The sequence below is a fragment of the Monodon monoceros genome, unplaced genomic scaffold (assembly GCF_005190385.1).
Source record: "Monodon monoceros isolate NGI ecotype Baffin Bay Population unplaced genomic scaffold, NGI_Narwhal_1 Super_Scaffold_11, whole genome shotgun sequence".
NCBI classification, from domain to species: domain Eukaryota; kingdom Metazoa; phylum Chordata; class Mammalia; order Artiodactyla; family Monodontidae; genus Monodon; species Monodon monoceros.
Genome location: NW_021703767.1, coordinates 120,977,800 through 121,049,888, shown reverse-complemented (window position 1 = coordinate 121,049,888; position 72,089 = coordinate 120,977,800). Strand labels below are relative to the sequence as shown.

The 72,089-nt window shown below is 41.8% G+C and overlaps 1 protein-coding gene and 1 long non-coding RNA gene across 3 annotated transcripts; one reads left to right on the top strand and one right to left on the bottom strand.

The window, feature by feature from the left end:
- Positions 1-12,170: 12,170 nt before the first annotated feature.
- LOC114890885 lies at positions 12,171-48,386 on the bottom strand. Its single transcript, XR_003792378.1, has 3 exons — positions 48,324-48,386; positions 19,047-19,158; positions 12,171-12,864 (listed from the first exon to the last, which is right to left on the bottom strand). It is a non-coding gene; the product is annotated as an uncharacterized LOC114890885 (long non-coding RNA).
- A 244-nt stretch (positions 48,387-48,630) lies between these two features.
- Positions 48,631-55,266, top strand: RNF7 (ring finger protein 7). 2 transcript variants are annotated; one of them, XM_029215495.1, is made up of 3 exons: positions 48,631-48,941; positions 52,652-52,699; positions 54,315-55,266. In XM_029215495.1, the coding sequence occupies exons 1-3, from the start codon at positions 48,767-48,769 to the stop codon at positions 54,431-54,433; spliced, it is 342 nt and encodes a 113-aa protein (XP_029071328.1). In that variant the 5' UTR covers positions 48,631-48,766; the 3' UTR covers positions 54,434-55,266. The 2 variants fall into 2 exon arrangements, 1 of the variants encoding a protein (XP_029071328.1); XR_003792441.1 differs by having other exon boundaries at positions 48,739-52,699; positions 54,315-54,866.
- Positions 55,267-72,089: the final 16,823 nt, after the last annotated feature.

Genomic DNA, 72,089 nt, shown 5'->3' with positions numbered 1-72,089 from the left:
ATGGGGGCATGCTCACTGCAAAGTCATGTCTGTCCAAATGGAGGATCCTTCCTTGCCCTCCTTGACCTTCCCCACAGCTTCAATTCACTTTGTGCCAAATTAGAGCCATTTGGGTTTAAAATATAACTTAAAAAACTACAGCCAGTGTGGAGGAGTTATGGGACTATTTTCCGTTTGCAGTTTACTGTGAATTAATTTAGTCCAATTTCTTTCCTTATTCATTCTTTCATTAAACATTCACTAAGAGCCTCTAAGAGAGAGAGACAGTTAGATAGATATAGATAATTTATTATCTGACAGATCTGGAGGTCAGAAGTCCCACATGGATGTCACTGGACTAAAATCAAGGTGTCAGCAGGGCTGGGTTCCTTTGAGAGAATCCATTTCCACACCTTCGCCAGCCCCTAGAGGCTGCCCATACTCCTTGGCTCCTGTCCCTTTCTGCCATCTTTGAAGCCAGCAACAGCCAGTTGAGTTCTTCTCATTGCATCTCTCTGACCTTTCTTTTCATCACTCATCTCTCTCGGAGCACAGCAGGGACAGTTTCCCAGCTTCCTGTTCTCAGACTCAGGTGTAGATTGGGCCCCACCCAGATAATCAAGAAAAACAGCCTCATCTCAAGGTCTGTAACTTTAACCACATCTGCAAAGTCCTTTTTGCCATATAAGGTTACATATTCACAGGTTCCAAGGATTGGGACAAAGGTATCTTTGGGGGCCCCCAAATCCTTAAATCTACAAGCCCCAAAGCCACTGCCCAGAGCAAATTTTCTTAAAATCACTTTTCCTCTCCCATCCACTTCTTCCCAAAGCTCCAACTGCTTTTGCATCTCTTTCCTCCATATTCCCCAGACAAACCCCCAGGCCCAGCTCCTGAGCTGCTTCCTTTATCCTGGCACCCCCTCCATCCTGGGATTGGGGAGACAAAAAGTCACAAAAGGAAACCTCTCTAGTGGGCAGGAGAGTCCCCTCACACTGGTTTCTGCTTGTTGGTGTGGGCTGTAACCACCACTTATAACTCGGTTTCTTTGGGAAACCATGTTAGGGGCTCAGGTGAGGTCCGCAGCTGACATCGCGCTGGCGGGTAACAGGCAGAGGCGTCTATCTGTTGGAGACCTCTGCTCCTCGTCCCCAGTGCCCCACTGATGACCAGGCACACACGGGTCCCCAGCTTCTTTCCCCTCCTAGATCCCGTCCCTCGCAGCGCCATTGGCTGCGACGACCTTGACCCACAGCGAGGGCACCTGGAGTTCTCCAGGTCCGGGCCGAGCCTGGACGAACTCTGGAACGACATTTCCTGCTTCCACGCCCTCCTCCTCCTGCCTCCGACTCTTCTCCCTCCAGCTCTGGCCCCTCGCCGGTCACAGACGCCCTCCAGCCTCCGCCCCTCGCTGCGACCGCCCCTGGCAACAGTCTCCATGGCGCACACCGTACGCTGAAAGCCACCCGACCTTAAGGGAAGCAGGGACCAGGCGCCCGAGTGAGGGTCAGTGGCCGCAGGCCAGTGGCCGGGAGCGTGCAGGATGAGCGCGAGGTTGCTCCGGCACCCCGAACTGGGAGGCCCCTGGTTAGATGCTCCAGACCGGCTGGGACCTGGGCTCTGTGGAGGTTGTACTTCTGCGCCTCCCCCGCCCCAGCAACACCGGCCCTCCCCACCCGGACATCCCCAGGGTAGGAATTTCCGGCCTCGGTGGGTAGTGAGGATTCTTTCCGGAATCTGTTGAAATTGTTGGGTGCAGAGGCGCACGTCTGGGGTATTGAAGAAGGCACCCAAAGCAGCCCCTCCTTTCCCTCCCTCTCCTTGTCCCCTGAGAGCCAGCCGCTGTTGGAGCTGGGCTGGCAGGGGACTCAGAATGGGGGATGTTTTTCCCCATCTTCCTCGGGACAGGGGGCAGGGCCCTCGGCCCAAACTCTCACCCCCTCAGCTCCCATCCCCAGCGTCCCACTTCCAGGAGTGTCACAGCCAGACAAGATGAGAAAACCTATCATGGGGTGGGGTATCTACTCCTTAGGCCCCCAACAAATATTCATTAACTTACCAGCCAATCCGTGCTGGCCTTGAGTACCTAGGTAGCTGCTAACCTGGGCCACACATTTACACATTTATGGAAATGACAGAAATAAATGCTCATGATAAAATATTAAGTGAAAAACTCAAGCTTTAAGAGGGTCTTAATAGCTTTAAGAGGGTCTTAATAGAATGTATGTGTGCATACTTCGTGCTTCTGTAAATACCCAGAAAAAGCTGATGAGAAATACTTGATATTGTGAACAGTAATATTGTATAGCACCTGTCTTAGTCAGCTTGGGCTGTCATAATAAAATACCAAAGATGACAGAAATCTGTTTTTCACAGTTCTGGAGGCTGGAAATCCAAGCTCAAGATACTAGTAAGGTGGGTTTTATTTTGAAGCCTTTTCTCTTGGTTTGCAGGTGATGGCCAATTCAACAGCTTAGGGGTTGGGGGTGAGGGGGGTAATCCTCTGGTATCTCTTCGTATAAGGGCACTAATTCTATCATTAGGGTCTCATCCTCATGACCTCATTTAATGCTAATTACCTCCCAAGGGCCCCATACCGTCACACTGGAGATTAGGGCTTCAACATAATGAATTTTGGGGGGTGCAAATATTCAATCCATAAAGGTATCTAATAGGTGGTACCTTAGAGTGGTTACAGATTTGGGCTGTGGAGCCAGACTGTCTGAATTTGAATCCCAATCCCAGCACTTACCAGTGTCTGCCCTTAGACAAATCACTTAACCTCACTATGCCTCAGGTTCCCTCCTGAGCATTTACTATGTGCCAGGATCTGTTCTTAGCATTTGTCATGTACTAACTTATTATTCCTCATAACAATTCTCTGTCACCATCATTTCCATGTTACTGATGAAAAGAACTTTACAGTTGTTATCTCATTTAATCCTCACAAATGTCAAAGAGGTAATATTCCCACCATTTTTACAGATGAAGAAAATGAGGTCCGGGGAAGTGAAGTTGATTACCCACAATCACCCCACTAATAACTGACAGACACAGGATTCAAACCAGTTCTGCTTGACCCAAAGCCTGGGACGACCACTTCTCACCCACACAGTCTCTCATGATGCCATGCAGTGTTTGCCAATTGCCTGATGATAAGCATCGCCCAAGATGCTTTCCAGAAATGGTCTTGAGAGTCAGTAAGCTCAGTTCTGTTTCCAGCCAGAGCAAACCCCTTCTTTCCCTTTCCAGGTCTCGTTTTTGTTCCATGTAAAACAAGAAGTTAGACCAGGCCCAAGATGGCAGATAGGTTTGGGTAGCTGCCAAGTCTGGTTGTTCTGCAGCAGCTGCCGGAGCACACAGCTGTGAGCAGAATTCTGGGGCTACAGCTGGGTGGTAGCCATGGGTCGGGGGACTGGTAGGGTGAATAATTATCTTGGTTTGCCCAGCATTTTCCTGGTTTTAGCACTCAAAGTCCTGGGACAGTTGGTCATCCTAGTGATGGCTTAGATGGATTAGACAACCTATAAACTCCCAACCAGAGCTATTAATAATGTGATTTTCCCTTACCCCAGTACCTGTGTCTCTACATTCTTCTGGGCTCGCTCTCCCTGTCCAGAATGTTTTTCACTCGTGATGGGTTGATTTGGTATGCAGCAATAGGATACTAATGCAAGTGTGACCTAATTTGAAAATGTGAACTACCCCCAGTAGCTCACATGGCATCTAACAGATGTTGCTAGCTTTCTCTTGAAAATTTAAAATATCCCAAAGTGCCCTGTAAGTTTGCGGTGCCTCCGTGCACCTCAGTACACAGTTTGGGATCTGTGACTCTGAGACATGAAGCATTTCTAGAGACAAAGAGGGATATTAAATAACGTCAAAAGGGTATATCCCCTAGGTAAATTTATCAGTTCTAAATTTGTAGGTACCTAGTAACATAGCTTTAAAATATATAAGACAAAAATTTATGGTACAAATAATAAATGCTGGAGAGGGTGTGGAGAAAAGGGAACCCTCCTACACTGTTGGTGGGAATATAAATTGGTGCAGCCACTATGGAGAACAGTATGGAGGTTCCTTAAAAAACTAAAAATAGTGTTACCATATGATCCAGCAATCCCACTGACAAAATCAGTACTGATTCTTGCAGCCAGCAGAATAATAATAACATCAATAATAATAAAAAAAGTGCTTCCACTATGTGCCAGGCATTGTGCAGTGCTTTATAAACTTATCTCATTTAACCCTTATGACAACCATAATCCATTTTACAGATGGGGAAATGGAGGCTTGAAGAAGAGTGTTTATAACTTATCTGAGGCCTCCCAGTGAATCAAGTGGTGGAGACAAAACTAAAATCCATGTCTGCTCCCCTCCAAAGCCCACATTCTTAACCACTGTAATTACTGCCTGGCAAGAATTATGTCTATGAAGAGGATTATGACACTTTTAAATCAATGTGTCCTTGGAAATATTTAGTATCCACTATTAATGTTAATCGTGTTCCTTAATAATTGAGTTCCATGCGTACTGCCCACATTTTAAACAACCTAAAAGAACCTTGTCCCATGAGTATAGACCTTGCAAATTGACATTTTCTGCTCTCTTTTGATTCCCCACTCCCATTTTAAGATTAGTGAAGCACTGAGACTTCCCTGGTGGCACAGTGGTTAAGACTCTGTGCTCCCAATGCAGGGGGCCCGGGTTCGATCCCTAGTCAGGGAACTAGATCCCACATGCATGCCGCAACTAAGAGTTCGCATGCCACAACTAAGGAGCCCAAGTATCGCAACTAAGGAGCTGGCGAGCCGCAACTAAGGAGCCCACCTCCTGCAACTAAGAAGCCCACCTGCTGCAACTAAGACCCAACACAACCAAATAAAATAAATAAATAAATAAAAGTAGGAAACTTTCTAATGTACACATGTATATCTGCAAAAAAAAAAATCTGCACTCAAAAGACTCTTTAAAAAAGAAAAAAAGATTAGTGAAGCACTTTATGATTTTCAGAGAAGGGTATGCAGCAATATTTGCTAACTTTTAGTTGGGAAAGTGTGATCTGCTCCTTAAAAAGACATCTGTGTGTTGGGTTTCAGGGCAAGTTACTGTTTTCAGAATCCAAGTGGAATCTGACACTATGAAACAATACCAAGAGAAAAGGAAGGAAAACGAAAAACTAAAGGAGCACCCCTACCCATTGTTCCAACTCTTCAAAAGTTTCTGAAAACATATGAGAAGCATTGTGCACAGACTCAGACGTCCGTGTGTCCAGCCATCAAAAGGGACTTGAAAACCAGCATCAACCATGAACGGATTCTCAGGAAGGTGAGTGTGTCCTCTCCTTCCCTTATTCTTCCCTGAAATGAATTGATGAGGGTTTCCTCCCAAGGAACATGGGTCCTTAATCCCCTCAAGCCCAGAACTGGTGGTGTCACCCGCTCTGCATTCCTGCTGCGTGCTGTCCAAAGCCTGACTCTGGCACCAAGGTCTGCTCAGCACTTCTCCTACCATTCCCCTCCTCTCTCCCAATCTGCCCACCCCCGTCCTTCCAGCAGGTCTGCCTTGTCTCACACCATTTCACTTCTGGAACGGACAACCCACCCCTCCTCCCATTCCACGTCTGGAGAACCCAGCTCAAAAACACCACTTCTGTCATCATTGCAGGACCTCCCTCCCCAGCACTCCTGACCCCTCCAAAAGAATGTCTCCTTGCCTTGACAGCTGGCGTGTCCAGGCCATCAGCCCAGACTTGCACACACCCACGCCTCCATTCTCACTCGGAGTGAGAGCAGCAAACACATCATTTGGATTTCAGAAAAAAATCTGATGTCTTATCTTTGCTGAGATTAAATCTAGGGATTGGGTATAAGGGGAAAAGAAGAGAGGCCAGCAGTGAAGCTAAGTGGTCAACTCTTGGGACGGAGTACCTGACAGACCAGAAGGAGGAGACTGGCACCCAAAGACAGACTGTCCAGCTTTACAACTTTTCTATCACCAGCCCAGAAAGACAGTCTGTGTTTTAATAATCACATGCCTACTGATTTCCTAAAATGCTGCGTTAAACAAGACAACAAATTAAACAAAATAATTAGATAGAGACAGGTGCTTTTAAAAATCATTGCTTTGGACTTTCTCTGGTGGCATAGTCGTTAAGAATCCGCCTGCCAATGCAGGGCACATGGGTTCGAGCCCTGGTCCGGGAAGATCCCACATGCTGCGGAGCAGCTAAGCCCCTGAGCCACAACTACTGAGCCTGGGCTCTAGAGCCCGCGAGCCACAACTACTGAGCCCATGTGCCACAACTACTGAAGCCTGCCCGCTTAGAGCCCGTGCTCCGCAACAAGAGAAGCCACCTCAATGAGAAGCCCATGCACCATGCGGAAGAGAGCCCCCGCTCGCCGCAACAAGAGAAAGCCCGCCCTCAGCAATGAAGACCCAACACAGCCAAAAATAAATAAATAAAATAAATCATTGCTTTAACGTGACTTTCACACAAATCCATTACACCCATATTTTTCCTGAATGTGTTTGGGGGTGGAAGGGTGATTACATTGCACCCCACACAAAGAGACCCTCCTGGACTTCCTCTCTACCATCTCTCTCTTTCGCCTGAACTCCCACTTCCCAGGGCAGCTGCCCTCCTCCCTCTCTCCTCTGGTCCCTTTGGTCTCTCCCTCTCCACCTCTTCTACTCTCCTGTTCCCCACCTGCCCTCCTAGGTCTTTCTAATTCCTTGTTTTGCAGTTGCTTCTCTGGGCTCCCCCTGCACACACACATCTCCCAGCTCATCCCAATGGAGGAGCTTCCCAGAGTCATCCTTTTTGTGGTAAAATAATTACTAATTCATTTTTTTCCTATGTAGTTTTTATAATTAGGCTGCACTACTTAATCATAAGGGTTCGTCATAAATCTTGTTCAAGTTTATAACCTCGTCAGCAATGTTTTCCAAACATTTTAAATTACAATCACCATCAGAAATATAATTAACATCATGACCCAGTATATAAGTACTGGAGTGAATCAGTATGACCATAAGAGCTGTTTATGTTGGGTGGGTTGCTTTGGTTGGGTCTCCATTTTGATTTTGAATATCACTAAAATAAAGGTCTCATGAGACAATTACTCCTTACAGCATAGTATACACTCAGATCATCTCCCTTCTTTTCTATTTCATTAAAGAAAGAAAAAAAAAAAGGTGGTTACAATCCACTAAATTGATATCCCGACCCAAAGAGGGACAGTAACATGCTGGAAAAAATCTCTGCCCTGTGGGACTTTTCATGGAGCTTTGCATATGGCAGGAACACCCTAAGTTTGTGTTGAATTATCACCCCAATGCACACTTGATCCACAGATAATAACTATTTTAAATGTTCTTATGGTGTTGTCTAATGACAATATTCTTTCTCCACGTATTTTACGACCTCTCTTTATGGTGCCCACCTGTAGCTTTTTTCTTACATTCTAGTTTATACTTGTAAGACCTGATGACTCCCCGCCAAGCATCCTACCAATTTCCTTGGAACCTTTGCTCATGACAGCCCAGGATGAGTGTTACATGCTGGGGAGAGAGATCTGCATCTGCGGCTTTCAGCTGAGCAACCCAGAGATCACCAGACTCTTGAGTCATGCGTTTTAAAAATAGCTCTGCAGTTAAACTTAAAATTGAATATAAGCATATTACATCATGTGTTCCAGCTATAATTTATTTGGTTGTTTTGGAAAAAAAACAAGTATTTTTAATGAAGTATTTCAAACATATAAAAGTGTAAAAAATAATAGAACTGACATCTATGTACTCACCGTCATGTAATATACTTTTTAGGGAATGAAAATTGCATATAATAGCTAAAGTGTCATCTTACTTCCTTTCCCTCATCTACTTCCCAGAGGTACCACTAGCCTAGAGTTGATGTGTATCAACCCCGTGCATGTTTTTATACTTTTTTGACATATGCATGTATGTTTTTACTTACATACATGGAATTGTATGATGTGTATGATTTTGTGGCTTACTCTTTTACTTATGTTGTCAAGATTTCTCCATGCTTATTACTTTTGACTGTTATCATATCACACATAATCTTCATTCCTGAATGACAGTTTTGCTGGCTATACACTTATAGATTAAATACTATTATTTTTTAAATTGAACTTCCATTATTGTGACTGAGAAGTCATGGACAGGACTTTACTTCTGGAAAGAGCAAATCAGATAATTCAGATCAATCCTTTTGCTGAGGGCAACAAGAAGCTACAACACACAATATGGGATATAAAGCAGCTTGAGTCCTACTTCACATCATACCCCAGAATCAATCCAGATGGATTATAAATTTAAGGCAAAACAATAAAGTTTCTAGAAGGTACTATAGGACAATACCATCATGACTCTGGGGTTGAGAAAAGCTTCTCAAACAGGACCCAAAAAGCACTAATTTTTCTAGTCTTTTGCCTTTTTGAAAATCCCTTATTTTATTTCTCTGTGTTCAACTTTTATTTTATAATCTGTCTAATAGTTTCAATAATCTGAATAATTTTAGAGTCTGATATTGCTGACTCTTGCTTCTTCTGACTCTTACTTATGGTGACATTTCTTTTTATGTTTTTGTCATTTCTTTTTGACTGTAAATTCATACTTCATGAAAAAAAAATAGTTGTAGCAATTCCTTGAGCTCTGATTTGCAGACAGCTTTCTCCAGAGAGGTTTCTGCCACATACTCAGAGCTACATGAAACTAAATTCTTGACCTGAGGTTTCTTTGAGCCATCCAAGTGATGTTAATTCAGGGTGCAAACCTGTGCTAAGGCTAGTTTGTGAGTTCTCAGGGGTTGTGTTTTTTTCCATATGCTCAGTATCAGTTTGAGATGGGCCATTTTCCCTGGGATCCTTTGAGGAAGGGAGAGTTGGGTTTATTCCCAGTTCATCCTTAGTCTAAGGACATAGCACTATAATCCACTTTATGTTTTGGGCCACACCTCTATGTAGGATTTCCTGTTGGACTCTTCACCTTGGGCCTAATCTCCTATCCCCTGGACTGTATGATCCATTACAATCAAAGCTCAAATCTGCTGTTTTAGTGATGCTCTCAAAAGGAAACCTGGCCTCAGTGCCCTCTAGGGTCCTACTTTCTCTCATTCATTGACCTTTGTGTATTCCTCACTAACCTGCCAGTCAATGAACACATTTTAAAAAGATATTTTTAAAACTCTTAGAAGAACGCATGCGGAAAAGCTTCATGATATTGGATTTGGCAATGATTTCTTGGATATGACACTAAAAGCACAGGCAACAAAAGAAAAACTAGACGCATTGGACTACATCAAAATGAAAAACTTCTCTGCTTCAAAAGACACAATCAACCGAGTGAAAAGGGAGAAAATAATTGCAAATCATATATCTGATAAGGGCTAATATCCAGAATATATGAGTTCTTTAACTCATATAACTCAACAAAAAAAAAAATAAGCAACCTGATTTAAAATGGTCAAAGGACTTGAATAGACATTCTCCGAAGAAGATATACAAATGACCAATAAGCGCATGAAAAGATGTTCAACATCATTAATCATTCGAGAAATGCAAATCAGAACCACAATGAGATACCATCTCATGTCAACTAGGAGGGTTACTATCAAAAAAAGCAGAGAATAATATGTTGATAAAGACGTAGAGGAATTGGAACCTTTGTGCACTATTGGTGGAAATGTAAAATGGTGCAGCCACTATGGAAAATAGTATGGCGGTTCCGCAGAAAATTAAAAAGAGAACTACCCTATCATCACTATGTATCATCTGGGTACATACCCAAAAGAATTCAAAGAAGGGTCTCAAAGAGATATTTGTACATTCATGTTCATAGCAGCATTATGCACAAAATCCAAAGATGGAGGCAACCCAAATATCTATTGACAGACCAATGGGTAAACAAAGTATGGTATATACTAGAATATTATTCAGCCTTAAACAGAAAGGAAATTCTGACACATGCTACAACGTGGATGAACCTTGAAGAACTCATGCTAAGTGAAATAAGTCAGAAACAAAAGGGTATTGTATCATTTCACTTATATGAGGTACCTAGAGTAGCCAAATTCAGAGACAGGAAGTGGAACGGCAGTTACCGGGGGCTGCAGGGATGGGAGAATGGGAGCGTTTGTTTAATGGGTACAGAGTTTCAGTCTTGCAAGATGAAAAAAGTTCTGGAGGTGGATGGTGGTGAGGCTTGCACAATAATGTGAATATACTTAATGCCACTGAACCTTACCCTTAGAAATGATTAAGATGGTAAATTTTATATGTATTTGACCACAACTTAAAAATAAAATTTTAAAAAGATATTTTAAATATATAACCAGAATTTTTGGTTGTTTTTATTCAGATGGTTAGTCAGGGTACCCAGTCCATCCAAGCTGGAAACAGAAAGCTGTCCTTGAATGTTCACAGTGATCCTTAGCAGTTCCTTAAATTGTACCCTTCTCGGTAATCTGGAGGCTGCTGAGGAATTCTATCCGAGATGGCCGTGGTCTTGCCCACAGCAGTGCGGGTGCCCCAGGGAGCAGTGCTGGTGCCCCAGTGGGGGGACACTGCAAACCACTGGCTGAGATCTTCAGGACTTGGTCCAGAGTTTGTTTTGCACAGACCAATGTTAGCATCAGCAGTGATGTGTCACATGGCCTCCTCTGTCAGAAACACAGCTTCAGAAATCTGATCCAGCACTCAAACTAGACTTTCTCTCATTAAAGAGGCCTCAGGCACCAGCTCCGTAGTTAAAGTTGCAAGGGCTTGTTTATGCTCAAACCGAGGTTTATGCTCAAAAAAAACCGAATCCTTTTTTTTTTTTTTTAAGACAACTAATGCAGCATTTTATTGACAATGGAAACCAACACATCAGTAAAACAGAACAGAAAGTTCATAAACATACCTAATGACTATAAAGCAAACAGACAAACAAAACTAACACCTAATAAAGGTACTAAATCAGTTGGGTAAGAGTGGATTATTCAATAAGAGGCAGAATCTACAAAAGGAAAGTTAAATTTGACAGCATTATGAAAAATACTTCCACATAAAGCAATTCACAAATTAAAAAAACAAACTGCAAAGGCACAACAAAACAAAGCAGACAGAATATTTTTTGCAAAATAAATGACATTTAGAAGATTTAGATCCTTATTCAGTACCTAGAATATAAGAAAAACAGAAAAATGTGCAAAGAATACAAATGGGCAATTAATGAAAAGAAAAGCAAGAGAAAGAAAGGAAGAAAGAAAGAAATACAAGCATAAATAAGTTTAAGAAAATTACTAACTTTACTACTAACCAAAGAAATACAAATTAAAACAGCAGTTATTTTCACCCATAAAGTTTCCTTTTTGCTAAAACTAAGAGAGCTGGTGGTTGGTAATGATGAGGTTAAATACCACTCTAAGCTATTTGCAGAGAATTTAAATTGATTCAGCTTTTCTGGGTAGCGTTTTGTTTTGTTTTGTTTTTAACATCTTTATTGGAGTATAATTGCTTTACAATGGTGTGTTAGTTTCTGCTTTATAACAAAGTGAATCAGTTATACATATACATATGTTCCCATATCTCTTCCCTCTTCTGTCTCCCTCCCTTCTACCCTCCCTATCCCACCCCTCTAGGTGGTCACAAAGCACCGAGCTGATCTCCCTGTGCTATGTGGCTGCTTCCCACTAGCTATCTACCTTACGTTTGGTAGTGTATATATGTCCATGCCACTCTCTCACTTTGTCACAGATTACCCTTCCCCCTCCCCATGTCCTCAAGTCCATTCTCTAGTGGGTCTGTGTCTTTAGTCCTGTCTTACCCCTAGTTTCTTCACGACTTTTTTTTTTCTTAAATTCCATATATATGTGTTAGTATACGGTATTTGTCTTTCTCTTTCTGACTTACTTCACTCTGTATGACAGACTCTAGGTCCATCCACCTCACTACAAATAGCTCAATTTCGTTTCTTTTTATGGCTAATATTCCATTGTATATATGTGCCACATCTTCTTTGTCCATTCATCTGTCGATGGATATTTAGGTTGCTTCCATGACCTGGCTATTGTAAATAGAGCTGCAATGAACATTGTGGTACATGACTCTTTTTGAATTATGGTTTTCTCAGGGTATATGCCCAGTAGTGGGGTTGCTGGGTCATATGGTAGTTCTATTTGTAGATTTTTAAGGAACCTCCATACTGTTCTCCATAGTGGCTGTACCCATTCACATTCCCACCAGCAGCGCAAGAGTGGAATCCTATCTCTGACCAACATGTCATTACCTCACAAAACCCTAAATCCTCCGAACCCCACCAAAGTCACTTTCAGGCTTAAATTCTGAACTGAGGGAATTCTCAGGTTGCGGTGATTCTAATTGCTAAAAGGTGGCCTTCCTGATTTGATACTCTCTGCTATCAGGTAGGGATTTAACTGTCATTGCGATCCTTTGTAATCGCAAGAAATGACCTGGCCTTAGGCTTGTGCTTATATTGTGCTACAATATATCTTCTCTCATCATAAAGCTTGATGTTTCCCGTACAATTTTTCAATGAGTCTTCATTTTAAAGGGAAATTATTTTGTGTTCATGCCACTTTCTCCTTGGGTAATTAGAAAGTTATCTTAGAAGCCAAAATGTTGAGGTAATTAACATGAGTGACTTTGAAGTAACTTATAAAAACACAGAGCATATTTATCTTCATCGTGTCAGCACTTTTTACCTTGCGTTCTCAGGCTTTGCTTCTGGAATCGAAGGGGCGCAACCCCTGCCCGTTTACCACCCTCAAACTCATTGATTGCAGGATGGATTCGTGGTCTTTGGGGAGACTTGGGAGGGCTCTGCAGTTCAGCAGGTGCATTTTCTTGTCCTCGATTACTGCAAGTAAGGTGGAATGCGGAGTTGCTTCAAGGCCCTTCCTGCTGTCAGCGGGGGGAGGCAAAGGCAGGGGAGGGAAATGTCCTGGTTCCTTGTGCTTCATCAAGTCATCGCTGAAAGGGGACACTGTGAAGCGTCCTTAGAGTTCATGTCCCTGAGTAAATGTTAGGGTTCTCAAAAAGAGTCGCTAGGGCTTCCCTGGTGGCGCAGCGGTTGAGAGTCTGCCTGCCAGTGCAGGGGACACGGGTTCGTGCCCCAGTCCAGGAAGATCCCACATGCCGCAGAGCGGCTGGGCCCGTGAGCCATGGCCGCTGAGCCTGTGCGTCCGGAGCAGTGAGAGGCCCACGTACCGAAAAAAAAAAAAAAAAAAGAGTCTCTAGTCATTCATTTATTCCTTCAACAAATATTTGTTGAAGGCCAGTTTGTACAAGGCATGGTGCTTGTTGCTAAGGAACATATAAATATATTTAAGGCAGTGCCACTGTCCAAGGGAGTCCTCGGTATAGTAGAGGGAGGAGACGTGCTCTTGATTATGTATAGTGCAAGGAAGAAAGTCTGAATATCACAAAATATGTCCATATACATTTTAGTGGTAGTTTGGATAAGGGAAACCACGATTCCCTAGGTGATGGGTCAGTATTCACCAGGAGAGGAGGTGGGAGGAAGGGTAGTGATAATAACAATAATAACAATAACAGCTAATGGTTATTGAGTGCTTACTGTGTGCCAAGCACAGTGCATGGATTTTCTCATTTCTTCTCCCAACAATAAATAGATGTTTACCATTACGTAGAGATGTATGATACACAATGATAGATATGTACCATTTCTAACCCTTGAGTATAGGTGAGGAAAGACTCAGGGGGATTAATTGGTTTGTTCAAGGCCATTCAGCTCTTAGGGATGGAGTCTAGATGTGAATTCAGGTGTCTGAATCAGAGCCCACCTCTGATCCATGCTACTAGATTGCTGGGGTCTATAATTTACCATCCATAAATAATTTCAAACTGCTTGTGTGATCTGGGGTAGGTCACGCGACTTCTCTGATCTATAATGAGATGATCTCTTCCACTTCCTAAGTCTATGATTCTGTGATTCTTCCCATGGAGTCAGGTGATGCCTTGTACTCAAAAGGCCAGTGGGCTGTGAAGTGAAAGAGATGAGTCATGCCTGAGAAGTGGTATCACAATGACACCAAGGCCCCATTAAAGGACTAGGATCTTATTAGGGCCCTGGCAGTGACAGTGGACAAGTCCATCGGCAAGAGCTGGGGGGACAGTGGACAAGTCCATCAGCAAGAGCTGGGGGGAGCCAGTGTTCTGTGGAGGTTCTCCAGCTTTCTGAATTGCTGGGAGAAGCCGTAGTCAGGGTCTCCTAACACAGGGCCGCAGAAGGTCAGGCTCCTTGGGATACCATGCAGTGACGCAGGATTGGTCACGGGGTCTCCCCAGCTCCCCACCTGGGCCAGGTAGACCCAGCCCCACTGCTAAGAGACCCCTCTAGACTCCAATTCCTGTGCTGGACCCAAAGATCTGCACTGGGGAGAGGAAAGAAGCAATTTCCATATTCAGGAAACAGCTTACTTTAATCGTCCGTGGAAATCCTGCTGCTGCTAAGACGCCTAGATTTGTCAGGGTTGAGTAGGTGGGGTCACCACCGGGACCTCAACACTGGTCAGATTGCAGGTTACCAGCCTCTGGGGATTGGAGTTCCTTCCTCACTGTCTTCCCTGATAGGCTGTGAAGTCCAGCAGGCAGGATACCCCTCCTTCTTATACACAGCTGCATCCCCACAGCCGCCATGGTAGCTGGTCCTCAATAATTACTCACTGAATGAATTAATAAATTTTCAAAGTTATTTCTGTTAATACTACTCACTTCATTTTAAAGTTCAAGTCTTGACATTCCAAATTCCCTGAAGATGTCCCGTTACCTCATTGGTCCTCAATTTATTGACCTAATACCTACCTACCCCTAGAGGCTGTTGTCGGCATGAATGAGTTGACGGGTGTTCACTTTGCAGACTCTAGTGACTGTGCAATACAAGGCAAGGAGCACCTTAGGGCCAAGGAGAGCCAAGAGATTGAACTTTCTTGAACCTACCCTGGACATGGCTTAAAAGACTTCTCCTTACAGAGTCCTAGTACCACTGGGTCTTCCCCGCCTCCATGGTCCCTGCCAGCTGGGCCACCTCTCCTGTCTTCAGGATTCACAGCTTGCTCTCTGTCTGCTCCCTGAATGGGTACTTCAAACAGCCCTCCGCTCGCCTTGCCCGGGAGGCAGACTCTGGTTCCCCCTCCTCCACACACAGGCTGCCCCCCCAATCATCCCACCCCCACCCCCCAGCCCTGGAATCCCAAACTGAGGACCAGCAAAAGTGCCTCTAACTGCCCTGGGGAGTGCCTTAAAATTAATAATCTAATGGTGACATAGTTTTAAAAGTTACTTACTTGCTCCTATCATTTTTTTTTTTTTTAGATTTGGAAATGAAGAAATTGAGAGTATTTTCTCAGGCCTGGAGAACAATCAAAGGCTTCAAGGCCTTAGTCTGGTCTAGGACCACAGAGCGGGTCGAGGCTGGGCTCCGTCATACACCAGAGTGCCATTTGGTGAGAGGGTCCCCTGCTCCCCCTCCTACAACTTGGCACTGTTCTGTCTTGGCTTATATAACTAGTCACTTACAGAGCCTACTAGCCCATGAGTTCCTTTGATTTTTTTGTTATGATGTTTTTAATCATCTTCTTCTCCTCCAGTTATTTTGTTCTCCTTTTCGTAATTATAATAGAAAGGTCCTTTAGTTACATTTGAGAATCAAGGATGTCATGCTAAATGCATATTTTGGCCAGTTGATGTGGCTACTAGGTCCATTTTTTATGACGTGGTCTATTATTATGATTATTTATTATTTTGTAACTAGGTCTATTATTTTATGAGGTGAAGACCCAAATCCCAGTTTGAGAAAGTGGAAAGAACAGCAAATGAACAGTGTATTTCACCCCTTCCCCAGTGAGCTGCACCTTAATGGCAATCACTTGCAGTGTTCTGGAGCTCTGGGTCTCCTCTGACCCCTAGCAGAGTATGCAGAGATGCAGGGGAAAGACCAGCCAACAACTTCCTCACCAGACCCCAGGAATCCCCCTCAGGTGCTCCAAGGTAAGCAGTGGGAACTTGGTGCTACACTCTGTTGGGGCCATCTGAAAGAAGGAACATTTGCTTTGCAATTAAAAGTGACCTCTCCAGTGATCAGTGGAGATTCCTCTTCCTGAGAATGTGTGGGAGCAGAATAAAAGACCCCCAAAGATGTCTTTGTCCTAATCTTCAGACCCTGTGACTATGTTACCTCACATGGCAAAAGGATTGTTATAAGAGGGAGGCCGGAGGGTCAGAGTCAGAGAGAAGGAGATGGGACAGTGGAAGGAGACGTTGGAGTGAAGTGGGGAAGGGGCCATAAGCCAAGGAATGTAGGCAGCCTCTAGGAGCTGGAAAGGTCAAGGAAACGAATTCTTCCCCAGAGCCTCCAAAAGGAACGCAGGTCCACTGATGCCTTCACTTTTGCCTATAAGACCCATTTCAGACTCTGACCCCCAGAACTGTAAGGTAATACACTTGTATTGTTTTAAGCCACTACGTTTGTGGTCATTTGTTACTACAGCAGTAAGAAACTAGTACAGCATGTTAATCAGCACTCTTTCAGTTAAAAGTGAAAGCAACTCAAACAGAACTAAAGATAAATAGGGATTTATTGGCTCACATAACTGAGACGTCCACAGGTGGAGCTGTCTCAGAGATGGCTGAATTCAGGAGCTCAAACCATGTCATCAGGAAACCCCGAGTTTGCTGCTCGTGACTCTACTTCCCTTCCCAGGGTTGGCCTTCTCTCCCAGGGCAGACAGGCTTCCTCCAAGCAGGAACAGCAGTTGACATGTCCGCCAGCAGTCCCAGAGCTATATCATCATTACTTGTAATCACCCAGAAAGTGTGAACCTCTTTCTTCCGGTAACTGTGGGTCAAATCCCATTGGAAGGCTCTAATTGGCTCTCCTTGGGTCACATATCTACCTCTTGGACCAATCCCTACAGTCCAGGTCATGGTAAACCATGATTGGCCAGGACTGATCACACACCCCATGGGGGTGGGGTGAAACACTGTGATGGGCAGCGCTACCAGAATCACAGTAGTTCCAGCGGGGAAGTGGCAGTCCCTCTCGAAGAAGTAGACAGATGAGGAGGACAGATGCAGGACAGACGAGAACAACAGCTGCTTACTTCCCCATAAAAGGGTTATCATTTGTGTTAATAGATCCCAAGTACACATATTCATGACACATTTTAAAGCTGACTACTTTTTTTTCTGCGGTACGCGGGCCTCTCACTGCTGTGGCCTCTCCCGTTGCGGAGCACAGGCTCCGGACGCGCAGGCTCAGCGGCCATGGCTCATGGGCCCAGCCGCTCCGCGGCACGTGGGATCTTCCCGGACCGGGGTATGAACCCACGTCCCCTGCATCGGCACGCAGACTCTCAACCACTGCACCACCAGGGAAGCCCTAAAGCTGACTACTTTTAATCGTTGGTAACAGTAAGTTGTAGCAAGTTAGTAGCATAGACTTAGAGTCAGACCTAGGTTCAAATCCTACTCCAGCTGTGCGTGACTCTGGGCAAATTGTCAAATTGATCTAACTTCAGTTTCTTCAGCTACAAAATAAACATAATGATAACTACCCCCCTGGTGTTTAGTGCAGATTAAATGGTATAATGTAAAGCAGTTAGCACATGCCTTACACACAGTAAGTCCTTGAGGGATGTTAATTATCATCATCACTATCATCGTTATCATTACAGCAAAAACAACCCTTTCCCAGCTTGAAGCATATTGGTGAACACGACCACTCTACTTGCTGGAAAAAAGTGGAGATAAACAGCTGAAGTCTAGCGTACAGCATGGTGACTATAGTTAACAATGCTCTAGTGCATATTTGAAAGCTGTTAAGAGAGTAGATCTTAAAAGTTTTCATCACGGGGGAAAAAAATATTTGTGACTATGTATGGTGATGGATGTTAACTAGACATTGTAGTGATCATTTCACAATAGATACAAATATCGAATCATTACGTTGTACACCTGAAACAAATGTTATATGTCAATTAGATCTCAGTGAAAATTATTGAAATACAATTATTCTCCAACGCTTTTGCTGTGTCCTCACATGGCCTTTCCTAGCTGTGTGCACCCGGATAGAGAGAGTGAGCTCTCTGGTGTCTAATAAGAACACTATCCTAGTTGATCAGGGCCCCACCCTTATGATCTCATTTAATCTTAAGTACCTCCGTAGAGGCCCCATCTCCAAATACAGCCATAAGGGGGGTTCAACCCAGTTTGTTTCAAGGCAGAGTTGTAAAGGTCAGGGACCAGGGAGCTCCAGGGGTCTGGCAAGATGCGCTACAGCATGGGTTGCTGGGGGTCAGTGCTGGATTTCTTGGCTCAAGAAGCACATTTGAGGGTGGCAAAGTCCAGCTGGCAGGGCTTTGGTCCCACACCCCCTGGGGCCAGGTGAGGGCTGGCAAGATACCGTAATCATTTTTATTGCCTCATATGCCTCTTTTCATTTATGGCTAATCCTGCTGGCATAGAAGTGAAATCAAGATGGGAAAACTAATTTGCCTGAGCAGAGGTCTATCAATCCAGTTCTGAAACAGAAGACACTTTTACTCTGTGCTGGTGTGTATGTTACCGTTATGGACTGAACGTTTGTGTCATCCCCACCCCCCCTGCCAAATTCATAGGTTGAAGTCTTCACCCCCAAAGCGATGATATTAGGAGGCGGAGGCCTTTGGAAGGTGATTAGATCATGAAGGTGGAGCCCTCATGAATGGGATTAGTGCCCTTATAAAAGAGACCCCAGAGAGTTCCCTTGCTCCTTCCACCATGTAGGGTTATAGCAAGAAGATGGCCATCTATGAACCAGGAAGCGGGCTCTCACCAGACACTGAATCTGCTGGTACCTGGATTTTGGACTTCCCAGCCTCCAGAACTGTGAGGAATAAATGTTTGTTGTTTATAAGCCACCCAGTCTATTGTGTCTTGTTATAGCAGCCCAAACACACTAAGAAAAAGAGTACACACAAACTTCCCAGTGGCTATGTTTGAGGGGGTGTGGATGGTTTTTTTAAATGTCCAGATTCTCACCTTCCATAATGACCCAGTACCTGTGGTTAATATCCTTGGTCACAATCATCATTCTATTTGGCAAGCAAAGGTACGCTTCTCTCCCATCCAGTATCTGATCAGAATATCTCCTCTAGGGAGCAAAAACAAAGAGACAATTCAAAATATGAATATAAGCTTTAAGAAAATGAATAGCTCTAATAACTCAGTGACAAATCAATTTATACACATCGTGTGGCTTCCAATTTTTGCTTTTAACAGAATTGAAGGAGGACTTAAGTTATCAACGGACAGATCATTAAAAAAGATTTTTTTGATCAATGACTATATTAATTTTTAGTCTGTAACTCAGGAGTTCAAATAATTGAATAATACTGCTGTGATAAAACTCCTTCTAGGATTTATTTGAATTTTAGATGAGAAACAAATAATGTATTATAAGTATGTTCCATGCAATGTTTAGGATACACTTAAAATAATTATTCTTGTTTATCTGACATTAAATTGAACCAGGTGTCCTGTATTTGGGGGACGAGGGAGATTAGGTCTGGCATTATTCCATTGTCATCCACCTGAACAAGATTTCTCAGCAGTTCCAACTATAACAATGAAAAATAGAAAAAACATTGATGCTGAAGGCTGCCTCATTTTAGCAGTAATATTCTTTGATGAATACATGAATTAATTATAAAAACAAATAAATAAAACAGCACCATCCATCTCTTTGGGCAAGGCAGTCAATAAAATTTGTTTTGTATTTAATTAGGATTTATCAAAATATATAAAATACATATGTTGTATTAATCAATTGCATACTTCTAAAGATTAATAACTATAGAAGAATTTTTAATACTTTAGAGGTTTATGAGCCCAAGAAACTTTTAAAATTTAAATATTTGTAAATGAAGCATTTTTATTACAGAGAAGTATTACAGGATGGCCTATAAATGACTTTCAAATATAAAATTCTGCAGAGTTAGTAAAATGGAAATAACAGTAAAAACACAGGGAAAAAAAGGAATCATGTAAAACTTTCAATCACTCAAAAAGAACTGCTCATGTTTTGAGCTGTTTGGGATTTTTTAATGCATGATGATGGGTATCAAAGTGCTTGGAATTCAGATTCCATCTGATATACTTAAAAGAATGGTATAACAGACTTCATTTTTATTGTTTTAAATTTATTTATTTTATTTTATTGAAGTAGAGTTGATTTACAATGTTGTGTTAGTTTCAGGTGTACAACAAAGTGATTCAGTTACATATACATACATACCTATTTTTTTCAGATTCTTTTCCCTTATAGGTTATTACAAAGTATTGAGTAGAGCTCCCTGTGCTATACAGTAGGTCCTTGTTGGTTATCTACTTATATATAGTAGTGTGTATATGTTAATCCCAAACTCCTCCCCCCTTCTCAGATTTTACTTTTAAACGTCAACATTTTCTACATGCTAGAAATTTCACTGTTTGAAATTTTAAAACTTACGATGAACAAGTTTAGATACCAGACTAAAAATGCACGAGATTGTACATAGCTTTTCCATATTCCTCTAGGGTGTTATGGGGGCAAAAATGTTCTGAGGCCAATGCTCCTTAAGGCCCAGATGTTTGGTTTCCTCTCTGTTCTGTGAGCTGCCCCAGGCCTCCTAGTAACTTTTCCTTGCCAGAGGGGGGCACAGAAGCCTTCTGTTACCCACAGTCAAAGAGGCACGAATGCCAACGACAAGTCTGTTTCCTTAATAGCTCGTTATAATGTGTAAAATGCAATCGGTAACAATGCTCTTTCCTTCCTTCCTTCCTTCATACGTGTGTGTGTGCACCTGTGTCTTTCCTTACACACATTAGAGCATAAAACTACAATCCCTGCCCCTGAGGAGGGGCTGGGAATGCCGTGTATGTGTGTGCCTAGATGTGTGTCAAGGATGGGGGAATCAGACAATTTTTAAAAGGCATAAGAAATATAGAGCCACTATAGTTTATTAGAAGATGATAACTGCTATGGAAAAATAAAAAAAATTAAGCAAGATAAGCACGTTTGGGAATCTGGTGTAGGAAAAGATGGTTGTGGTGTGAACTTATTTTATTTCATTTTTCCCCCAAATCCAAATAGCTTTCTTGTTTGCTAACTTTCTTATTCACACACACACACACACACACACACACACACACACACACACTTTCATGAGCAAATGTAACCAATACTGAAAATTCTTAGAAGTGGAATTATAGGGCCAAAAGGCATGTAAATTTAGAATGACTTTAAATAGATGGTTGAGTATAGGCCTCCTTGAAGAGGTGGCATTTGTGCCACAGAAGGTGAGGGAGTGAGCCTGAGGATAAATGGGGAGCATTCCAGGAATGCCCCAGGGCTTTGCACAAGGAGCAGCAGGTGCCTGGCCAATAACAGGGGCCAGGGGGTCACAGGCCTTGTTAGTTAGGAAGGCACAGAGGAATCAGGACTTAGTTGGGACTTAGGTTTGAGAAGGACCCTCAATCTGTGTAGCAAACAGATTGGGTGTGGGCGGAAGGCACAGAGATCTTTTGGGAGGCCGTTGTCATCCAGATGAGAGGTGGTGGTGAGAGGTGAGAGGCTTCCACCCAGGTGAGACTAGGGCAGCAGCAGAGGAGGTTCTCCATCTACACTGTGTCCTGATGGATGGGATGTGGGGTGCAAGAGAAAGGAAAAGAAGGGTCCAGAAAGACTCCAGTGTGATAACGCACAAATATGTATTTTTAAACATGCCAAAAATGTGTTCCCCTCTGCTACGTTCTTACTAATTCCTGAGATTGGAGCCACTTTTATAGAGGGCAGCTGTGGAGCAGAAAGAAGAATTTACACAAGGCCCTGCAGGATGATTCTTGAAGCCCTGCTTGGTTGCATAGTCTCCTCAAGCCTTTTAGAGGAGAAACATGAAAAAGACAGGACTGAAGTGAAGTCAGTGGGTCAGATAATTCTCTTTTATGAGAAATACCTCTGTCCAAAGTGTACATAAAATGAAGGCAATAACCTATATTAAAGTGTGTCAAAAATCCATTCATGCGGACTTCCCTGGCGGTCCAGCGGTTGGGACTCCGCACTTCCACTACAGGGGGCACGGGTTCGATCCCTGGTTGGGGAACTAAGATCGCATGCTGCACAGTGCAGCTGAAAACAAAAAAAAATCCATTCATGCAACTTTGAATTCGTTTTTTTTAATCTTTTTTATTTTTCCATACAGCCAGACAGAGAGGAAGTACAACCTTGAACCAGATTACAGAGTCATCTGGAGCTGTAACAGTGAAAACTACTTCAGGGAAAAAGAAGAGAAAAAAAGGTATTTTTGTGATTGTTTCAACTATTCCTCCCACTTCCTTCATCTTGTAAATCACTTCCTCCTTTCATAGGCTGTGTGTTCCCCTTACTAAAGAAATTACCCCAAACAGTGAGAAAAACTCAAGGGGAGAAAAAGAAGACTCATCTGATGGCTTCATATAAACCAAATATAGAACAGCTTAGCCATATCCACCAGAAGAATACGTCTTTGGCACATTCAACAGGGCCAGAAAACAATTACGGAAATATCTCTGCAATAAACAGCCAGCAGGACCTGATAAATTCAGCTTGGAAACTTTTCTCCTATGCTTATTCCGTAAAAGCAGACATGGAGTCATTCAGAGGGAACTTTAAGAAGTCACCAACTCCATGACCTCTGAGCAGGATTAAACTAAGTGAGAAGCTGTCCAAGTGTTAAAGTTGTGTAGGGAACCAGGATTCTGTTCCCAGCACTTGCCCTGAACCCTAGGTTTCAGCATCCCGTTCTACAAGTCCAGCACTTGTGCTCACAGCTTCCTAAATTCCACTCCAGCTTTAACATGTTGAAGTTATGAAGAGACAGCACAAGATGATCACTCACTGAGTGTGTCAGCAGCACAGTCTTTGGGAAACTCCTTGTGGAAGCTAACCTAAATTTCTGTTATTCTGTTTTAGTCCACTTCGGTTTGTTTGTTTCGTTCTGGTGTCCTTGTTGGTTTCTTTCATTTTTGTTTTGTTTTTAATAGTTTGTGGAAGGCAACAGGCCCTTATAATGAAGCTCTTCACCCTTTGGCTTTCTCTTCCTCAATTTTAATCTGTTCTTGTGTGGTCTTTTTTCTGTCCTTGAATTATCCTTGCATCTTTTCCGTGAAATCTCACTGAATTCAAAAACTACAATTTTATGATCTAAAAAGCCAGATGGGGCTTCCCTGGTGGCGTAGTGGTTGAGAGTCTGCCTGCCGATGCAGGGGACGCAGGTTCGTGCCCCAGTCTGGGAAGATCCCACATGCCGCGGAGCAGCTGGGCCCGTGAGCCGTGGCCGCTGAGCCGGTGCATCCGGAGCCTGTGCTCCGCAACGGGAGAGGCCACAACAGTGAGAGGCCCGCGCACCGCAAAAAAAATAAAAATAAAAAGCCAGATGAAAAGGTAAAGTGAGAACCTTTATCAGACCCTGGCTCTGTTGTCTGATGTAAATATAGTATTTCTGCTGGATAGTGCTAGTAGATTTTGGAAAATCTACTAAAGGGAGAAGGAGGAAGGTTGTGGGGGGGAGCACCATGCTAGGTCATCATTTGTGTTAGACAGTTACCATCCGGGAATATTTTCAACAAAGGATGCCTTCAGAGGAGTTGGTTGGGGTTCCTCTGGGGACAAGGAGAATCAGTGTCTCCAAGACAGGTAGCCATAGAGAGGACAGTCCTTACACTGCGCCAGATGACATGTGAGGGGAGAGGACTGCTGGGCCACTCATTCTAACTCTGCATCTAGACTTTACAGAAAGTGGTAGCAGGAACAAAGACGAGGCACATGCGTCATGCTGTGCAGTCAAGTTGGCACTGCAGAAAGACCAAAAGGACAAAATCTATCTGGGAACTTCAAGGCTTCCCAAGGTTGGAGAGAGTCTCTGACCACTTCCATTTGTTGAGCTACTTGAGCTAAAATTATTTTTTCAGTTAATTATTAGCAAAGGTTTAAAAATGCATAATGTTTGAAGTCTTTATATTTAACAAGCAAACTCTTCTAACACACATAAAAACACAGAGAATACCTGCCTGACCTCATTAGGCGATGACACCAGGGTCTGAATGTGAGTCCTTCATGAATGTGATGCCTCCTGTGTACCAGCCCTCACTCGAGCCCCCCAGACCGCCACCCTTAAGTAGGCCCTGAGATGTTAAACCCTTACAGAAGGTGAATAGTTTGAGGAAAAAGTTTTTTTTTTTTTAAAAGCAATACTATTAGTTATCCTTTAGCTTTTAAATAATAGCTATGTTAAGGCCCAGGTCACAATAGCAACCTTTCAGTTACTAAAACTTGACCCGAAAGTACCAAACTTGCTTCTTCTGACCTTCATGAACTAGCTGTATACAGTCTCCTGCCAGGCCCCCTGGGGAGTCCAGTATCTTACAGTTTTCCAGGCTCTATGTCATTCTTTCAGTCAACACTAATGGAATTAAATGTCCTCAGGGCCATTTTTGGCTGGTATGTGAGGGATGTAGCGAGAGAGATCCCCGGTCTCTGCCCCAGGGAACTATCTTCCGGTCACTGCAGCTGCCTCAACAGAAGATGGTTATCAGGTGCCAGCTCTGTGTGGGGCACAAGGTGTGCTCTTGCCTTTTAGGGGTGTATTAGTTTCCCAGGGCTGCCATAGCAAAGTACCACAGACTGGGTGGCTAAAACAACAGGAATGTATTATCTCACAGTTCTGGAGCCTGAAAATCAAGATGTTGGCAGAGTTGGTTCCTTCTGGAGGCTTTGAGGGAGAACCTGTTCCATGCCTCTCTCATGGCTTCTGCTGGATTAATGGCCATCTTTGGTGTTCCTTGGCTTGTAGATGCATCACCCCAGTCTTTGCCTCACATTCCCCTGGCGTTCTCCCTGTGTGTGTCTGTGTCCAAATCTCTCCTTTTTATAAGGACATCAGTCATACTGGATTAGGGGCCCACTGTACTCTAGTATGACCTCATCTCAACTAATTATATCTGCCATGACCCTATTTCCAAATAAGATCACTTTCTGAGGAACTGGGGGTTAGGACTTCAACATATGAATTTTGGGAAGAGACACAATTCAGTTCATAACAAAAGGACTCAGAATGTAGTTTTGAGACAGGATATACACCTAGGAAATGAAAAACCATACAAGGACGCATCTGCCAAGGGCCAAATATGGACACTGGGTTCAGAGGGCATTCTCCCCAGAGATGGAATTGGAGAGAAGGCTTTGTGTACGAGCTAGGAACTAACCTGATGTGGAAAGAAAGGACTTATATGGAGAAAGACTTAAGTGAGGAAGAAAGGCCTGAATGCAAGCCACAGAGGAGCTGAATAGACATTTTTCCAAAGAAGACATACAGATGGCCAACAGGCACATGAAAAGATGCTCAATATCACTAATTATTAGGGAAATGCACATCAAAACCACAATGAGCTATCACCTCACACCTGTTAGAATGGCTATTATCAAAAAGGCAAGAAAAACAAGTGTTGGTGAAGATGTGGAGAAAAGGGAAGCCTCAAACACTGTCAGTGGGAATGTAAATTGGTACAGTGGAGATTCCTCAAAAATTAAAAATAAAACTACCATATGATCCAGTTATCCCACTTCTGGGTATTTATCAAGAAGAACGCAAAAACACTAATTCAAAAAAGATATATGCACCTCTACGTTCATTGCAACATTATTTACAATAGCCAAGATATAGAAACAACCTAAGTGCCCATCAATGGATGAATGGATAAAGAAGTTGTGGTGTATATACAATGGAATATTACACAACCATTTAAAAAAAAAAGAAATCTTGCCATTTGCAACAACATGGATGGATCTTGAGGTTATTATACTAAGTGAAATAAATCAGACAGAAAGACAAATACCATATGATTTCACTCATATGTGGAATATAAACAAACAAACAAAAACCAAAATAAATGAACAAACTGAATCAAAACAAACACAGAGAACAGAGTAGTGGTGACCAGAAGGGAAGGGCATTGGGGTGGAGGGTGAAATGGGTAAAAGGGATCAATTGTATGGTGATGGGTGGAAACTAAATTTTTGGTGGTGAGCACACTGTAGTGTATACAGAAGTAGAAATATAATGTTGTATATATGAAACATATAATGTTATAAGCCAATGTTATCTCAATAAAAAATTTTTTTAACTAAAAAACAATGCAAGCCACAAACATACAAGTTTACCTGGAACAAGAGGATGCAGGAGGATGGACCTGGCAAGACGGTGTGGGTCACATTAAGGAGGACTTTGCATGTCAGGCCACGAGTTTGGACTTAATCCAATGGACAATGGGAGCCATTAAAGTCTTTGGTCTCCCAAGGAATCCTGTGCCTCAAATCAATAGAAACAACTTTGTATCTAAGATGTATTTACTTTATAACTTCTTGTCAAAGTAGAGCATTTTCATGCTATCCAGAATTCACAAAACAAATTAAAAATCAGCTTCCCATATTGGATAATTACTTTCAGTCATAAGGTGTTTATTTGTCTGGGGATGAGTTTGGTCTTTGGTAGAAGAGTTTTACTTGTTTCAAAATAAAGGGTCAGATTGAGCTGATTTACATCAACCTCCTGGGTAAGGAGTCCAGATGGTTTCCATTTGGTTCCAATTGGAAACAGCCAAACTATTTTTGTGCTCGCCCCTTTGTGGACAAGAGGCTTTTGGCCTGCTGCTTGGAAAGTTGAATTCACAATATTGTATGAGTCAAAACCCCCATTCAGAAGCCTGACACCCTTTATTTTCCTTCCAAATGCATGACTACGAGAACGTGACAACTTTACATTTAACAGCCATCTGCAAGTTGATAGAAGAGGCAAAGTATTCCATTTCTGTGCTTGCAGAAGGTAGATGTCTGTTTGTCCAAGCCAGTCTTGCCTCAAAGCATCACTGAATATGAAAAATTATTAGATCAGTGTTTCTCAAACTTGAGCAGCATTAGAGGCACCTGGAGGCCTTGTTAAAACACAGACTGCCGGATCCTGCCCCCTCAAGGACCTGAATCAGTAGGTCTGAGATGAAGCTGGAGAATTTGTATTTCAATTAAGTTCTCAGGTGATGCTGATGCTGTTTGTCCAGGGCCCACATTTCGAGAACCACTTGAAGAAAATCAGATTGCCTACTCTTGATTTATTTTGCTGAGTAAAGAAAATCAGAAAGCAGAGTGAGGCTCCTAGATGCCTCTTCTTTGCCATGGAAAGCACAGAACAAACAGGGCCCAGACCTGTTTCTGTTCCAGCTTCTTTGTCTCTTCTAGACCCAGTCTGGCCACCTCTGAGCCCCATGGCTCTGTACCAAGGGTTTACAAGAACTGTCGACCCTGGGCCTGGTGGGTGATCAGCACTCACTTGGGTGATGTCTGGCTTGACTTATCCTAGTCACAGGCTTGTCAGGTTCATAAAGAGCCAGAAGATGGCTGAAGACTGAAAGTCACCGAAAGGTCATCAGGAAGAGTCATCTGCAGATAAGGCAGCTTCCCTGTGCCCCGTTCAGTCCCCAAGCTTGGGATTGATCAGACCCTAACTACAGTACTAATGCCACCCAGGTGGCAAGTTCACTTCGCAAAATAAAGCATTATTGCTTATATCATCAACAGAGACCACAGGGATGCTTAGTGGCATTAAGGAATGCAAGGTCAAGTTCAAAAGTCAAGATGAAATCTTCAAAACAGCTTTATTAGTTCCAAGTCAGGAAGTTACTGGTTATAATCCAGAAATTATTTTACTCAGGATTTTATCGTGAGTGATAGCTAAACAATGGAAACCGTTGTGGACAGGTTCCGAAGTCCAAGGTGTGAATCATCCAACACTAATTACACTTTGCTTCCTTAAGTCCTGCAATCAATAGAATTTATATTCTGGCTGATAAACCTCTGGTAATTACACAGAAAATCACGTATGCTCCTTGTTGATGGAAAGAAGCTGTTTTACTAAGTTAAAAAAAAAAATCAACATCAAGAAGAAGGTCCTACCGGGACCTGGCATCCACAGATGAACATTTGAGTAGTGGTTCACAGTCTGATGCCCACAGGAATGTGTGATGCCCACCTGTTGGTCTCAGAAACGGCTAGATGAGGACCCCCTCTGGGGAACTTCTGGTTCCATGAAAATTTACACTTGACCTTTGGGAGTTGGCCCATATGGGAAAGAGCTCTCTCTGGAAGGAATGAGAAGAGGTTCATCAGCTGGGAAAGAGAGGGCATTCTAGGTAAAGGGAACCATGTGAGAAGAGGCTCAGGGGATGAAAGCGCCTAGAGTGTTCAGCATATGGGAAGTGTGACATTCACCACAGAGTGGTCAGGTCATTGGTAGAGGGCTGGAGATGTAGCTGGAAAGGCCAGTGGAGCCCACATGGCCAAAAGCCATGAATGCTCTTAAGGAATAGGGCTTTCTCCTGTGAGCAAAGGGGGAGCCATGATGCTTTTGCAGCAAGACACTGACATAACAAGAACTGGATTTTTACAAAGAACCTCCAGCAGCCTTATAGAACTTGTTTTAGAGATAGGGACATCTGGATGACGGGAGATGAGTTTGGAGGTTTTTACAGTAGAAAATAAAGTGCAGAACTGAGCCTGCAGTGATGGAAAGGTAGAATCTAGATATATTTAGGAAGGAGCATTGACAGGACCTAGTAGCCAGTGCAATGAGGGTGGTAAGAAAGATTCTGAAATCAGGGACAATTGGGGAATCCTGGCAATTAACCAAAAAGAAAATGGGAGAAAGCTCAAGGTAGGGCAAGTCCACACTGGATCTGTGGTGTGGCTCCTAAGGGAGGTATGCAGTTGTCGTAAATATGTATCTGATCCTCAGGCAGTGGCAGAAGGGGGACGTCTTACACATGGAGGTTCTCCATCAGGTTGCACCCATTCTAGGGTTTCAATGACATGAAGTCCAGACGTGCAGCTGGAAAGCTAGGCAGTAATATTTGCTGTGTACTACATGCCTCTACAACCACTGTTTCACCATGCTTCCCAGTCAATCTTCACAATACCTCTAGGAGGTGAGTATTATGATCTATATGTCAGCAATGAGGATATTTAGGTTCAGAGAAGTTAAGTGACTTTCTGGGGCATCACACAGCATTTTTCAGAGAGGTTTTAAACCTGGAGATTCTGCTCATTTCAGTACACCACCCTGTCTCAGGCACAACTGGCATCGCTATATCATTGCTAAATTCTCTGAGACAGAGGAGCATAAATTAAAGTGGTCATTGTTGGTGAGCTTGTTTTTGTTTTAAAGTAAAGGAACTGTAAGATTAGGTAAAAATAGTTTGGAGTGAATACAGCTGGGGTGGATCAAGTATTACCAGGGGCTGAGCATGTACTTACCCTTACTCCAAGGAATTTGTTTCCCACCCAGAGAAAAGAATTTGGTTCTGCTTGAACTTTAGTTAGAGGCCTGCAGCAGGAAATCCCTGTGCTAAAGCAACATCAGCCTTCCTACCCTCCAACAGGGCACTGGGACTAACTAGAGGTCTAAATTCTGGCGCATGCCTTGGACTAGCATTTTCCAAATTGCTTATTTTTCATGGGCCCAGATGACATTGTTACCTCTCTTACCACCAACTGGAGGGAGATTTGGATTGTTTTTTCCCATAGGGATGCAAGCTGGACCAGGCCAATCACAAGCCTGGAAGCTCCCTTCCTCTCCAATGGCACACATTTATGCCACGCTGGCTCGGGCCGGGGTGCAGACTGGCTGAGACCATTTTGTTTCTTTCCCTGCAAAGCTGAGTGGCTGCAAAGGAATTTGGCCTCTGGCCTTTGGCCTTGGCCCCCTTGGCCTCATGCTTCATCACTGCTGCTTTCTGGCATGCCAGAAGGGGGCAAAAAGAAATGAGTGCCACATGCAATTAGGATCTACATGGTTAATCATCCTGGGCAGTCAGCTCTTCACAGGTGTTTATATTTGTGAAGAGATTTCAAAAATAGAAAAATCATATTTTATTCGTGTTCATGAGTTGTCTCAGGGCATTATTAACCACGCTATGCTTGGAAAAACAATAAATGGTGAGATAAAATTTTCCACAATATGATTACACTGTTATTCATTAATTCACTCATTCATTCAAGTTACCTACGGTGTGCCAGATACTGTGCTAGTATACTAGCACTGTTATAGTATTCATAATGGCTGTCATTTGCTATCATCCCCATACCCTGAAAGTAAGGACAAATGAGATTTGGACAAGTTAGGCTTATCCCCAGTAAAACTAAAGGATGGGTTCGTTTTCACCCCTCCAACTATGTTTCGAAGGAAAATCAATCCTGCCTATTTCCTTCAATAACTCAGCAGATTAGATTCATATCCAAATAAACCAACTGAATTTTTTTTTTTTTTTTTTTTTCCGCTACGCGGGCCTCTCACTGTTGTGGCCCCTCCCGTTGCGGAGCACAGGCTCCGGACGCGCAGGCTCAGCGGCCATGGCTCACGGGCCCAGCCGCTCCGCGGCATGTGGGATCTTCCCGGACTGGGGCACGAACCCGTGTCCCCTGCATCGGCAGGTGGACTCTAAACCACTGCACCACCAGGGAAGCCCCTGAATCTTTTTTGAAAGCATGCTTTTTTTTTTTTTCTTTACTGCAGGGTAGAATGACCCAATGTCAAATTTATCACCTTTTCCTAAAAAGTCTGTTCTCTTTCATGACTTGAAAACATCCCCTGAGTTATCATCCACTCTCCTCTCTTCCTTGCTCTTCCCACACACTAGTTAACATTCACTCTCAGCTTTATGAAGGCAGGAAGTTTTGTCTCTTTTGTTCCCTGTTGGATTCCCAACAGCTAGAACTGTGCCTGGCACATAATAGGAGCTCAAAAATACTTGTTGAATGCTGAATGAATTCAAGTACAGAAGAGTCCCATTTAGCCCTGGGGTTAGGCTCTCAAGTCAGCATGTCAGGCAAAATTATTGTGTAACTAAAGGAGCGTTTTCTTTTTTTTTTTTTGGCCACATGGCTCGCGGGATCTTAGTGCCTTGACCAGGGATTGAACCCGCACCACGGCAGTGAAAAGTGCCGAGTCCTAACAACTGGACCGCCAGAGAATTCCCTAAATGAGCCTTTTTTTTTAATTTTATTTTTTTATATAGCAGGTTCTTATTAGTTATCTATTTTATACATATTGTATACATGTCAATCCCAATCTCCCAATTCATCCCACCACCACCACCCCCGCCCCCTGCTTTCCCCCCCTTGGTGTCCATATGTTTGTTCTCTACATGAGCCTTTAAAATCCCTTAAACTGCCTGCACGAGGCAACATATAGATATATTATCTCTAAGTTCCCTGCATTTTCTTCCCCGACTTTGGAACAGATCACTGGTTTTCAGTCGGGCCCCCACATGCAGTAGTTGGCTGGGGTTCCGAGGGTCATGTTGCACACAAAGCGTCTACCCTCAAATGCTTGGAGGCCCCCGGGAAGTGATAGGCTTTGAGACTGACTGGAGGTTCAGCTCTCCCATCTCACACTTATAAGTGGATAAGCCAGCGTTATGTCCACGGCTCTTTTCTCCATCCCCTTGTTTTTTTCTTTACCAAACTCCTAAACTTGTAAATCAAGTGTGAACATGATGCCACCCCACAGCACTGACCCTGAACTTTGTGAAAGCTGGATAGAACACGGATGTACCAGACTCCAGGACCACTGAACTCAGTCATGAAGTCTACGAAAGCAGGACAGTTCTTCCTCCACATTTGTCCTTCTAGAGCTCAAAAAATATGACAACTTTGCAGGCTCTTTTAGAGGGGTGAATCCCTGTAAAAGGGCTATCATTTCCCCGGGATCAGCAGACAATGCATTCAGCTTCTACCGAGAGCTTCTGGAGACATCGATTTTCTCTTTAGCCAAAGTAAAGGCAACAATTTAAATCTTAAATGAGATTTTCTTTCATACAGAGCAATTTTGGGCTTACTGTTGTAAAGAATAAAAGATGTACTGGGGGCTTCCCTGGTGGCGCAGTGCTTGAGAGTCCGCCTGCCGATGCAGGGAACACGGGTTCGTGCCCCGGTCCGGGAGGATCCCACATGCCGCGGAGCGGCTGGGCCCGTGAGCCATGGCCGCTGAGCCTGCACGTCCGGAGCCTGTGCTCCACGGCGGGAGAGGCCACAACAGTGAGAGGCCCGCGTACCGCAAAAAAAAAAAAAAAAAAAAAAAAAAAAAAAAAGATGTACTGGGTATTTTTAAAAAGGGCTTCTTAAATTATATGTATTTCCTTGACTATATTGCCAAATGCATCCACTCACACAAGTAAAATCAGTATAATCTTAAAAAATAAAATCAACTTAGCTGGTCGAATGGGGGAACTAGTGTCTAAAAATAATCAAATACTCTTATCTTTTTATAGGAATCAAGAAAAAAATTAAAGATTTGACTGAAGCTGCTCCTTGTTTAGTGAAGTTGTATTTGGCAGATAATGACATAGATGGAAAAGGAAAAGAAGGAGCAAATGATTTGCTGGAATTCACTCAAATTGTAACAAGGTGAGTAGAAAATTAAGAGGCTTTATTTGTTCACCTTCCAAAACGAGGTGCTTGGGTTAATCATGGGGACAGTGATTTAATTGCATCTTGTTAACAGTGCCAAGTGAGATTTTTCAGCTGAGGGGGAAGCAGTGACCCATTTTGGTCTTCGTATGTGATCTTATGGGAAGGCCTGAAATCATAAAAATGGCATGGCAGACAGTTGTATGTAAGCCCGCAAAGGGGTCTCAAAGACCTCACTAGAAGCCCCATTTCAAGAAGTTGGCAACTAAGGAAAGGCAAGAGGTATGACTTCCAGATTTTTCTTCCCTAAGGTCAAGATATGTAAATTTTACAATGTAAAATATAAGCAGTGTGACCTGAGGAAGAAAGGCAGCCTACTCAAGAGGGAACACTCCTCTGTGTATGATTACAAAGTCATCCCAACCTCCTTAGGGAGAAAGAGCTATTCTCAAAAGCTTCTGGAAAACAGAGTATTTCCTTGCCACGTTTATCTTCACAACCTTGAACATCTCCACTTTTCTGAATCCACATACCCAGTAGGCCAAGCCACAAGTGAGCATCTGCAGCACTGCAAGAAAGCTTTCCGGATTGTCTCGAGGCTACACCATCTTAGGACCTCAGTACTTATAGCACCTTGGGGCAATCAAGGGCAACAGAACATAGCCAAGATCTGAGGATTGAGGGCTTGACTGAAGACTATTTATTATTTTAGAAGAAAAAGACTCCTTCTCTAATATACTTCCTTATTCAGGACAGTTGGGAAGATTTACAATTTGGATAGCTTGGCTGTGATTTTTATAATAAATATGTTAATAAACTTCATTTTATTAAACTTTTAATATAGCACTAGATCTAATATGTTGCTGATGTGCTGTCCTTTTAGTATATTGCTAACATTTTGTTAAGAATTTTTGCATCTATGTTCATGAAAGATATGAGTCCATACGTTTCTTGTAATGTCTTCAGATGGTATTGGGGATCGGGGTAATTCTGGCCTCACAGAATGAGTTAGGAAGTGTTCCCTCCTCTTCTATTTTATGAAATAATTTGTGTAGAATTGTCATTATTTCAACTCTAAATATTTGATAGAATTCACTAGTCTTCGAAGACATCTGGACCTGGAGTTTTCTTTACAGGAAGATTTTAAAACTACAAATTCAATTTTTTAATAGATAGAGGGCTATTCTGGTCATTTGTTTCTTAGGTAAAGCTTTGTTAGTTTGTATCTTTTTAAGAAATTTGTTCATGTCATGTAAGTTTTCAAATTTATTGGCATAAAGTTATTCATATATTTCCTTCTAATCTTTTTCATGTAGGATCTGTAGCAATGTCTCCTCTTCCAAGTTTGAAACGGATAATTTGTTTTCTCTTTTCCAATTAATCTGATTGGAAATTTATCAATTTTATTAATCTTCTCAAAGAACCAGCTTTTGGTTTTCTCTAATGTTTTTCTTTTTTCAATTTCATTGATTTGTTCTTTTATCTTTATTATTTCTTTTATTCTGCTTACCTTTTATCTTTATTATTTCTTTTATTCTGCTCTTCTCCTTCTAGTTTACTAAGGTAGTTTACTAAGGTAGAAGCGAAGCTTAAGTTATTGATTTTAAACCTTTTTATTTCAAATATAAATGTTTATATTAACACTAAGCACTCTTTCATTGCATCCTACAAATTTTGATATGTTGTATCTTTATTGTCATTCAACTCAAGCTATTTTCTAAGTTCCCTTTTGATTTCTTCTTTGACCTATGGGTTATTTAGAAGAGTGCTGTTTAGTTTCCACATATTTGTTAAATTTTTAGATAGTTTTCTTTGGTTGATTTCTACATAAATTCTGCCGTGGGTGGAGAACACAACTGTTTTATGGCCCAGACTACAATCAATCTTAGTAAATCTTCCATGTGGACTTGAAAAGAATGTGTATTCTGCTGTTATTGGAGGAAATGTTCCATAAATATAAGCTAGGTCAAGTTGGTCAGAAGTGTTGTTCAAGTCTGCTGTATCTTTACAAATTTTCTGTTAACTAGCTCTATCAATTATTGAGAGAGAGAGATAATTGTGACTTTGTTTATATCTCCTTGCAGTTTAATCAGTTTTGCTGCATGAATTTTGAAGCTCTGTTGTGAGGTGCATAAAGATTTAGGATTGTTAAGTCTCTTGAAGAATTGACCCTCATTATCATTATGAAATCCTTAGTAATATTTCTCTCTTATCTCTGGTATTATTCCCTTCTCTGAAATCTACTTTGACTAATATTAATATAGTCACTCCAATCTTCTTTTAATTAATATTAGTGTGATATATCTGTCTCTATCCTTTTACTTTTAACCTATCTATATTATTATGTACAAATTGGTTTTTTTGTAGACAGCATATAGTTGAGACCTTTTAAAAAAAATCCACTTGGGGGCTTCCCTGGTGGCGCAGTGGTTGAGAGTCCGCCTGCCGATGCAGGGGACACGGGTTCGTGCCCCGGTCGGGGAAGATCCCACATGCCGCGGAGGGGCTAGGCCCGTGAGTCATGGCCGCTGAGCCTGCGCGTCCGGAGCCTGCGTTCCACAACGGGAGAGGCCACAACAGTGAGAGGCCCGCGTACTGCAAAAAAAAAAAAAGGCTCCAGGAGCACTTTGAGGAACGGATTTATGGTTTCTCACCTTTTATCATTGAGGGTCCTAGTATCTACAAAGGAGGAGCTCAGTGAATGAATGGGGAGGCAAGGGACTTGTCAGGGGGCCTGCTAGCAAAGTCAGCTCCAGGGATCTGCTTAATTGAATATTTACTTGGGGTGGCTTATGCTTATGCATTTATGTTGGGGTAAGATCTGGTGATGGAGATTATGGGTCACTGAACACCTGCCTGCCTACTGGCACTATTCACCCTTGGTACCACATGAGTCTAGCATCACCTTCAGATTAGCTGGTCCAGGGTCAAGGATATCATGCCTTTTCTTTGTGATGAGGCTTTACCTAGCTCTGCTGCTTAAGTCTATCCCTAAAGGCAGTATCGATGGCTTCTTTGATTTTAAGGCAGGAACCAAATGCTGGTTTGGGTGCAGAACCCTGCTGGTTCTCCCCTCATGAACGAGGCCTCCCTCTGACCACAATTCACCGAACAGTGGCCTATAGGGCTGACAATTACTTAAAGCTGACCATTTGTTAGATTTTGCTTTCTGCTCTGATCACACTAAACATGATAGCAGGAACTGGCTACAGAATTTGTTGGGACCCAGTGCAAATGGAAACTCATGGGCCCTTGTTCAAATATTATTAAGAATTTCAGGACGATGATGATAGAGCACTAAACCAAGTGAGGAGCCGCCCTTCTGAGATTGGGGCCCTGTGTAACGCTGGCTGTGTGTGACAGGGATATAAATACCACTAACAAGGTGCACCAGTGCCAGAATTCCTTTCGCGTGTTTTTTTTTTTTTAGTTCTGACGCTAAATACTTAAATCCTTTTGTTCTCTTTTTTAAAGTTTAAATATTGAGGAGAACTACTGAAAATTAAAACATTTTCTTGGTTTATTTGAATCATGCTTCATGGTTATTTTCAAACAGACTGCCTGAGTTCACATCCCTGCTCCATGATTTAATCTCAGGCAAGCTAAATAACTTCTCTGTACTTCAGTCCCTCATTTGTAAAAATGGGATAATAATAGTGTCTAAATCAAGAGATTGTTACAGGGTAAATGAGATCATATATGTAAAGTGTTAAATATGGTGCCTAAGGCTCCAGCAACACCTTTATACGAATTAGAAAAAGAGCCCCTCTGGGCAGATGAATTAAAAGGCACTACCTCTCACCAATGAGTCAGAGGAAGTTACCCCTTCCAGGTCTATGCTTCATGCCCTGGACTTGGCAAACAGAGCTTGGCTGGCTGCCAGCCCCACTCACACCCTTGGAAGGCCCCTTTGTGCCAAGCACAGCTGCTTAAGCATGTGGGTGGCCATGATCACATCTGATGCATAGTGAATGCTCCATAAAACCAAGGTTCTTGTGAGGCCTGTATAGCATAGTGGTTAAATCCATGACCTCTTTGGGGTCATGGACAGAAAAGGGAAAAGAAATCCATGGCCTCTGGACTCAGACTAGATATAGAATTGTTGAGTTGTCAAGTTTGTCTTCAAACACTCTCCACTTTCCTTCTGTGCTTCCCCTTTCTCCATCTCCTCCTTGAAGCATCATCCCTGCTCTCCCTCATCTTGTCTGAAGGAATTGGACATAGTCAGGCAGCTCAGGAAGCCAAAGCCTGTCCAGTGCTGACTAGACACACTGTTTCCTTGGGAGCAAGACCTTCGAGAGGCAGAGTCTGGCAGGACCATTCAGCCCTGGCCTCGAATTCTGGCGCTCAATCAATAGAAAATGTGTACGGGAGGCAAGAGAATGGCCTTGTATTCACTACTGACCCTAACTGAAATTTCATATCCCCAGCACATGGTAAGGGCTCAAAATTCTTTTATTGATGGTCATAGGATAATTTCTTTCAGTGCAGAGGCCATGTGTTAAATTCCTTTTAATCCCTGCAATGTTAGGCACTTAATATGCATTTAGTAAGTATGAACTCAGAATTAATAGCATCACTGATATTGCGTTTTGCAAGATGCTTTCATAGAAACTGCTTCATTCTGTTTTTCCACAACCTTATGAAATAGGTAGAACTGCCCTTTTGAGGCCAAATTTACAGATGAGGACGGTAAGACCCAAGAGGGCAGGCACATGGCCTGCCCATGATCACAGGGTTGACAAGATGTAAAAGCTGACCAGCAACACAGGCCTTCACCCAGATTCCATGCTCACTCACAATGCCAGAGATTCCCAAAGTCCACTTGGCAGGCCAAGACCAGGACATGAGAGAATTTTCAATAGTCCTCAAAGAGATAAGAAAAATAAAGACAGGTAGAGTGTTCCCTTTCGTAAAGCTAATCTTGATTTTAAAAGCTATCCTTTATTTTGAGACTGTGCCCTTCCTAATTTTATATAAAAATATTTGTTCTTTTATAGTGTTGCCAGGTGAGAGTTATTAGACATACTAAAAACTAAAAAGTGCCAAACTGACATTTGCCTGTTCCCACAACTTATTTGACATTTTACTGGTAGGTAAAATCTAAAAGACTGAGAAGCTCTGCACAATAACACACCGTATCCTTTGAATAAATAAATGAGTGGTAGATTTAAGGCAACTAAAAATCCTTATCCTACCGACGTACTTAGGAGAGGCACCCAGAGTATACAGAGATTAAATTGGGGAAAAAACTGGATTCCGGATGTCTCCAAATTGGGTCAGTGCCGCATCTTTGGGAGGGAGGTGGGGGAGGGTGGAGAGGACCTAAGGAAAAGAGCATACTCCGAAACTGGACTGTGTTTCTTTGAGTTACCACACTTGACACAGCACTATTTTGTTTTGTCATTTTCTCTGGTCAGCCTGATCAAATACTCTGCCCACTTAAGGGAGACTGACCTTGGAAACAATGTCCTGGGAGAAGTGGCTGCTGCTGACATACTTGAAGCACTGAGAGCCAGAAAGACAGGTGGGGCATTTTCAGTTTGTGTTCCCCTCCACCTGTCCACATCTACTCCTTCCCAAATGCAGCGCTACTTACAACTTGCTCCACTTTTTCCATTAAATAAGTGGCTTGAGCTAAGCGATGACCAGGATCACTGTCACAGGCCGGCCACCATTGTGTCGATGTGCCCTGTGATTTGCACAAAGTTCAAGAACTCTTAGGATGTCATATGTAGTCTTTGATCTAGGTAATGAATACTGTTGAAGTGAAAATTTCTCTGTTGCTCTTTCTTTTCTCCCTCTTCTCTCACCCTCACCTACTCTCTGAGGAATTCTCTCCCATTCTCTATTCTTCCCCCCAGCCTGACCTGCAAAGATTTCTCCAGGTATCAACTGGAAAACTCAAGTACCAGCCCTCGTAAGATTCTGATGTGCTTCCTGGATCATCAAAGAATGGTTAAAGTGTGATTGGCACAGAGACAGCATTAACGGTGTTTTATGATCATGTAATCCTTTGAAAATGAGAGAATCACATATGGAACGAGCGGTTTAGCATTGGCCACACCTGTCCTCTCCTTCACAATACGCGTGACCAGAATTAACAATAGCCAATCTCACTGCTGACGGAGAGATGAGGAAACGTCATTTTAAATAAAGCCTTGGGCTTCCCTGGTGGCGCAGTAGTTGAGAGTCCGCCTGCCGATGCAGGGGACACGGGTTCGTGCCCCGGTCCGGGAGGATCCCACATGCCGCGGAGCGGCTGGGCCCGTGAGCCACGGCCGCTGAGCCTGCGCGTCCGGAGCCTGTGCTCCGCAACGGGAGAGGCCACAACAGTGAGAAGCCCGCGTACCGCAAAAAATAAATAAATAAAGCCTTATGAAAGACATCATAAACACAGTTGAAAATCCAAATTCAACGTTAACAAGAGCAGGGAGAAATCTTGGTGCACTATCTGGTAGGTTATGTGGAGAGAATTAAGTGATACAAGCAACCAGTCTTTTATCATTTCTATAATAAAACAGTTTTAGAGGCATGACATAATTCTAGATTGCAGTTTTTTAACACTGGCAGTTCTAGAGAGAATTATATTACCGTCTACTTCATTGCCACTTTTAAACTAAAACTACTGGATTGCCATTTCTTAACAGCCAATCAAATGATTCCAAGATTTTAAGATTATCCCTCTATTTTTAGAGAAACAGAACATCTACTTTGTAGTCCACCTGAGTTGAATTCAAACTCAACAGAATTATTCTGTTAAAATGAATTCAAATTTAATTTACGCTCAATAAACTGATGGCAGGTTAATGATTTCTTTTGGTTTTTCTTGGCACTGCAGCAACTTTTTCATTACACGCTGCACTAGAAGACATTATAAAGCTGCAGGCAGTCTACTGACCATCTCTGTAGTGGGTGCTAATGATGGGTGGTCTCAGACGGTTTGATGGAAAATAATTATCACTGAGTATGTATTTGGAGCTGCAAAACACTGTGCTTGCTTAGAAAATGGTTCAATTTGCATATATAGGAAGATGATCATGAAATACCCACCTGAAAATGCTCATCTAAAAAACATTAAAATGTAATTTCTAGTTCAAGAAGTCAGTTTTTTCCCAAATGTGGTAGTATATATGAGTAGCTTTAATGCATCCATATTTTGACCCAAAATAATTGAGAGATTTCTGATGGAGCAGTTCAATCAGATTGTTGCTTTGAACACCAAGAAAGACTCTTCAAATAGGGTTACCTGGTTGGATTTCACAGGGAAAATATCTTGCCATTTAGCCCAAATGACATCATTTTAAACATGAAAAGCAATTAGTAATATCACTGATTATGGAACTAATGTTCTTCGGATCGCTTCTGTGTTCTTATCATTAGCAAGTTATCAAGCTAATTTCTAATTAATTCTACTTCTCTCATGAAATCCAAATTAACAGCCTAAGGTTATTATATTAGCCTACTAAGGAGCTCTTAATGACCTACTATTAACGATGGAATACACACAATGAAACCTTCCTCAGAAACATCAGGAACCTCACGTGTTTAAAAAAAAGTTAATAAAAAGACAAACTGCTATCCACATCTTACAGGGTTGTTTTTCAACTAATATTTTTAAAGAAAACAAAACAATACTTCAGGATCACTTCATTTAGTTATTCTTATTTATTTCTTTCACATACATTTATTAAATGCCTCTTGGGTGCCAGGCCCTGTTCTAGATGTTGGTGAATTGAGCAATGAATTCCTGCCTTCGTGGGGGTTACTTTCCAGTGGAAGACAGACAGACAGTAACAGCAAACCAACAACAGACAGTAAACTAACAACTTCAAAAAGAAGGAAAACATATACTATTGTGTATCAGATGGGGATTATACTGAAGGGAAAAGTAAAGCAAAATAAGGAGATAGTGTGTGTATGTTGGGGGCTGGGGGCTGCAATTTTAGTTAGGGCTGCCAGGGAAAGCTGTACTAAGAAGGGACATTTGAGTGAAGACCCAAAGGAGCGAGGGAGCAATCCATGTAAATATCTGTGAATGCACATTCCACGTAAATGGAACAGCAAGCGCAGAGGCCGTAAGGCAGGAGCCTACCTGGTGTGTTCTAGTGACAGTAAGGCGGCCAGCATGGCTGGAATGGGGTGAGAGAAAATGGGAAAGTAATAAGACAAGAAGTAAGCATGGAGGGCAGGGGACCTTTAGTTTTTAACTCTATTGAGATGGAAAAGCATCTGAGAATTTTAAGCAGAGGAATGACCTGATCTGACCCACATTTTAACAGGACCATTCCAGCTCTAAGTTGAAAACAGACTGGCGGGGAGGCAAGGGCAGAAGCAGGGAGACCAATTAGGGACTTTTCTCTGGAAAGGTTAAACAGCCTTTCAGGAGACCCAGGACACCCAGCAATGAGGGTGAGGCGAGAAGCTGGAGAGAGGAGGAGTAAGGAAAATTCTACATATTTGGGATTCAGCCTTTCCCTTCACCCAAGCCTTCTTTGTCTGCCTTGCTTCCAGAAGGCTGATAGCCATGTAGAGGACTGGGGTATTCTTTGAGAAACTGAATAGCCCCAGAGAAAGGAATTCCAGATGCTAACAGCTGGACACTCCCTCACCATTCAAAGAAGCCTAGCAGGTAAGCAAGCCCTGCACATACACAGGAGCTTCCTGTCAGCCTTTGGAATCCTCGTGGTTCACTGTGAACAGAAATCTGAGAATCTCCAGACACGTGAGGCAATTCTCCAACACAGGAAACCACACCTGAGACAAAGAGAATGAAAGAACCCTGAAGATATACAGACAATGCAGAAAATTTTAAAAAGAAATTAGTTATAACACCTCAGTAAAACAGAAGATAATGTTTCTATAAAATAAGAACAGGCTGCTATGAAAAAAGATTAGAAAAAAATTTTTAAGTTCTTAGAAAGTGAAAATGATAGCTAAAATAAAAACGTCAAAACAAATGTTGAAAAATGAAGTCAAGAAAGTCTTCAGAAAGTAGAACAAAAGATAGGGAGATGGGGCTTCCCTGGTGGCGCAGTGGTTGAGAGTCCGCCTGCCGACGCAGGGGACACGGGTTCGTGCCCCGGTCCGGGAAGATCCCACATGCCGCGGAGCGGCTGGACCCGTGAGCCATGGCCGCTGAGCCTGCGCGTCCGGAGCCTGTGCTCCACAACGGGAGAGGCCACAGCAGTGAGAGGCCCACGTACCGCAAAAAAAAAAAAAAAAGGGAGATGAAAAACTGGTGAGAAAATATGAGCAACAGGATCAGTCTAAGAGCACCAGTATCTAACTCGTAGTTTCAGAAAGAGAGAACAGAGAAAAGTGACAAAAGGGAATTATCAAAGGAATAAATGGAGAACTTTCCCAGAACCAAGGGACATAAATCTGCATGCTGAAAGAACCCCCTGAGTCTTCAGCACAGTGCATGATAATCATGGCGTTCCAGAATGCTAGGAATAAAGGGGAGATCCTAACAACATATGAAAAGAAAGAAGATTGCACACAAAGGACTGGGAGTCAGACGGACCTCAGACTTCCTAACTGAAAGCTAGAGGCAAGGAGCACGGCCATGGCAGCTCTGTGAGAACTCTGCACATTCCCAACTCCTCACCAAGCGTGAGCATAAACTAAAGATGTTTTCAGCTTGCAAGGACTCAAACTCCGTACCTCCTCTATATCCATTCTCAGGAGGCTTCCAGAGAAGATGCTTGAGCAAAATGAGGGAATAAATCACAAAGACAAAGAATGCAGAATCCAGAAATCAGGAGAATCGATACAGAAAAGTAGAAAAGGGAGTCCCAAGAGATGGTTGAGGGTCAGGCCTAGTCCAGACGGGTCAGAAAAATGGAGGACTCTGGAAATGGGGAGTACTGCATTAAAAACGGAATTAATAAAGCATTGGAAATGCTTAAGTATTTTGAAAGAAATGACGATATGTATGTGAGAAATAGAAGAAATTGGGGGAAATATTTCTAATAGGTACATAAAAAAACTACGCAAATGAAAAAAAGAGCAACTATTAAATCAGGCAAAAGAAAGTTATATAAGAAAAAGAAACACTGTGAACAAAATATGTATGATCACACCAATGAATCTAATGTGTTGATTTAACTAAAAATTGTGATGTATCTCTATTGAAAGGTTTGCTGAAAGTGAGGTTTACATACAATAGTATGTAAAAATTTAAATGGAAATATTGATAAATAATATAGAAGTACTTTGAAGTAAGGCAGTAAACATGAAAAACAGCTGAATGAGTTGAAAGTGGTTGTCTCTTAGAGAAGAGTGCTGTGGATGCTGAGGTGGGGGGGAGGGTCTGCTGATTTTCATTATAAACTTTTTAATCCCTATTTAATTGTTTAGCTATGTGTATGCATTGTTTTGATCGAAATATTTTTAGGGAATCGAAACGTGCATAGCTTTCTCACCATGCCATTCATTGTTCTGTAACTCCATCTCAATATCTAATTACTATTTTTTTTTTTTTTTGCGGTACGCTGGCCTCTCACTGCTGTGGCCTCTCCCGTTGCGGAGCATAGGCTCCGGACGCGCAGGCTCAGCGACCGTGGCTCACGGGCCCAGCCGCTCCGCGGCATGTGGGGTCTTCCCGGACCGGGGCACGAACCCGTGTCCCCTGCATCGGCAGGCAGACTCTCAACCACTGCGCCACCAGGGAAACCCTACCTAAACTCTTTATGAAGCTGTGCTACCTCTTAGGGGGGGTAATTGTTTACATATGCTTACTCTCTACTATATAAAGTTGAACTTCCTTTTTTCTTTTTTTCTATTTATGATTTCCTGTTCATTTTTTCACAGGCTAAAAACTGAATATGGACACCATATAACCATATGGATTCTATCTATTTCCATGGCCAACTAGACATGCCTGGAAATATATTGCTTGTTCTATAATATTTTTCACTGTAACCAAACCCCTTTCAAGTTCTAAAATTTGATAAGGCTCTTTTATGAACGTTTAAAGTAGTGTTAGTTCTGTCACGCTTGTCATTTTCTAAAATGTGGGTTTCACAAGTATGCCTTAGTAAAAATAAGTGGGATTCTTCTCTTGTGCATGTGAAATTTATAATTTGAAGGAAGTCATGATCTTTAAGAAAGAAAGACTCTTCTTTCATAAATATATCTATGGTTGGGAACAATAGGAATTTGGGGAAATAATAACCATTTTCTAAAAGACAACATCCCTAAAAATGGGGATCTTCTCCCAAATGAGGAAACTTCTGCTCACTCTACCCCCTACCCTCATTACGATTTCAGACAGCTCCATGGGAAATGCAAGAGGTGTCATTGATCAATGTATGGATGATAAATTGGATTTGTTAAATTGTACATGATGCAGGGATAAAAAGCATAGATTGGGCAACTAGATGAACCAGAATTCTCTGTGGAAACCTGCTGCTTTACAGGTGACTTTGGGCAGGTCAGTTAACCTCACTGTGCCTCAGTTTCTCCTTATGTAAGACACAGATAAGAATAGCACCTATTTCATTTGGTGAGCATTGAATGAGGTAACACATCTCAAGTATTTTAGGACAATACCTGTTTCATAGTATGTTTTCAAAAATAAATATTAGTGGCTGGTATTATTGTTGTTAGAATTGATGATTCCAGTTACTTCATTTAGAATAGCTACACAAGAACAATAGAGAAAAAAACACTTAAGATCTCTTCATTTTGAAGTTAAAAACAAAAACTGTCATTCATTCCATGTACAATGTAACAATTGCTGGCAAGTTCCAGGCACTAAACGAACTGTAGAGGTGAGGGTGAGTACAGTAAATTATGTCCACTCCTGAGGATCTTAGCATCTAGCAAGGAAGACAAGATCCTCACACATTACAAGTAAACATTAGAACATGAGTTGAGAAAGTATAAATCATTAGGCAGGGTAAGGAAGCCTATAGGGTAGTGACATCAATTTGACAAATCTCTAGAACTTATATATCCAGTGTATGAGGCTTCCTGAGAAATTGTTTCCACTCAAAAAAATAATAATAATAACTTTTTAAAGATTTGCCACCGACATCCACTGGTTGGGAGTGTAAAATCTGTGCTTATTTAGGGGTCTTTTGGCAATGTCTATCAAAATGAAAAATACATGGCCTTCACTCAGGCATACTACTTCTAGAAATGTACTATATATATATATATTCTCACACATGTGCAAGGAAATATGTATTAAAGATGTTCACTGCAGCACTATTAATTATACATTGGAAACAACTAAATGTCTCTCAACTGGTTCTCAGAGAAATAAATCACAGGAAATGTATATAGTGGAATTCTATGCAGCCATCAGGAAGAATAATGTGGATATGAAAGTGCTTATATGGAGACATGCCCTAGTCATACTACTGAACAAAAAGAGCAGCCTGGAGAATAAAATGTGAAAATTTCATATTAGCAATGAATTAATATGAGTCAGCAACTTCACTTCTGGGTTTGTTGCAGAAAAGAGAGTAGGGCGCGAGAGGAGGGTCCCATCCCAGGTCTCAGGTGAGTCCCTGGGATGGCCGCCAAGTGTGGGTTCTTGGCTTCACACAGGAAAGAATTAAAGAGTGAGCCATAGTAAAGTGAAAGAAGGTTTATTCAGGGAGATACACACTCCACAGACAGAGTGTGGCATCTCGGAAGGCAAGAGAGCCAAGAGGGTATGGGGCTGTCAGTTTTTATTGGGGTGGGTAATTTCATAGGCTAATGAGTGGGAGATTATTCTAGCCATTTTGGGGAAGGGGTGAGGATTTCCAGTAACTGGGCCACTGCTCACTTTTTGACCTTTTGTGGTTGTCCTTGTAACTGCCATGGAAGCTGGGGTGTGTCATTTAGTGTGCTGATGTGCTACAATGAGCATATACTGATGCTCAAGGTCAAGTAGAACTCGACTCAGCCATCTTGGACCTATTTGGTTCTAATCAGTTTATGTCGTGCCCTTGGGCTATGTCATTCTTTTTTTTTTTTTTTTTTTTTGCGGTAAGCGGGCCTCTCACTGTTGTGGCCTCTCCCGTTGCGGAGCACAGGCTCCGGACGCGCAGGCCCAGCGGCCATGGCTCACGGGCCCAGCCGCTCCACAGCATGTGGGATCTTCCCGGACCGGGGCACGAACCCGTGTCCCCTGCATCGGCGGACTCTCAACCACTGCGCCACCAGGGAAGCCCTATGTCATTCTTTTAAAGGTTGTGCCCTACCCACTTCCTGTCTCAGGTTTATATCCAAAAGAACTGAAAGCAGGATCAGGAAGAGATAATTGTACACCTATGTTCATAAAAGCATTATCCACAATAATCAAATGATGGAAGCAACCCATGTGTCCACTGATGGATGAAGAGATAAGCAAAATGGGGTAAATACATACAATGGAATATTATTCAGTCTTAGAAGGGAAGGAAATTTTGACACATGCTACAACATGTATGAACCTGGAGGACATTATGCTAAGTAAACCAGTTACAAAAAGACAAATACTATATAATTCCAATTATATGAGGTACCTAGATTACTCAAACTTAGAAACAGAAAGGAGAATGGTGGCTGCCAGAGGGAGGAGGGGGAAATGGTGAGTTGTTTAATGGGTACAGAGTTTCAGTTTTGGAAGATAAAAAAGTTCTGGACATTGGTTGATAACATTGTGAATGTACTTAATACTACTGAACTGTACACTTAAAAATGGTTATGATGGTAAACTTTATGTTATGTGTATTTTACCACAGTTAAAAAGTTTTTAAATGAGTTGATGTGTTATGTGTCTGCAGTACATACGTAGCAATTTCTGGAGAGTCCATTAACAGTACTTGCTTTTTTTTCCATTGGATACTCATTTTTCTATTTTAAGGTTTTTATCATTTATGAGCTGTCAATTTAAAAACCTTAAAATTGTTTGATGAACACCAGTAACAGCACTTTTGGGTTGTTATGTGACCTGATGCCAAAAGAGTGAATTAAGTGCTATGGTTTTTCTGGGAGGAATGAATAAATAGTGGCAAAGAGTGGTCAGTACGGACACAAAGATAAGGGAGTTTTTCCTCATTTCAGAAGCAATGTAGCCGGAGCAGGAAGGGAGACGTTCTGACCAATTTCAGAGATGTTACAATGTGAGGGGCAAAAAACCCCGACAGTCCAGGGTGTGTTTGGAGGACTGAGACAACTAATCTGATGACAGTCTCAGTGAGGAGTGCTTAGGGATGACTACTAGAAAAGTAGACTGGGGCTATATGGTGGCAGGATTTAAGGGACCAACTGGCACATTTAGATTTTGTTCTAGTGATAATGCAGGGCCACGGAACATTTTGAGCAGCAGAGTGCCAAGTGGAAAAGTGGACAGAGGAAAATTAAACAGGCACTTTAGATTGAATGCTAGAGTGGGGAGGAGAGACAGGAAGGAAGTCAGGCCACAGTAATCCAGGGGCAGGGTGATGAGGTTCAGATTCAGCATGGGCATGTGCCATTTCTCCTTCTTAATCATCCTCTAGCCTTTCATCTGAGGTCCCTCCTTTTCTCTTTCAGACTGCCCAGTTCCCACCAACGGGGGGCATTTTATCCTCATCTGGTTCCAGCCTTCTTTTAACTATCTAGCATGTATAGCCACCTCTAGTCAGATGTGTGATAGCTTAATTGAATGAAATGTGCTTTGGATGGTTCATCTAGGTTTGTTTACAGGCATTTTTGTCTGGCTCATAAAGCTACTGTGGTCAGATTTACATCTGCCATCACTATTACTGCTCTGTTCAAGCTGACAGCCTCGCAGAGGTCTGCTTTCTCCATTCACTTCCTGGCCTCCAAGGCCTCCCATCTCCGCCCAGTTCAAACTTCACCTCTTCCATGAGGCTTTCCCTCACTACGTACGTCCTGAGGAATGTTTCTGTCCCTCACAGCACCTAACTGCACCACTCAATGAACAGCACACATTAGCATCTAGCCAAATGTGACCATGTGTCCACATTTATATTTTTACATATATAAATATGTAAATGCATAAGCATCCCTGTTCGTCTGCCAGCTTTCTGGAGTTTGGGTAGCCCTGGCCCAGGCACAAGGCCTGACATCAGGAGATGAAGGGATGATTAGGCCCAGTAAGAAGAGGTGGGAGGCTGGGTCCCAAACCTGACACAGCAGGTGTCCACCACTAGGTGGTAGCGGTAATCAAGCATCTTCTTCCGCTCTCTGTGCCTCAGATTTCTTATCTCTTATCTTTTAAATAGAGATGTTATCTGTTTTGCTTGGGACAACATAATAATATGACCCCGGGCTAGCAACAGAAGAACCCTGGTTTCCAAACTGTCACCTTCACGGAAGAGCAGTGTGCTCTTTAAGTCACTCACTTTTCTGGACCTCATTATTCCTACGTATAAAAGGAGTTTAAACTAGATCAGAGGTTCTCCGAGTATAGTCCCCAGGGTTCCTGGGATCCTTTCAGGGGACCAACAAGGTCAAACCTACTTGGATAACAATATTCACAGCTATTTCTCTTCACTCTCTCTTGTGAGTGCACGATATTCTTGTTCTAAGGATAACTTGTAATGGGTTTCTTACTGTTATTTTTAAATGAATACATTTAAAATTTTTCCTGTTTTCTTAAAAAGGAAATATATACGTATGATTGTGTATATGTATACATCCATCCTACAAAAACAAAAGTTCTTTAATGTCCTAATAATTTTTAAGTGTAAAGGGGTCGCGAGACCATAAAGTTTCAGAACCGTTGAACCAGATTCCTAGACCGTCATTCATTCACTCAACAAATAACTGCCCCTCCTGAGGCTGCATATTTTACATACCGAGGAGAAGGTGGTGATCAAGACGTGGAGCCCGCTCCGACGCCGTTTACATTTGGGAGGGAGGAGGCAAACGAATATATCAAGACAACTTCTGAGAGCGGTAAGTGTCATGAAGGCATAAAGCAGGACACGTGTTCCATGCGCAGTGGAACCCTCCATTGTGCTGAGTCGGCCCCGGGCCCCTCAGGCCCCTGAGCTGGCCAGGCGCGGGGGCGCTGGTACCCCGGGACACCGAGACACCCAGGCACCGGGAAGCCGCGGGCGCTGACGTACCGTGACGTCACTCGGCCGCGCCAGCCAATCGCGGGCGGCCCCAGTCCTGGGCCGGCGGTGGCCCGCGGCCTGCGGGAGGCGCTGTGGCCCGTCGGGCGGCCCCGCGGAGCCGCCATAGCCTCCCGCCTCCCGCGACCCAACGTCTCCGCCGCCGGCCTCGCGCCGCCGCCATGGCCGACGTGGAAGACGGCGAGGAACCCTGCGCCCTGTCCTCTCACTCCGGGAGCGCAGGATCCAAGTCGGGAGGCGACAAAATGTTCTCTCTCAAGAAGTGGAACGCCGTGGCCATGTGGAGCTGGGACGTGGAGTGCGATACGTGCGCCATCTGTAGGGTCCAGGTGATGGGTAAGCGCTGCACGCGAGGCCCGGGCCGCGCGGCGGCCTCCGCGGGCCCGGCTCCGGGCGTAGGGGACAGACCGAGCCTCGGAGAGACTGTTTCTGGAGGAGTGGGGGCGGGGTCGCCCTGCCCCGGTGCCCGGGGACCGCGGGCCACGCCCGAGCTGTCGCCGGTCAGAGGGCTGCGGCCGCCGCCAGGGGCCGTGGGGTCGTTCAGCAGGCGCCCAGCGCTGGGGACTGGTATTCTGGGGAGAGAAATGGGTGGTAAGCAGTGCCGTTAAACAAGGTAATTTCAGGTAATGATGGGTGTGATCACGACAATAAAAGTAGGCGATTTGATGGGAGCTGGGAGGAACCACTTCGGTTTGTGTGGCCAGCTACGGCACCCTTTACAAAAAGCAGATCGCAGAGAGGTCAGGGTCGAGGCCCTGAGTCAGCGGGTCACTAAAGTGGTTCTGGTCACACACAACAAAGTGATGCTCTGGAGTCATCTTCCACAAAAACGACCCCTAGTCGTGCTCTGAGGAGGCGCAGGGAAGAAAAATGTTCCTAGCCGTTGCCTTTCTGGATGGGCTACTGTTCTGCTGGCTTTTAAAGCTGGATGATTCGAGACTGGTCAGATAGCACTCGCTTGGCTTGAACGGGAACATCGATGTAAGTAAGCCCTTTTATTCAGAAACATAAAACTTCATCTCCTTCCTGGTCCCTTCCTATCATAGGATGCCATTTCTTGGAGAAGACAGTGCCCTGAAGTCAGACCTTTATGGAAAACCCTCTTTTACAAATAACTGTTACTTCTTTCTATGATATTTTTAATAAAAATATTGAACCAAGTGAAACCTTTTAGAACAGCTTCATCTCGTTATGTTTTATATGGTTTATGTTTTAAGATCTCCGACCACCTTGAAAAAGAGGTGCTCTTGAAATGCACGTTATGTTTTTAAATAGGGCATTTAAAACTCCTGCATTTAAGAGCATCTCCCGTTGCGGAGCACAGGCTACAGACGCGCAGGCTCAGCGGCCATGGCTCACGGGCCCACCCGCTCCGCGGCATGTGGGATCTTCCCGGACCGGGGCACGAACCCGTGTTCCCTGCATCGGCAGGCGGACTCTCAACCACTGCGCCCCCAGGGAAGCCCTTAAATGTTGTTTCTTGAAGGTAGTTGGAGAACACTGAGGTTTCTATAGTTTGAAAGCTTTGTGTCTTGCACTGAAAAATGAGAGAATTGGAGAAAATAACTTAAAAATTGCTCTCCCTTCTTGAGGAATGAAAATTGAAACCTACCAGAATCAAGCGATTTCTCAATTTACTGTCTTTGTAGTATGCTCTTATGTTTTTTATTCATAAGGATTTGTTTTAAAGAGAATTTACAACCATGGGATTCAAACATTTTTTACTTTTAAAAGAACTTGATTTCAGATGTGATCCGCCTATATTGTGTATCAAGTTTTAAAAGTACCTAGTTTATTGGCCTGCAATACAGCTCCCTTGTCCTTCCCCTTTCTTAAAAACTAGAATCATAATTTACAGTTTGAGTGACATTTTTAACTTATCCAGGCGATTTTTGTTCTTTTGTACGACAAACTGTTAAAAATTTTATCCCCTAAATTTCCTTTAGTTTAAAAAAAAGAATTTCCTAAAAGAACATTTTATTTTTCTCCCCAAAGAAAAATTTTAAAATAGTAAACAGAAATGCAAAATTTAAAATAATGGTTGCAATTTTGCAAGAAATAAACTTTCCTGGGATATTTAAAGTAAGTCAAAGTATGGGCTGTAAATGACTCAGGGTTCACATTAACTTTCTAACTATAGCAAGTATTCTGCTACTGTGGATTAATGTTACAGATTTACAACAGCTGTGCTTTGGGTTCAGGAAAGTATTCTGGACTAGACCTCTGTATTTTGTTTATGAGGTGTTAAAATCCACTTAGTGGTCAGGTGACAGCAGAAGGAAGTTTGTTTTTTAGCATCATTCTGAAAGGTGTTACTATACTCTTTAGAAATGTGCTGTTTTAGATATTAGGAACATCATCAAAAGAAAATGTTTTCCTTTATCTGCAACGTTAGTCATTTTTAGCCATTTAGGTCAGTTTTTGATAATGAATCTAAATCCAAGCTATAAGCATAATTCAGAGACTTGTAGAATATACAAAGAGCCCACTTAATCCCATGTCCTTTATATTTGGAATTCATCTCACACGCCTAAATGATTGGTTATGACTTCTGGATCTAAGATTTGCCTGCCAGCCCACTCTGATGTAGTTAACGCTCTCTTCCTGGGTTTCCACTCTCCCCGCTTCATTCTGAAAGGAGCAGATGGCACAGCGAGCAAGCACTGGTAAGGAAGAGGCGACCAGGTTTGCTAGTGCTGTCAAGTTATGAAGAGCCAGAGTAACCTTCCACAGCTGTATGTTAACATGGACATTTGAGCTAACTTTTTGGAGCCTTGTTTTCCTAATTTGTAAAAGAGACATTTGGGACCATGAGCTCTAATTCTGTGATTACACAGGACCAGAGCCATGTCTTCACCCTTATATCATGATCCTTATGATATTTAGTTGTTTGCCTATTTACCTCTCCATTTACTGGTGAGACCAGGGACCCAGACTTGGTCATTTTGGTGTCGGCAGTGCATTACTCTTTGCACAGAGTAGATACTCAGTAATTGTGGAATTGAAGAAGGCCTCAGGAGGCGGTGGTTGTTTTTAATCCACACTGAAGAGGCCAGGGTGGTGTGTTTTCTTAAGGGTGAGAGCACGCAGAGAGGAGCAAACAAATGCCTGAGCATAATCCAGTGTAAGAAGAGAAGCAGGCTTCAGCTCCACCGTGTTTCTATTTTTACAGAATTATTTTCCTCCAATTTATGTTAAAAACTATTTTTTTCTGTTTGTTTGAACTTCCTTTTACCCAACTTTGATTCCTTTCAGCTAGTGAATGAGTCCATTTCATTGGTTCCTAAAATATTCTATATTACCTCCTTCATCAAACAAATAGTAGTACAGATTCAATTTTGAAAACTTCTAGTATACCCTTTTGGTTCCCATCCCTCATGTTTTCTCCCAGGTAATTTATTAAAATATTTTACTGTTGTCGGGTAAATGCTTTGGGCTCAGAGGGAGCATTTCCTTAAAAAGAAAAAAAGAGAACCTAGTATTTAGGAGTTTTTTACATTTAATTTTTATAGAAATTATACAGTCACATAACTTAAAAACTTGAGAAAGTACACAGTGAAAACTCCTTCCCGTTCCACCCCCTCCCAGGTAAACTTTATTATTAGTTTCTTGGATATCATTCTAGAGTTTCTATCTGTGTGTAAGCAAATACAATATATATGCATGGCTTATTTAAAAGGATGTCTTGAAAATAAACTACTCACAAGGTTGATCTGTGTGAACATGCCCAGTGAGCTTATAACTCCTAATATAGTGGAGTATAGCATATTTTTCTCTGGTGGTTACATCCAAGGTCTTTTCATCAGAACTTGTAAAAATAGAGGGTCAGTAACCCTTGTGAAATTGCTCATGGTCATAAGTAAATTAGTAGAGTGCCTTGTACTTTATTCATCTTTAAGCAGTTATGTTCAGATGAGAAATTAATAGTATGAGTCTTTTAATCTACATCTCTAACCCTTTGGGCCTTTATTTGACTTTGAAGTGTATGGGTTTTAAAAATTGCATTCTGAGCATCAGAATGAGAATTGCTATTTGTTTACTTTTAGATGCCTGTCTTAGATGTCAAGCTGAAAACAAACAAGAGGATTGTGTTGGTATGTTGTAATTTTGTTCTCTTGCTTTTTCAACTGAAGGTTTTCTCTCAGTGGGGATGTTTGAATTTGCAGTTAAGATTGACTTTATCAATACACAAAAATAAACTGTAAAGCAGTGATCCATTATTAATATAAAATGTGTTGGTTCTCAGATGGTCTTAATGGAATTAACCTGTAAGTCCTTCAGTTGCTTTAATTGAGGAGAATTGGTTATATATTCTAGACATGGGCATGGTAAACATTTTGATAATCAAAAAAGAAATAATTCTTTTCTATTAAGAAGAGTATAAAATAAGGAATTTGCCAAAACATCCTTCAAGTTTTGAGTATGTTACAGGTTAGTTTTGGTCAGTCAGGATTTTATTCTAACAAAGCATTTCAGTATTCAATATTCTTTTATGATCCGGTATTTAACTTTTCTACTAAGGTAAAAACAATTCTAAATCTCAAGATTTTTTTGGATGTAGTTTATAGATAGAAGTTTGTTAAATTTTATTTACATCTGGGGCTACAGAAGTTGTCTTAGGCCAAATATTTAAGCAACTCAAAGGTTTTTATGTCCCAGTTCTTGAGGTCATCACTTCTAGATTGCTATATAAAAGTGTTTAAAGATTTTCCTGAAATGAAAGGTTACCTTTGTGTTTGTGTGGTTTACATACAGCTTGTTAATGATTTATGTAGTTTTGATCAAATCCTGTTTCTTCCTCTCAAAAGACTTAGAATGAGTCCCCTAGCTTCCTACTCCTACAACCAATTTTCACAAAAAGGTTTGTTTCCTGTTTTTTTTTTCCTATTTCTTTTATTGTTCTGTTATAGCTCAGTTGGTCAAGCAAGGGATAAATGAAGCCCATGTTTGAGATTGTATCCCAGATTATAGGTGATTTCCCTTGGTTAAAATTTTTTCTTCGATTCTGTTTGTTTTAAACATTTTCATTTGGGAATTGTGAGGTGTAGGCCATCTTTATTTGATCATAGAGAGACCCTTTTCTTGAAAGAGACCTCTCTTTCAAAGCCAGCCACTTTGAAAATTCCATTCTGTTTGTCACGTGAGGAATTGCACTGCCTGTGGATGACTTAACACAGATCCTCACCACTTCCAGAAAACAACTCATTAGAGGTACAACTAATAATGTTTAGAAGCATGTCACCTGTTTATAATAGCCTGCTCTGAGCTAAAAACATTTAAAATTCATTATATCTTGCTAAATAAAAATCAGGAGGACATTTTTCAGTAAAATAAAGACCCAAAGGTCTCCAGGGTCAGTGCCTGACTGAGGTAGTCTGGGATCTAAGGAAGACTAAAGTCTTTTAATCTCCTAACTTGAGAAAGACACCATGTGGAGCTATGTAGGAACTGGGGGCCACCACAGCACCCACAGATTCTAAGCAGTGATGGAAAGTTCCCAAGCACAGAGGTGTATCTCATTTCTTAAGTGTAATTTACATATGTAAGGTTCCATTTCTTTATAGCTAGAAAAAATTATTTTGACCAGTTAACCATCTTTATTCAAGATTATGAACCCTAATTATTACATAATCTAAAATAAGCTAGAATTTTGAGCTCGGTAATTTAAATTGAAATATGTAATGTCAGATATTCTTTTTTTTCTTTCAGTCGTCTGGGGAGAATGTAATCATTCTTTCCATAACTGCTGCATGTCCCTGTGGGTGAAGCAGAACAATCGCTGCCCTCTCTGCCAGCAGGACTGGGTGGTCCAAAGAATCGGCAAATGAGAGCAGTGGAAGGTGTTCCTTGTGCAGTTGTTCGGAGCCCTGGTGGATCTTGTTATCAGGTGCCCTACAAAGGCTAGTACTCTCCAGGGGGCTAATTCTTTGAATCGGAGGCGGTGGATCTGCAGTCTTTTGGGACTCATCAGAGGCATGGGTTAGCCTTTTTCAGTTTTATTTGCAGAAATTCTCTACAATTAAGAAGATAATTTATTAAAGATGGTCTTTCCTACCTCTGTGGTATGTGTCTCACACACTGCTTATAAGTGCTATAAAGGAGAGAACTATAAATTGAACGACGTTTATAATTTACCTACTGATATCCAAGGAGCTATGGAAGCAGTTCCGTTCAGAAGAGAACTTTTTGCATGCTTGTGGTTGATCAGTTTAAAAAAAAAAACAAAAAATATTATAGTAACAAATAAAGTGCAGTTTAAAACCCAACTCTTATCCTTAATCTGTTCCTAATATTTATTTTTGGCAGGGAGGGGGATGATTCATGAAATCTTTATTTGATAGTATGAGAACTTAAAGTTTGGACCAGTGAACAGGGTAAATAAAATTTAACCTTTGGTTTTATGAGATTTCAGTGGTGGTCTACGTTATCATCCCCTGTCTCTGACCCATCAAGACAACCTAGGTCTGCACTCACCTCACTGTTCAGTTACTGAGTGGTCAAGGACAGAAGTATTTTCAAGATCTAGTCATATTGCGTTGTAATTTAACTGTGTTTTAGGTGGAATGTTAATGAGGGGAAAATGTTTACCATTGTAGCATTGGATCAAAAAGTTTATTTTATCACACCATGTTTTAATAAACGGTTTATTCTGTTTACCTCATTTGAATGGTCATTATTGCAATTTTATGCACAGCCTTCAACTTAATAAGCTAATTTGTCAAGTGAATGCTTTTGTTTAATTTGAAAAACTATTCATTTGCTCTTTCATTGGTGGTAATAAAATTTTAACTTTATTACCTAGAAACGTAAGTGTAAGATAATATTTAAATTTTATCAAACCAACTCACATTCGGTGGAAGTTATCAAGGAACAATTTGTGAACCACAGTTTATGAACCCATGAATTTTTCCATAATGGAGGCTACTGCTATGCATTTAAAAAACCAAAATCTTAACCATTCACTTCTGCAGTTTCAGAGTTTGCCAATCTGAATCTCTTTGAATCTAAGGAATGTGAATACATAAAAGAATATTAAAAATATAATAATTAGGGCTCCCCTGGTGGCGCAGTGGTTGAGAGTCCTCCTGCCGATGCAGGGGACACAGGTTCGTGCCCCGGTCCGGGAAGATCCCACATGCCGCGGAGCGGCTGGGCCCGTGAGCCATGGCCGCTGAGCCTGTGCGTCCAGAGCCTGTGCTCCGCAACGGGAGAGGCCACAACAGTGAGAGGCCCGCGTACCGCCAAAATATATATATATATATATATATAATAATTAAAATAAAAATTAGAATTCTGTATGCCTTCACCTTGCCTATTTATTTCTTGTAGATTTTGCTTTATTTTTTTCACAATTATCTACTGAAAGAATCACAGTATACAAATATGTTTGGACCATTTGAATGAGTTTCTTGTGCAGTAAGCTGTTTTAGCAGCTCTTTAATCTTTTTAAAAGGTTGTGTCTATAAAATGTGAACTAAATATTTGGCTTTGCAATGAAGAGAAATAGAATGTTGAGTTATTTCTGTCAGTATGACAGTATATAAATGAAATGTAAAGGATGGTGGTAATAAGTTGATTTTCCACACGGCAAAACTGCAGGTCCACCGTCTAACAAAGCTCTGTTTCTATTACACATCAGCATCTGAGGGTAGAAGAGGAGGGACTGGGACAAAGCAGCACTGATCCTATACCCAACCTGGGATGATATCAGCTCATTTGCATAGCCACCTGAAAGTTCAGTACACGTTGTTTCATTAGAAGGAACATGCTGTGACATTTATGAATTCCAATGCAAAGCATTGAACAGGTTTTTCTTTCCATTTGATTAAACAATGTTGAATTTTACTTCACTAGTGTATTGGAAACACATTTGTCATCTTTGGCTGTATAACTTTCCATCTATGCAAGTTGCATTCTTGTATTAACAGCTGACATCTAAGTAAATCTCACCCTACCAAACCCACTACTTCCTTTTTATAAAAAAAAAGTCCCATTTACTATCCTGAAGTGAAATTCATAAATATATCTCCACACATAATTAAAATGTATACAATAATTGTAATATAAAGTAGAAATAAAAGGAAAGTAATTTATAATTCATTTCTTTTTCAGTATGTAAATGCTTGAGCACAGTTACACCAGAAGACATCATGAAGTAGGCTGATGAGTGCATGCATGTGTGTGTGTGTGTGTGTGTAGTGTGTGTAGTCACTACACGAAGACAGCAACAATGTAGACTATTGTGACTCAGAAACATGAGGAACATTTCCATTGATAAGACTTTTTTTCCCCCAAAATGGTGAACTGTGCTAGTAAAGTTCTGAACAACACAAATTTACAATCTTGATTTGCAATTTAGTTGCATATTTGGAAACCTCAATGGATTTTAAAGCGATGCAGAAATGTACTTTGTGTTTTTATGGAAAAAGAGGTTCTAGGCTCAGATAATAATAAACAGACTTTCTACTACATGAATGAACCTTCGAAAGTCGCTCAGGGTGCTGAACCATGTTTCTTCATGTGAGACTGTCTCACACGTTACAAGACACCAGAATTCCCTGGCCTCTACCCACCAAACACCAGTGGTGCCATCAATCTTTGTGCCATCCAAAGAGAACATTTCCGAAACATCCCTTTTAGAGGTAGCATAGGCTGTTTGGGGAGCAACGGTTTAAGTGCTTGTACAGGCAATTACATACTTTGCTACCACTGTCCTAATCCTAATATGACACAATAATTTTTTTTAAGTATAAAGGGTTCAGAATTTTGAATAACTGCTATCCTAAAACGAAGAGTTCATAGAGCCAAATCTTACAGATCTGTGCCCTCTTCTCTAGAGGTGTGAACAGCTATTAAATTAGTGTTTAATACCTAGGACACACATATGATGGTGAATACTCACTTTAGGCTTAAAGAAGAAGCCTAAAATTGCTTTATAGAACGGAAGCTAATGTAGGAGGCTTTACGATCAGAAAAAACATTTTTTTAATTGTTCCTTTAGAAGTTTGGTAGACATCTGATAAGAAAGGTAACTGTTAAAACAATGCTTTTTTAGAATATTGCCAAGGGCTAACTTTGGGTAATGCTCTGAAAAGAAAATGAGAAAATTTCCATGTTTACTTTAGTAAGCCCTTGTTTTAAAAAACACTTAAAACGTTACTGATTTGGATGTAAGGAAAATTGGAATTAAAGTACAAATAAAATTTAAGCTATTTTATATTGGATGTCTGAATGATGTAACAAAATACATGAGAAATGTTTACATGATCGTTCCTTTTTTGCCATCTTTTTTTTTTGGCCATGCCATGCGGCATGTGAGATCTTTGTTCCCCGACCAGGGATGGAACCTGTGCCCCCTGCAATAGAAGTGCAGAGTCTTAACCGCTGGACCATCCCTCTTTTGCCATCTTTATGTCATTCCATTTCTACCACGGTTAGATTTTGTTCAACAGAATATGTCTTACAGGAAAAGTATTTTTTCTGCATTTTGCTACTCAGTTTAAAGGCTGAGAGCTGAAACTCTAGTGCCAGGATACCTGGATTTGCATCCCAGTGCCACCATTTATTTGTGTGACCTTGAAGTTACTTGACCTCTCTTTACCTAAGTTTCCTCGTGTACAACGTAGATAATAATAATAATACCTACCTTACTAGATCATTTTGAGGATTGAAGATGAAATGGATTAATACACACGTAAAACTGACAACAGTTTCTGGCACATAGTAAGTGCTACTGTTGTTACTTCATTTTAGTCATTTTTGGAAGCTCCTTTAATAGAAGCGGCACTTTAAAAATAATGTGTTTTTAGTTATGGGGTAAAGCACTCCTAACTGTTCTCAACAGAAGTTTTGTAAGAAAAAGTTAATTGTTGTAAACATGTTAGATTACTTGTAGCGCTATGAGATTTTGTGGAGGATGGTAATGAGGCCTTCATGACTTGCCTGTTACATTTTTTTCTAATCATTCAGTCAACATGATTTCCAGATTTTATATTAAGAAAAGGTCTGTAAATGTTGAGCTCTATTTTTAATTTTAGGTGTCCCATCTTAGTAGAAATATTTCATCAGACCTTGCAGATATGAATATAGCAGTACATTTTTAAAAATTTTATTGAAGAATAGTTGATTTACAATGTTGTGTTAATTTCTGCTGTACAGCAGTGATTCAGTTTTATATATATATATATATATATATATATATATACACATATATATGTATAAAGTTCCCTATGCTGTACAGTAGGACCTTGTTGTTTATCCATTCTATATATAATAGTTTGCGTCTGCTAATCCCGAACTCAGTTCATCCCTCCCCCACGGCAACCACAAGTCTGTTCTTTATATCAAGCAGTACATTTTTTGACCACTTGATTTGGGAGATATCCACATGTTTAGAAAATCAGTCTTTTTGACAGCCCTCGGTTTTTATCTTGAAAGACTTTCAAAGCAGGAATAAGCTTTACAATCAATCTCCTGCTTTCTCTTGTCTACGCACTGGATAAACCTGAGTCAGTGGCTAGAACTCACCCTGCTTTTCCTAGGTTGGCTGCAAGCAAGCTTTCCTGAGTGACTATAGCAGCCATATAGCTTAGTAGTAAGATGGCAATTCTGGAGCCACTCAGCCTGGCTTGGAATCTCAGCTCCATCTGTGTGATATTGCACAAAGTCCTTAACTTCTCTGTGCCTATTTCCTCAACTAAAATGGAATCATAATAGTATCTACCTTATAGAGCTGCCATGAAGATTAAATGAGTTAGTGCATGTTAACTGCCTAGAATGACACCTGAAGCAGAGTAGGCACTCAATAAATGGTAGCCATCATTATAGATCACTACTGCCACTGCCAATCTCTGGCTTAATTAGAGAATGGCCTTTCAGAAAGGTATATTGCTTGCAGTGATGCTTCTTGTAAGAATCCTGATGTTTGTGTGCACCTATAACCTGTAAAGAACTGTCAAGATGGGTTTTTAGGATTAGGAGAAAGGTTTTCAACCTTTCTTTTTTTTTTTTTTTTAATCCACCTCAACACATCCGAAAAGCACATTTCCATCAGTAACAATGGGCCCTCCCACAAAGATTCCCAAAAAAAGTGTGTGTGTAGCAAACGGGCAGGGAGGAGAATTAGAAACAACTGCCCAGATGAAAATCTCAGGTAAAAAACTTGGAACTATTTTAGCACAGACGAAATGTTCTATGCCAGTTGCATTTTATCCTAGCCTCTAAGGAGAAGCCTACTAACTATCTAAATTTATTGGAACTTATATCGAATATGTAACTAAATTCTCTCTACCAAAATTTTAGTGTAATAGAATAATCAGAATTCTTGCCAAACCATCAGGGCTGTGACTTTATAAATCCAAATACTACATAGCACAGAACAAGTTTTGCATGGTTGGTATACAGTCATGTAAGAATTGTAGCGATTCTTAGACCCTCCTTGTAAATTAACCCCTGCAGTGCTAACCCCTGCTCTGCTTTTTCTACTTTTATAAACATTATATATATATGACATTACATATTGATAATAAAATGGGATTATTTATTGCTTGCCATAACAATAGACGGAATTTGAATACAAAGAAGTTTGCTAGCTTCAGATACGACAGGGCCTGTTAGGGAATGTTCGATTTACAATGGAATTGTGGAGTGGAATGCAGTGAGCCTTCTAAGAGACATGCAGTGCTCTGGGAAGTAGAAGGGACAAAACACATTCTCCTGCAACGTATACAGTACAGTCAGCCCTCTGTATCTGCGGCTTCTACGTCGAGGATTCAACCATCCAGGTCAAAAGTATTCTCAAAAAAAAAAAAAAAAAAGGTTACAGAAAGTTCCAAAAAAGCAAAACAAATTTGTCATGCACTGGTAGTTATTTACAAAGCAGTCACATTGTGTTAGGTAGCATAAGTAATCTAGAGTTGATCTGAAGTATGAGGAGAATGTGTGTAGATTCTATGCAAATACCACACCAGCATCCTCAGATTTTGGTATCAGGCGAGGGTCCTGGAACCAATCCCCAACAGATACTGAGGGATGACTGCGTATGCCTATGAGGATCAGTTCTTGTGTGGATCATGAAAACACATTTCTCTTTTATTTAACAGTATGTGATATGTATGAGCTCCCTAGCATTTCTGGGGCAAGAATAGGCGGCCCCTTAAAGTAGTTGTTCATATTGCCGCCACATCCTTGCCTACCAACCTTGCCGTCAGTTCTATCAACACCCCACACACCCTCATGTTTGCCTGGTGGTACCCTTCTAGGTAGGGCAATGGGAGAAAGGGGCCTGCCCATTGACAAAAAGACTCCCTTAAGGAAGAAAATAACATGTAAAATCATTTCTTTCTTGAAGGGTATAGATCTGTGTTATTGAAGAGTGTAGCCACTAGCCAATAAATTTAAAATTAAACTAAAATTTAAAATTCAGTCCTTTAGTTATACTAGCCACATTTCAAGTGCCCATCACATGTGGATGGTGGCTTCCATATTGGATATCACACAGAACATTTCCCTCATGGGAGAAAGTTCTATTGGACAGTGCAGGTGTAGATCATCCATTTATGAGGTATTTCTATCAGAATTAAGGAATAATGGGAGCTTCAGGCATATCAAACTCCGTTTTAAGTGACCTTCCACCTTCCCTTTAAAAGATTAACTCTGGGGCTTCCCTGGTGGCGCAGTGGTTGAGAGTCCGCCTGCCGATGCACGGGACAGGGGTTCGTGCCCCGGTCCGGGAAGATCCCACATGCCGCCGAGCAGCTGGGCCCGTGAGCCATGGCCGCTGAGCCTGCGCGTCCGGAGCCTGTGCTCTGCAACGGGAGAGGCCACAACAGTGAGAGGCCCGCGTACCACAAAAAAAAAAAAAAAAAAGATTATCTCTGGAAACTAGAATGCTGAACATGAACCTTATTTTACTAACTAAATCTTATCCTTGACAAAGAAAGAATTAAACATTGTTTTTAATTTATTTTATTGAAGTATAGTTGATTTACTGTTATGTTGATTTCCACTGTACAGCAAAGTGATTCAGTCATATATAGAGAAAATATGAAATATTTATATATATACATATTCTTTTTCATATTCTTTTCCATTATAGTTTATCACAGGATATTCAGTATCGTTCCCTGTGCTATACAGTAGGACCTTGTTGTTTATCCATTCTGTATATAATAACTTGCATCTGCTAACCCCAAACTCCCACTCCATCCCTCACCCATCCTACCTCCCCCTTGGCAACCACAAGACTGTTCTGTATGTCTGTGAGTCTGTTTCTGTTTCATAGAAAAGTTCGTTTGTGTCATATTTTAGATTCCACACATAAGTGATATCATATGGTATTTATCTTTCTCTTTTTGACTTTGTTCACTTATATGATAATATCTAGGTCCATCCATGTTGCTGTAAATGGCATTATTTCATTATTTTTTGTGGGTGAGTAGTATTCCATTGTATATATGTACCACATCTTCTTTAACCATTCATCTGTGTGTTTTTTATAAATTTATTTATTTCATTTATTTTATTTTTGGCTGCGTTGGGTCTTCATTGCTGCATGCAGGCTTTCTCTAGTTGCGGTGAGCGGGGGCTGTTCTTCGTTGAGGTGCGTGGGCTTCTCATTGCGGTGGCTTATCTTGGTGCAGAGCACGGGCTCTAGGTGCATGGGCTTCAGTAGTTGTGGCTTGTGGGCTCCAGAATACAGGCTCAGTAGTTGTGGCACATGGGCTTAGCTACTCCATGGTATGTGGTATCTTCCCGAACCAGGGCTCAAACCCATGTCCCCTGCATTGGCAGGTGGATTCTTAACCACTGCACCACCAGGAAAGCCCCTAACCATTCATCTGTTGATGGACATTTAGGTTGTTTCCATGTGTTGACTATTGTGAATAGTGCTGCAATGAACATTGGGGTGCATGTATCTTTTCAAATTATAGTTTTCTCCAGATATATGCCCAGGAGTGAGATTGCAGGATCATATGGTAGTTCTATTTTTAGTTTTTTTGAGGAACCTCCATACTGTTCTCCATAGTGGTCGCACCAACTTACATTCCCACCAGCAGTGCAGGAGGGTTCCCTTTTCTCCACACTCTCTCCAGCATTTGTTGTTTGTAGACTTTTTTGATGAATTAAAAGCCAAGAATTAAACATTTTTAAACCTTTAGCTGGTCAATTTATTGTACCTACGGGGAAAAGACCCAAATACAGAAATTCAAAATTATTTGAAACACCCCAGTATTAAGTATAAAAAGGTTGTTGACAGTTTCCTGTTCTTTAAGTTTTAAGTTTTGTAAGAATTTCTTATACTTTCAAAATTACAATATTTTAAACTATAAATTCATGTAGCTCCTTTTGTGTCCTTGACAGATTTATAGCAGCCAATCAACCAAGGGTGATTTTGCACTGTAAGGGACATTTGGCAATGTCTGGAGACATTTGTGGTTGTCACAACTAGAGACAGGGGTGCTACTGGAGTCTAGTGGGTGGAAGCAAGGGATGGTGCTAGACATCCTACGGTGCACAGGACAGTCTCCCACAGCAAAGGATTATGGGGCCCCAAATGTCAATAGCGCTGAAGTTGAGAAATCCTGGTTAATGCTAATTTATATACATTTTTATAATATTTTTGAGAAGTTGGAATTCCCTATTAGAAACTTGCTGAAACATGGTCAATAACAATGATAAAACTTGCATAGCACTATGCACCAAATTCTCTTCTAAGAGCTTTACATGTATTAACTCATTTAATCCTCACAAAAACCCTTTTCCATTATCATTAACTCTTTTTACAGCTAAGAGAACATAAACACAAGAGGCTAAGTAACCTGCTGCTATGGACTAAATGGTGTCCCTCCCCCCAAAATTAATTTATATGTCCTAGTCATATGGGATTAATGGTCTTATAAGAAAAGAAAGAGATCTCTCTTTCTCTCTCTCTCTCTGTGTCTCCTTCCATCCTGGCACCCCATATGCACCGAGAAAAGACCACGTGCACACACAGCAATGTAGCCATCTGCAAACCAGCGAGAGTCCTCACCAGACACTGACCCTGATGTCACCTTGATCTTAGACTTTCCAGCCTCCAGAACTGTGAGAAAATAAATTTCTGTTGTTTAAGCCACCCAATCTATGGTATTTTGTTAAGGCAGTGCAAGCTAAAACACCTGCCTAACTTTACAACCCTAGTAAGTGAAAAGCAGGATGTGAATCCAGGCAGGCTAGTTCTAGAATCTGTGTTTCACCACTAGCTTATATTGTCTCAAAAGAATTTGTATTGTCTCAAAAGAATTGTATTTGAATATATTTTTCTCCAAAATTGCTTTTGTAAAGTTTGTTCACATATTTCCGTTTTCAGTTCTGTGAAGACACACGCATACGTCTTTATTCATAGCTGTAGTTTAGAGCTGTATATTCTGTGTTTTCAAGTACTGGCCGAGCCATTTCATTGTGTTCTGTACCATTTCATAATGTTCTATACCATTTTATTGTGCTCTGTATCATTTTACTGTGCTTTAGTATACTGCTGTAATATCTGATCTAAATTCAAACATTCAAGAGAGGTACAACTATTATGTATAAAATAAGTTGCAAAGATATATCATACAACACAGGGAATATAGCCAATATTTTATAATAACTATAATTGGAGTATAACCTTTAAAAATTGTGAATCACGGGGCTTCTCTGGTGGCGCAGTGGTTGAGAGTCCGCCTGCCGATGCAGGGGACACGGATTCGAGCCCTGGTCTGGGAAGATCCCGCATGCCGCGGAGCGGCTGGGCCCGTGCGTCACAACTACTGAGCCTGCGTGCTAGAGCTTGTGAGCCACAACTACTGAGCCCATGTGCCACAACTACTGAAGCCCATGCACCTAGAGCCCATGCTCCTCAACAAGAGAAGCCACCACCGATGCAGGGGTCACGGGTTCGTGCCCCGGTCCGGGAAGATCCCACATGCCGCGGAGCGGCTGGGCCCATGAGCCATGGCCACTAAGCCTGCGCGTCCGGAGCCTGTGCTCCGCAGCAAGAGAAGCCACAACAGTGAGAGGCCCGTGTACCAAAAAAAAAAAAAAAAAAAAAATCTCATTCTCATGCCCTCTCCCTCACAGTCCCAGGATGGCTGCTGTTTTGTATGCCTCGTATTCATATTTTTGGAGAAATGTGAGGGGGAAAAGGATATTTTTTCTTTAGCAAGACTTTGACTTCTACTCGGGAAGGGCTGTCCTTCCTAGTGTCTTTACTCTATTACTCATTGGCCAGAATTATGTCACACAGCCCCTTCTAGATGCAAAGGGAAAGAGAGATGAAGTTTGGCTTTCCAGCTGTTACAGTAGAGGGATAAAAGAGTAATTGGGAATAGGTGTTGAATGAATCAACCCATATTATCTGCCACGATTCATGTTAGCAAATAACTTAACAATTGTTTATAGGTGGGGAATTGCTGCTACATGTGAAACCATGCCCCATAGGGTTCACAGAAGCTGGGGACTAACAGAAATTCTTGAGCTTGTCTTACAGAACAGCAAACAAGGGAACAGCTTGTTAAAAACCCCTCTGCTTGTAACCTGCCTTTACGCTTTAGTTTTTTTTCCTTAATTGCCTACCCTCCAAGCTTCACACAGCCTAGGTAATCTATCACAAGAGTCATTAACCACCCCTATAGATAACACCTCTGACCTATGGGTTGCTAGTAACAGGGGCTTAAGTTGTTTTTTAGGAAATTGGAGTCAGCTCTTGTCCAATTTGAGCCAGATAAGACTGGTTGAGATCACCAATCTCAAAACTGGGCCTGCACGGGTGTCCCATAAATGACCTTTTGATGTTAGAGGGCCAAAAACTCCACCCTCAGACCATGGTAAGCACCTCCATTTTTTATCATGCATCCCACGAAGAAGCATGTAACCCAGATACACCTCCACAGAACACTGATTATCTCACTGTTTCTCTACCTCCAGTCACCTTTCTCCATGCCTAAGACCACTCTGCTCATTTATCCCATAAATATCTCAAGTCCCTCGCCTTCAGGGAGGCAGATCTGAGACTTGTTCTCATAGACTCTTAGAATTGGAAAGGATCTTAGAGATCATTTTCTCTCTGAAATGACATCTTTGTGTTTATGTTTTTGTTGTCGTCTTGTTTATAAATTTATTTATTTTTGGCTGTGTTGGGTCTTCGTTGCTGCACACAGGGTTTTCTCTAGTTGTGGCGAGCGGGGGCTACTCTTCATCGTGGTGCATGGCTTCCCATTGCGGTGGCTTCTCTTGTTGAGGAGCACAGGCTCTAGGCGGGCGGGCTTCAGTAGTTGTGGCTTGTGGGCTCAGTAGTTGTGGCTCATGGACTCTAGAGCACAGGCTCAGTAGTTGTGGCGCACGGGCTTAGTTGCTCTGCAGCATGTGGGATCTCCCCAGACCAGGGCTCGAACCTGTGTCCCCTGCATTGGCAGGTGGATTCTTAACCACTGCGCCACCAGGGAAGCCCGTGTGTTTATGTTTTTAGATATGCTGACTTGTAAAGCAAAAAAATTTAATGAGACTTTAGTACATGTCCATTAGGACACAAATTTGGATAGTCTAATAAAATTGTATGTCTCAAAAATATAACTCTATAAAAAAATCATGTTATACAGGCTGTAACACCACTTTTATATATTTTCCCTGACTCTAATTTTATGCAGAGATTATAGAGTAATTGGTCTTTGTATTTTGAAACTTTGAACTGAAATAGCACATGGAATCTTTTACAAATAAGAACAGTTACTTCTACAGTCATCCTGAGAACTTTAAAGTGTTTGGAAAGATATAAATCTAATGCTCTTACCTAGCTATGTTATTTCTGCCTTCACTGCCTTCCTGCAAAACATTCAGCTTCTCTACTAAAGAACATGATCGGTCAACAGAATACTGCCTGATGAGGCCATATTACCAACAAAAGCTTAATTAAAGAGCTGGATATTGGGCAAAATAATTGAAAAGATACCTCGAAAAAGAAGATATACAAATAGGCAGTCAGCGCATGAAAATATACCTAACATTCCTCATCGGAAATGCAAGTTAAAATTGCCATGAAATACCTCTACACACCCTGTAGAACAGCTCAAGTTTAAAAGACTGATAACACCATGTGTTGGTGAAGATGTGAAGGCTCTGAAATTCTCCTCCATTGCTGGTGGGAATGAAACATGGAACAGCCATTTTGGAAAACAGAAAGCAGTATCATAAAAAGTTAAGTATGCATCTATCCTATGACACAGCAATTCTATTCCTAGGTATTTGCCCAAGAAAAATGAAAACATTTGTCCACAAAAAGACATAGATGAATTAAAGGAGCTTTTTTCGTACTTATACTAGCGCCAAACTGGAAACAACCCAAATGTCCATCAACAGAAGAATAATGTTCTATTCATAGAATGGAATTGAATAGCAGAAAAAAAAAAAAAGGAAAAACTGATACATGCTACAATATGGATGAATGTCAAAACATTGTGTTGAGCAAAAGAATCCAGTAATAAAAGGGTACTTAACTACGTGATTCTGTTTCTACAAAGTTCAAGAACAGGCAAAACTAAACTGCAGTGTTAAAATCAGAAGAATGGTAGCTTCTCAGCGGGGCTATTGACTGGAAAAGGCATAAGAATATTTTCAGTGGTGATAGAAGTGTTCTATAAGTTGACTTGGGTGATGGTTACATGAGTTTATACATTTGTCAAAACTCTTCAAACTGTACATTTAAGATCTATACATTTTACTCTATGTAAAATAAACCCACATGTAAAAAGAGAAATAGGGACTTCCCTGGTGGCACGGTGGTTAGGAATCCACCTGCCAATGCAGGGGACACGGGTTCGAGCCCTGGTCCGGGAAGATCCCACATGCCACGGAGCAACTAAGCCCGTGTGCCACAACTACTGAGCCTGCACTCTAGAGCCCACGAGCCACAACTACTGAGCCCACGTGCCGCAACTACTGAAGCCTGTGCACCTAGAGCCCGTGCTCTGCAAAAAGAGAAGCCACCGCAATGAGAAGACCGAGCACCGCAACGAAGAGTAGCTCTCGCTCACCACAACTAAAGAAAGCCCGCGCGCAGCAACGAAGACCAAAACACAGCCAATAAATAAATAAATAAATTTAGAAAAGAGAAAGGGATATTGTTATTTAAGATCACAGCCAACACCCTTTAACATTTGCTACTAAGTGGAAAATGCATTAATGGTTGTTCCATTTGTCTTATTGTTCAACTCTTCAAGAAAGCAGTCAAATCAAAATAATTGTGTTTTCTCATCTTGTTCTGGCCCCCTGTGGAGGTAATCTGAGAAAGCTCCTTGGAGTTCATTAGAAGGGCTACATTTTCAAGAAGTTTAGCAAAATGCAGAAGAAATAAGTAAAGCAAGAAGTGATTTTTTAAAAGAGCAAACGTTTTATTCTTTCCAACTCTTTTCTAGAATGTTTCTCAGGGTTTTAAATGTACAAAATCTTAGAGCTGCCCCCTATTATAAGATGGAAATTTTAGGGTAGCCTGAAATTCTTCACTGAACTCTAAACTGAACAACACTAACTCTGAACTTTTCTAACAGGCTTAGATCTTCTTAGGGATAAAGATATGGATGTGCGTCTTTCCCAGACCTTATGGTTAAAATAGCCCTTGACAGCCCTGAGGCTGTAGTGTTGGGTTTCTGTTGGACAGATGGCCGGGAATTGAGGTTTTATGAGTGCATACAGATACCTAATAAAGCTTAGGAATGCTGAAGTCCCCCCAACTCCTCCACAGCCCTGCTGTTAGGTCCTTTAGGCAGATGCAAAGTCAAAGGAGTTTCCTCTTAAAGTCCTTATGAGGTCTCCACACGCAGCCCTCAAACCCATCGTCTAACCATGTGAATACTCCAGGCCCTCCCAGCTCAGGTCAGACCCTGCCAGCTCCTCCTCCGTGGGCCAGGTGGGAGGGGCCCAAGTTCTCCAAATGAGACCTTTCTCAACTCTGGCCACAGTGGTCCAGTGGGAGCTCCAGCTCTAGCACCCTGCATGCACCCCTCCCTGCCTGGAAAACTCAGAGTCTGACCACCGTCATCTGCTTTGAGACGGTCAATCTCACCCTGCTCTTCATCCCTAGTCAGCGCAAGAAACCCAGGCTTTCCCAGTCACCTCGCATTCTCTGAAATCTAATCCGAAGTAGTTTTTTTTTTTTTTTTTTTGCAGTACGCGGGCCTCTCACTGTTGTGGCCTCTCCCGTTGCGGAGCACAGGCTCCGGACGCGCAGGCTCAGCGGCCATGGCTCACGGGCCCAGCCGCTCTGCGGCATGTGGGATCTTCCCGGACCGGGGCACGAACCCGTCTCCCCTGCATCGGCAGGCGGACTCTCAACCACTGCGCCACCAAAGCCCCCGAAGTAGTTCTTTAAATTCCCTTTTATTCCTTCGTCTCCCACTCCTCCCCAACTTCTGAAACTCTTCCTCTGTGCCCTCTGATACTCACACCAAAAACATCCTCCATCTTCATCCTTCTCCAAAAGTTCCTTTCACTTTCTTATTCTCGCTTAAACCTGCTTCTCCCCCGAGAGCACTGCTCCTTCGGCAACCCTCCTGGTCCCTCATACCGCTGGACCTGGCAATGTGGGAGATGTCTTCATTTCTCTCTGTTGCTGCTTCCCTCCCTAAAACCACCCAGCTTGCACTCTTATGTCATTAGACTCCACTGCTCACTAATGGCCTCACACTGTCACTCCCCTTTGTTGGATGAAGATGCTAGCTCCTGGCTCTCTGTCAGTCTCTCCATCACTGCTCTTTGGATAATTCTTGGTGATCTCATCATTCACATGAATGATGCTTCTAATACCCTGGTTTCTCAATCCCCGACCTCCTCTCCTCCAGTGATTGTGTGCTCTCCACCCCTACCTTGGCTTCTCACTCCAGTGGTCACACCAGAGAAAACTCCTCAAAAGAGAAGCTTACGCTACCAGCTTCCAACTTATCTCCTTCCATTCCCTATTGAACTGACTCTAATAAGGGTTTCATCACATCACTCCATTGAAACTGCTCTTGCCAAGCTCCCTAGTGACCTTTAAATTGCAACACTTTTTGTTTCAGTATTTTATTAAAATAGCATATTTAATTGCTATTAATCAGAACTGTATTAACTTTGTCTCCCTCACCGCCACCCCCGGCCCCCCGCCAGAAGATGTAGCGCAACACGGTAGTGATTTCAAATATCCTTGATCATGATAAGCAACAGAAATATTTCAAAGTCAAATCTGCTAGTAAAAACTAGACCTTGGAAAAATTCTGAATTAAAGCTCTCCTGAACAGAATTCATTTATCTGCCCAAAGAATCAATGCTGGTGTGCCACCCAGCTGACAATACTACTAGGTTAGTTGGTTGGTTGGTTGGTTGGTTTTCCTTTATACATAGCATAACTTCTCATTTTTAAGTACCCACTTTTATAAGTAAAGTCAGTATCTTTCATCCCATTCAATATTCCTTTTCAGCTTCACAAAGAAACCAATAAATAAAACTGTCAACGACAGTCAGTTAGTTCTTCAATCCTTATCTCGCTTGGCCTGCCAGCAGCATTTGTCACAGCTGATCACTCTCTTCCAGGACAGCCTTTCTGCACGTGGTTCCTAGGTTAGCATCTTCTGCCGGATTTCCTTCTTCCCCACTGCCCTCTCCCCCTCCCCCCACCCCACCTCTAGGGCTCAGTCCTCAGCCTTCTTCTCTGCTATCACCCCAGTGTGTTGCATCCAGTCCCACGGCTTTACATGCCATTTATATGCAGGGTGACAATGGATATCTCCAGCCCAGGCCTCTCCCCTGCGCTCCAGACCCATAGATCCAGCAGATTGAGATCTCCATTCGGATGCCCCATGGGCAGTTCAGATTGAACAGGTACAAGACTGAGTTCCTCATCTTCCCTGAAACCTGCCCCTCCAGAGGATTTTCAGCTGAGTTTAGGGGAAATTCATCCTTCCAGTTACTCAGGCCCCAAACCCCAGAGTTCACCCTGTCCTCTGTCTTTCTGCCACACCCCACATTCAACTCAGGAACAAACCCTCTTATGGCCTCAACTGACCTCTCATCAGAGCTACTGCCATAGACTCCAAATTGATTTTGTTTTTACCCTTGCCCACTTCAGCCTATGATCCTGTTAAATCGTCCATCCACCATAGCATTCCTCTGCTGAAAACTTCCAGTGGCTTCCAGCTCTCCCACCTGAGCTCGGCCATCTGCCAACCCGCCAGCTGAATTCAGCCACTGAGTGAGACCTGCAAAGAGCTGCCAAAGCACAGAACCCTGAGAAGTTATAAGTCATTATTTTAGACTATGAAGTTTTTGGGTAGTTTGTAACACCACCTTTTAATATATTATATGTTTTACTTATTTTGTTTATTGACATTCTCATCCACTAAAATGTAATGTCCATAAAGACAGGGACTTCTGTCTATTTTGTTTACTGCTACATACCCAGTGCCTAGAACAATACTTGACATATGTCCTATCTATCTATCTATTTACCTATCTTCTCCCTCCCTCTCTCTCTCTCTCTCTCTCTCTCTCTCTCTCTCTCCCTGTAGGATGAATGAATACACAGATATATAGGTGATCTATTATACAATATTATATAAGTTACAGGGGTACAATAGAGTGATTCACAATTTTTAAAGGTTATATTCTATTTATAGTCATTATAAAATATTGGCTATATTTCCAGTGTTGTACAATATATCCTTTAAGCTAATTTCATACCTGGTAGTTTGCACTTCCACAATAGTCTTTTATGTTCTACTAAAAATAACTTTGACTTTTACTCCCTTGTTTCACTCTTTATAACCACAAGAACTTTTTCTTGCTGTTTCCCACATTTCCCTCACTTACCAAATATATGTTTAGTGGACTTTATTTTGCTTTTTCTTTGTTAACATTATATTGTTTGCTCTTCTCTAATAATCTCTTAGTCTTCTTTAATAAAATCTCTCACTCTCTGGAAAGTTGTTTGTAGATGTTTAAAATCTCATTGTGTAAACACATACAGTTCATTTTCTTTTGTACATCTGCCATGATCCATTTCTAAACTGAACCTCTATCGGGAAGTATTTTCTATTTCCTCCAAATATACGAATTACTTAATTTTCTCTCTCAGCTATTATGGCTCTTTGTTTAAGAATGATATCCTCTATTATGGGTGCGTAGTCATTATTAGAACAATTAGATTCTTGTTTTGAGAGGAAGATATTTCTGTTATACCAGATTATGGATCCTAAGGTTCAATATTTATGAATTTAATTTATGATAAAAACAAGAGACCTTAAGCAAGGTCTACAGATTCTTTGGGCCTTTTGCAACTTCTTCTATCCTAAGTAGCCTCAAAAGCAAGATTTCTTGGTATGGCTTTTAAAGAAGATCAGGATTCCTGTTGATGAAAGGATTTTTTCCTTCAGATGCACAGTGACTGTTTCACCATCAATTGCAGTAGAGCTGAACTAAATGCTTGGTGTTATACCATGA

Excerpts from the sequence above, each read along its gene's own strand:
- RNF7 (XM_029215495.1), top strand. The coding sequence starts at position 48,767 with ATGGCCGACGTGGAAGACGGCGAGGAACCCTGCGCCCTGTCCTCTCAC. Across the intron at positions 48,942-52,651 it reads CTGTAGGGTCCAGGTGATGG|ATGCCTGTCTTAGATGTCAA; the intron begins GTAAGCGCTGCA and ends GTTTACTTTTAG. Across the intron at positions 52,700-54,314 it reads CAAACAAGAGGATTGTGTTG|TCGTCTGGGGAGAATGTAAT; the intron begins GTATGTTGTAAT and ends TTTTTCTTTCAG.